Here is a 60,948-nt window from a genome sequence, read left to right as displayed (position 1 = left end):
TATTGAATCATGAATTGTTTTGAGCTAGTTGTAATAGAGTAAGTTTTGATTGATGTAATTTTATTGTTGTTAGAAGTTGGTGTAGGTGGTTAGTTATTTACTCATGTTATGTATTTTTCTAGGGTATTGGTGGCAGGAATCCCCAAAGCAGCTTGTGTCAACTGAAATGCATGGTTGTGATATTGGGAGTTACATTTTACCAGTGCTGGATTCTTTACAGACAGAGAACTGGTTGACTTAAGCCATTTACCAATGTTTGGAGTTGTAAAGGTCTTATATCGTTTGGACTATTTTTGTATTTTCTGGGTACTCTGCATTTACACATTGATGGTGACTGCTAACAGCAGAAAGTAAATAGGGAAAAAGAGTCACGTGATTAAAGGCTTACATTATAAGATAAGGACCTGAAATAATGTGCGTTAAAGGCGGCCCTATGATCCGGCTTTGATAAGCAACTCTGATGCCTCTCTTCCTATTTATAGAAAGCAGTTTTTTCAACAATTTGTTTTGAATGACCTTCATTGCAACCCTTTACATTTGACATGTTACTGATCTCAGGGCAAGTAGTCACTTTCCCCAATATTTTGGGGTCAATTCCTTTTGTTTTTTGCTTGTCACTTTCCCCAATGTCAGTCTCAAAAGCAAACTATGGACTTTTCCTCCATGAACTTGTTCAAGCTTTTTTTAAACTGCTGTTTCCACATCTTCTGGCAATGAGATCCAAAGCTTAACAATTCTATGAATAAAAATATATTTCCTTCTATTAGTTTTAAAAATATCTCCCTGTATCTTCATCTAGAGTCTCCTAGTCTTTTTTCAAAGTATCCTCATGTAATTTCATTGAATGTCCCCTGATTTTTGTACAAAAGCAAAATATAGTGCCACAAACTGCAGCTCAAGTGGCTAGGTTGTTGTCACATAGTTATTTTCATTTGACATTTTTGGTTGGAGGGTGTGTGAATGGTGTATGGGTTCTCCTTTGTCTGGTTGAGGTGGATTGAATTAATCGATTGTTCCAATAGGCTGGGCTGTCTCCATTTATTGCTTTAAATAGTAGGCAGTAAAATTTGAAGTGTACTTTCGCTTGTATTGGGAGCCAGTGTGAGTCCTAGTATGCCTCTGTGATGTGGTCAAATTTTTTCAGTGAGTAGACCAGTCTTAGGGCTATGTTTTATATTGTTTATAGTTGTTTCATCATGGTTGCTGGACAAGGGAGATATAGTATGTTGCAGTAGTCTATTAGACCTAGGATTAGGGATTGTACCAAGAGTTGGAATTGTTTTCTGTCAAAGAATTTTCGAACTTGTCTTAGGTTTCTCATGACTGTGAATTATTTTTTTTATTGTTTTGTTGATTTGTGGCTGCATTGTACAGCCTCTGTTTATCAGTACTCCCAGGAATTTCATAAAATGCATTGAATTACCCTTTTTCCTTTGTTTTTGTTTTATTTCTACATGTTACCTTGGAAAAGTGGGACAACACAGCCACCATACCTTTTCAGCACATACACAAAGTCTTACTCAGCAACTCAGTGGCATAGTGGTGGTAGGAAGAACCCCATCACTCCTTCTGCATCCCCACAATCCTTCCCTGTGTCCCTATCAAACATGTGCCTACTTTTCTCCCCATACCTCTTTTTCTCTTTGCCAGCACAAGCAGCACCTCCAACCTGCTGCCCACACAGGTCTTGGCTTTCTCTTTGAGGTGGCTTCCTGGGAAAATTTCAGTATTACCCCAGACCATGTTACATCTAATCAGCTAGTGCTACTTCAGTTGCACTGCATTTTTAGTGGCACTAACTAGTCAAGTAGTGCTGATATCCAGGAGAAGCCAGCTCATCATGAATTAACTAGACAAGAGTCTCTCATGATATGTAATATCTTTTCTAGGGTCCCCTCTAAATAGTCTTCATTTTGTAAAGTATGTGCTTTAAATGTGACTGCACCGGCTATTTTGGGTGGGTGGTTGTGAAGGGAAAATACCTTGCGTTCTTATGAAAATATTGTGTTTATTCTATGCTTATTCTCATGTTTTCAATGTACCCCTCTGGGGAAACCTTCTCACTGTCTTCCTAAAGGTGGAAAAAGAAATACACTTTTCACCGGGGAGAGGACATTTTCAGACAGGACTATCATAAGAACATAAGAATTGCCACTGCTGGGTCAGACGATGGACGTGCCCACAGTCCGCTCACATGACGGCCCCCAGGTCAAAGACCAGTGCTCTAAAATGAGTCCAGCCTCAGCTGTGTATGTCCCAGTTTAGCAGGAACTTGTCCAGCTTAGGCTTGAAACCCTGGAGGGTGTTTTCATCTACAACCGACCCCAGAAGAGCATTCCAGCTCTCCACCACTCTCTGGGTGTAGAAGAACTTTCTTACGTTCGTACGGAATCTATCCCCTTTCAACTTTAGAGAGTGCTCTCTCGTTCTACCTACCTTGGAGAGTGTTGTGAACAGTCTGTCTTTATCTACTAAGTCTATTCTCTTCAGTATTTTGAATGTTTCAATCATGTCTCCTCTCAGTTGCCTCTTTTCCAGGGAGAAGAGGCCCAGTTTCTCTAATCTCTCACTGTACGAAAACTCCTCCAGCCCCTTAACCATTTTAATTGCTCTTCTCTGGACCCTTTCAAGTAGTACCGTGTCTTTCTTCATGTACAGTGACCAGTGCTGGATGCAGTACTCCAGGTGAGGGCGCACCATAGCCCGGTACAACAGCATGATAACCTCTGATCTGTTTGTGATACCTTCTTTATCATTCCTAGCATTAGTGAATTGCAATCTGCCCTTAACACACAGGAGAATAAAGATCAAATTATTAATGTTATGAATCTATTAGGACATCCAGAAGGAGTCAGGACAAATATGAATTGGGAATATTTTATCATTCCAGATTGGAATTTTTTTTGTAAACTTTACTCAAAATATGCCAAAAAAATATTGTCGTCTAGATATCTGCCCGAGGAATGTTTGGAGGAATGCATCAATTACTTTCCAAACCCAGCTTTTTAAATGGACGATTATTCAGCTGGACTCTAGTCAATTTGGAAAGATTTAGGAAGGATCATAATTACACCCATAGTAAAAAAAATCATAAGGAATCACATAGCAGTGAAAGTAATTACAGACCAGTAGCCAGCATTCCATAATGGAGGGATTGGTAAATGCGGAATTAGAAAAATATCTGGAAAAGTTTAATATTTTACATGACAATCAATCAAATGGGATCAAAACGTGGGCTCACTTCAAAGAAGAACTTAGAAGGGAGGGTTATTTGAATGGGCAGACTTGTTGGGCCGTAGGCCCTTTTCTGCCATCATATTCTATGTTTCTATGTTAATCTGGATTTCGCTCAGGACATAGCACAGAAATAGTGATAGCATCATTACTTAATCAACTTACGATTCTGTTTAGTATAGATTTAAGTACCCTGATCCTGCAGTTGGACCTAAGCAGTGCTTTTGATCTGGTAGATCATTATCATCTGCTGTACTGTTTGAATTCAATTGGGATCAGTGGCAATGTTAAAAATTGGTTTAAGGGGGTTCCTAGAACAAAGAACATATGAAGTGTTTATCGAGGACAATTATTCTCTGTCATGGAGGAACTCATGTGGAGTCTCGCAGGGATCTCCCCTATCCCCAACGCTCTTTAATATTTATCTAGTTCCTTTGGCATATTTACTGGTTGGCGGGTAGGAAACAGAGGGTAGGAGTGAAGGGCCACTACTCGGACTGGAGGAGGGTCACGAGTGGGGTCCCGCAGGGCTCGGTGCTCGGGCCGCTGCTATTTAATATATTCATAAATGATCTAGAAACAGGGACGAAGTGCGAAATAATAAAATTTGCAGATGACACCAAACTATTTAGTGGAGCTCAGACTAAAGAGGACTGCAAAGAATTGCAAAGGGACTTGAACAAACTAGGGGAATGGGCGATGAGATGGCAGATGAAGTTCAACGTTGAGAAATGTAAAGTATTACATGTGGGAAACAGAAACCCGAGGTACAACTATACGATGGGAGGGATGTTATTGAATGAGAGTACCCAAGAAAAGGACTTGGGGATAATGGTGGACATGACAATGAAGCCGACGGCACAGTGCGCAGTGGCCGCTAAGAAGGCAAATAGAATGCTAGGCATAATCAAGAAGGGTATTACAACAGAACAAAAGAAGTTATCCTGCCGTTGTACTGGGCGATGGTGCGTCCGCATCTGGAGTACTGCGTCCAATATTGGTTGCCGTACCTTAAGAAGGATATGGCGATACTTGAGAGGGTTCAGAGGAGAGCGACACGTCTGATAAAAGGTTTGGAAAACCTTCCATACGCTGAGAGATTGCAAAAACTGGGACTCTATTCCCTGGAGAAGAGGAAACTTAGAGGGGATATGATAGAGACTTACAAGATCATGAAGGGCATAGTGAGAGTAGAGAGGGACAGATTCTTCAAACTTTCGAAAAATAAAAGAACAAGAGGGCATTTGGAAAAGTTGAAAGGGGACAGATTCAAAATGAATGCTAGGAAGTTCTTTACTCAATGTGTGGTGGACACCTGGAATCGGGCAGCACTAGTCACCACATTGTCCTTAGCGGGGATGGCCAGGCGACAGTGTCAAGACTTGACTAAAATAAAGATATTAATCACTATAGTTCATCTTTTCTGTTTTCTTTGTCTTTCTAACATGAAAAGGTTGGATTTCCTGCTTAGGTGCTTTGCTAATTTTGAAACAGAATTCAGAAGGCTGCCTGGCACTGGCCTTACCTCACAACCACATGTCCTTTTTGGGACACAGATTTTATATTTAAAAATTTATATATCGCCTTCACTGGCCGTACTTTCCAACATATTAGAGTAGCTGTCTAAGCACCATTCCTGCCAGTGATAGCATTCTTGACTACCCAATTCACTTGGTTTCTATTCTTGTAAGTTGTGTGTCACTGGTGTTCTCTGTATCCCCTAGAGTTCCACTGCCCTCCCTCTCTGCCATACCTTTTAAGCTTCAATTTACTGTGGGTTATTCATACTCATTTTCCCACAATAAATATTTTCATGTTGCTTGGGGTGTCTGCTGTCCTGGAGCTTCATAACCCCCCACTACTTTTCTCCAAAGTACAAATCTGCCAACAATAATCCAGTCCAGGTTTTTATTCTTCCCAGCAAATCTCATTACAGAATTCCAAAACTAAAACAACTTCAGATAATGAAACAAATGACTTATAAAGGTCAAACAGTGCTTTATGTGGTAGGCAAATTAATCTCATAAGTAAGATCTTAGTCCCCCCTCTCTTCCTTAAATCAAGAGTGTTACTTAAGCAAGAAGTTTGGCTTTACTTTGGATCAGTTAATTTTAGGCAACAAGCTCTCAGACACTCCATGTATTTTTTTTTAATTATTGGTCTAGAAAGTTTCCTGTTCAGTACTCCTTTTAATTCAAATGCCCATTTTAAGCTGCTTTCCCAATACTTCATCAAAGTATAGCATGGTTCAATCAATGATCTGAAACAAGGTCAACATACTTCATTAAAATTTGCAGAATCATAACAAAATGCATTGACATAGTTTCAGATCATTGTCAATGAAAACTGGAAGTTTCAAGTGGGTTGAGAACTTTTCAACACCAACTCATAGTTGTTTCTTGCTTTTTTAGTCCAACAAAATGTAATTTTCTAAACAGAAAATCCTTGTTACAAGTCTATACCATTGCACCCACTATCCACATGCCATAAATTTATGACTCTCTCACCTAGCAGCCACTAGCTCAGCTGATAATTGAAAAGCAACCAACTGAATGGATGTGTTTATACTGTATATGAATACCTTTCAAGTATTTCAGTGTCTGTATTATATCTGCTCTACCCTTCATTTCCTCTATGGTATGAGTGTTCAAAGAAAGGTAACAAAAATGGTATGGGACTTTAACCTGAACTGCCTCCAAAACTGAACACAGTACTCCAAGTGAAGCCTCTTCAATAACTTGTACAAGAGTGTTAACACTTCCTTTCTTCTGCTGGTTATGCCTCTCTCTATGCAACCTAGCATCTTTCAGTCACAATGGCTCATCATCTTGATATCAACAGACACTATCAACCGAAGGTTCCTCTCCTAGTCAGTGGAAATCAACCTCTTGCTCTTTGGCACCTACAAGTCCTTTGGAAATTTCTGGAAAATTTCTAGGTCCAGTGGAAGTAAACACATAGATAAGCAGTCAAAGATAGGACTGCCATTTGTATGGTCCAATCTAGTCATTTAGATTTGCAGTCACTGGCCCTGAATATGATTCATAACAGTATAACTACACAATACTAATTGGCAGCCCTGGTTTGAACAAGGCAAAGCTGAATATTGTCTGCTAAATGTCTCTGTTTATGTTTCAAACTTGATAGGTCTGATAAAAAGAAAGCCAAGTTGATTTTATGTTCCAACCATTCTTCTGATTATGGATAAATAATTATTTAATCATTTGTACTTGTATATATTTTAACTTTATTTCTATTTTGTATGGTCAAAAGTAAGAGCAGCCCAGTGTTGGTTTTCCTTTACAAGAAAATGTTACTTCTATTATTTCTAAGCCTTTAAAAATACAGTGGGCAAGTCAGCATTTAGTTCACCTTAGTAAGAGGACCCCTGAGTTATTACAAGACCCTTTTACTAATAGGTGCTAAAATAAAGCCTTAATTGTGTTTTCACATACCCCCTCTTCTATTAAATTGTGCTAGCAGTTTGTAGTTCAGAGAGCCACACTGAATGGCCCGCGCTGCTCCTGATGCTCATAGGAACTCTATGAGTGTCAGGAGCAGCGATGGCCATTAATCATGGCTCACCATGCTAAAAACTGCTAGCATAGTTTAATTGAAGAGGGCCATAGTATTTTTATGTTTGCTAAGTCATATTTAAGGGCCAGTATTTTCTTTTGTTGTTGTTGTTTCAGGACAAATGCTAATTTTATATTTAGTGTTTGGTCTAGTACTGCCCGATTCACAATTTGAATTGATTCACTGATTCACTTTGGGTGAATTGATTCAAATTTGATTTGTTTTAGCAAAAAATCAAACTCACTGATTTGTCTGCCCCCTTGCTAGAGACCCATTCGAGCTTTTCCTCTGCCACTGGAGTCCTTCCATGTAATCTAACTTCCGATTTTGCAAAACTGGAAATTACTTCAGAAGCAAGGATTCCAGTGGCAGAGGGAATTCTGAGTGGACCTCTGCATGCAGATCCGCAGCAGCAAGGTAATTTTTAATTGGTTGGGTGGCTGGCTCTCTTTTTTCCGCTGGAAGTATTTGTCCTCTCCTCCATGGCTAGGCAAAAGCGGCGGTAGTGAATGTGATTCACTACTCTGCCGCTAATCTGGGCATCCTCTCTCCATTCGGCCACCGAAGCAGAAACAGAAAATTTTCACTAAGGGTGGGCCACAGTGGAGAGAAGACGCAAGGAGTGGTGGCAGGAGTGGATTGCTAAATCACTACCACCACCGGGAACATGTTATAACATCAAAATAAAGGTAGATAGGGGAGTGGGGAGATGGACTTGGGGGAGATGGTGGACTGAAGAAGGAGAGATGGGGAGAAGATGGATGGGAGAGATAAACTTAGTGGAAGATGAATGGTGGAGGGGGAGATGGTCTTGGGGGAGGGAGAGATGAATCTGGGGGAGATCATGGAGATGGGAGATAGACTTGGAGGAGAGGAAGAGATGGCAAATGAGGTTTAACGTGGATAAGTGTAAGGTGATGCATGTTGGTAATAAAAATCTTATACACGAATACAGGATGTCCAGTGCGGTTCTCGGAGAGACCCCCCAGGAAAGTGACTTGGGAGTACTGGTCAACAAGTCGATGAAGCTGTCTGCGCAATGTGCGGCGGCAGTGAAAAGGGCATATAGAATGCTAGGAATGATTAAGAAGGGGATCACGAACAGATCGGAGAAGGTTATCATGCTGCTGTACTGGGCCATGGTACACCCCTACCTGGAATACTGTGTCCAGAATTGGTCACTGTACATGAAGAAGGAAACGGTACTACTCAAAAGGGTCCAGAGAAGAGCAACTAAAATGGTTAAGGGGCTGGAGAAGTTGCTGTACTGCAAGAGGTTAGAGAAACTAGACCTCTTCTCCCTTGAAAAGAGGAGGCTGAGAGGGGACATGATCAAAACATTCGAGATAATGAAGGGAATAGACTTAGTAGATAGAGACAGGTTGTTCACCCTTTCCAAGGTAGAGAGAACAAGAGGGCACTCTCTAAAGTTAAAAGGGGATATATTCTGTACAAATGTAAGGAAGTTCTTCTTCACCCAGAGAGTGGTAGAAATCTGGAACGCTCTTACGGAGACTGTTATAGGGAAAACACCCTCCAGGGTTTCAAGACAAAGTTATACAAGTTCCTGCTGAACCAGAACGTAAGCAGGTAGGGCTGGTCTTAGTTAGGGCATTGGTCTTTGACTTAGGGGCCACCGCAAGAGCAGACTGCTGGGCATGATGGACCTCTGGTCTGACCCAGCAGTGGCAATTCTTATATTCTTATGTTCTTATGACTTTGTGGAGTTGGTGGACTGGAGAGGGAGAGATGGGGAGAAGATGTATGGGAGAGATGAACTTGGTGGAGGTGGGAAAATGGATGGTGGAAGGGGAGATGGACTTGGGGAGGGAGAGGAATTTGGTTGATATCATGAAGAGGGGAGATGGGGGAGGGAGAGGGGAGATAGGGGTTGGATAGAAGAAATAATGGATCTAATGACAGGAGAGTGAGAGAGATGGTGGACAATGGGATTTAGGGAGGGAAGGAACAGAAAGGGAGATAAGTTGAACACAAGGGATGGTGTAGCGGAGGAAAGAGATATTGGATTGGAGGGAAGTTGGAAAGAGAAAGGGAGAGCTGTTGGACTCTGGGGTGGTGGGGAAGGAGGGAGAGATGTTGGATGAAAGGGTAGTTGAAGAAAGGATAGATGGTAGATCTGGGGATGGTGGAGGTCCATTGCTGCAGCCACAGAAATAGATACAAAAACAGGAAAGATACCAGACCTCCGGGGGAGGGAAGGGAAATAGAAGGGGAGGACAGAGAAGGAAGATGGATGGTTAGAAAGAAGAAAGAAGGAGACCCTGGCAAGCGAGTTATCAGAAGACAACCAAAGCCTGGGACCAACATGATTTGAATAATGACCAGAAAAAATAATTTTATTTTCTGTTTTGTTAATGCAATGTGTCAGATTTGAAATTTGTATCCTGCCAGAGCTGGTATAAAACCGCGAACATGAACTAGGATTTAACAGAGAGGAAAATTTTCTTTTGTTTGTTTATTTTGTTTACACCACAGTGCCAGTATGGGTAGGAGAGAGAAAAGGGGGTGAAGAGGCTATACAATAAATTCACCAGGATGTTTGAAAAACAAAACAAAACACTCAATTGGGCAGGAAAATCAAATCGAATTGAAAAAATCAATTCAATAGGTTGAATTGAATCAAATTGAAATATTTTTTCCTGAATTGGGCAACACTACTTGGGACTTGCAAAAATTTAACTTAACTTAACTTAACACCTATTATTTAGGAAGTCCTAACTTCTTTGTTAAGTCCACATTATCCAGTTTTCATTTGATCATTTTAGTGTGCTAGCAGGCCCAATCCCTTCCCATGACCCATCACTTTCGATTAGTACATACTGACTGGCAAAGTACTACAAAAAGCTTTAATGCAGCTTCTGATTAATCATTTTCCCCATATTTAAGGGCTCCTGTTACAAAGATGTGGTAGCGGTTTTATCGCACGCACTGGATTAGTGTGCACTAGCTGAAAATCTACTGCCTGCTCAAAAGGAGGTAGTAGCGGCTAGCTCATGCTATTCTGTACGTTAAGGCCCTAGCACACCTTCGTAAAAGGAACCCTAAGTGTGTGATAGCATTTAGTGCTGTTTAGTAAAAGGGCACCTATATTTTTCTTAGGTCCTTCTTGTTGTTCCTTTCAGGCCTCAGCAGAATAATATAGCATTTAGGGAAAAAGATACAACCCAATAGTCCAGAGCTAGAGGCCAGAATAGCAAATATCTCTACTGCCACCATGTACTTACCTTTGGAGCTCAGGTATGTTGGGATGAAGGAGATCCAAACGCTGCAGAAGACCAGCATGCTGAAGGTGATATTCTTGGCCTCATTGAAACTGCCAGGTAGATTTCTTGCTAGGAAAGCTATGATGAAGCTGATACCAGCCAGAAATCCCAAGTAACCCAGAACACAGTAGAATGCAATTACTGACCCTTCATTACATTCAATTAGTATTATTCCAATTTCTGATTTCAAATTAAGAAATATAAATGGGGGAGCAGTAAACAACCAGGCAAGACACAGAATGGTTTGAATAAGGGAACAGGAAAGGATGATACAGATAGAGACCCTGGAACCCATCCATTTCCGGAGCTTGCTTCCTGGTTTGGCAGCTTGGAAGGCTGTGACCACAGTGATGGTTTTTGCCAGAATAGAGGAGAGAGCAATGGAGAAAGTGATCCCAAATATAGTCTGTCTGAGAATGCAGATAACATCTACAGGATGCCCAATGAATAACAATGAACAGAGGAAGCAAAACATGAGGGAGATGAGGATAATGTAGCTGAGGTCCCGGTTGTTGGCTCTTACTATTGGAGTGTCTCTGTAATAAATAAAGACTCCCAAGATGACAGCAGTGATGAGAAAGAAGAACATGCTGATGGAAGTTAAAGCAATCCCTAGATGCTCTTCAAAAGATAGGAAAGTTATCACTTTTGGGATGCAGGCATCTCTTTTCTTATTGGACCATTGATCATCCGGGCATGTTGTACAGGTGTCCATATCTGAGAAAGAATGAAAGATTAGGTTTCTTACCACTGCTAATCTTCCTTCTTGTATAGCTTCTCTGGATGCTGAACGGATGGGATCTTGTATCTCTTTTTTTTTTGTTCAAACATTCTTTATTAGAATTTTCAAATCAAACATCAAACAAGAAAAACACAGCATATACAACAGAGCAAAAATAAAATATGCATACAAAGAAATTAAGCATTTTCAGCATTAAGATAGGATTGAAAAGTGGCCCACATACAATTGACAGACCTGAATTGAGAGGTAAAATAAGCATTCTCCAGTTCAAACTTATGGGTTAGAGAAACCAAGTTCCACCAAGAGGCCACATGTAGATCATGATGAATTTTCCAGTTTCTAAGAATCATTTTCATGGCAAGAGCCATCAAAATATCAAATAAACTAGACTGATCCTTAGAAAGGGGAGAGACAAATACAGTGCTTCTTCAAAAGACAACAGCCACAGTGAGCTCCTCATCTATGGAGAAGATATGAGAAATAATACTCCAAACAGAAGACCAAAAAGGTTGCAACTTAGAACATTCATAAATCATATGTACCAGAGTACCAGTTTCAGCAGCACAATGCCAACAAAAATCTGAAGATAAATGTCCAATACAGAATAATTTCCTTGGAGTCCAGAGAGCGCGATGATAAACAAAAAACAAGGACTGAGTCAGATTAGCAGACATCAATATTTTAAAAGTCCGAAGCCAAAAATCCTCCCATTGCACTGAAGTTAAATTACCCAACACATCCTTGTCCCAAACAGCATACAATGAATGAGGAGACCTGGCATCAAACTTATTAAGGTCCTTATATATACGAGAAGATAAATGGTGCTCCGTACATAAAAGAGACATGTATTTATAGAGATCTGGGAGCTCAGTAGAAAAAGACAGCTTACTTTTAGTCAAACATTGTTGTAAATGCAGCCATTGATATGAGGCCAAATCAGCCAAATGAAATTGACCTTATAGATCCTGTAATGTAAGCAAAGTTTGATTCTACAATTGAGCCAGGAATGGCCAATGGCCAAAAAATGGGAGCAAGAGCAATGCAAAAATTGGTGTTAAGCCAAATAGATTGATGGAGTGTATCCCGTATACGAGTCTAAAAAAATGAATCCAACTTCAAAAGAGCCTGAATAGTGCCCAACAAAATAGAATGGGTTCGAATCTTAGATGGTAAAATACAGCTAAGTAACGATTTAAAGGTAAATGTAGAATCAAAATTCTCTCTATCCCCACCCAACGAGGAAACAGCAACTCATTACACGGTTGAAACCAATACCATCCGTGCCTCAGAAGAAAAGCCCAATGATAACGATAGAAGTTAGGGAAATTGACCCCTTCATGACACTTCGATCATTGAAGAGAGCGTCTCGACACTCGAGGAGGCTTATCCTACCACAAAAATCTACAGATCTTGGATTCCAACAACTTATAATACGCTACTACAAACAAACACGGTAACATCATGGACATATAGGCCCAGATTCTGTATAGGACGGCCCAGGAGAGGCGTCCTATACAGAATCGGGCCTACACTAAATCCCGATTCTGTAACCGGCGTCCATGTTACAGACGCCGGCTACAGAATCGGGTTAGAGTAGACGCGGCCGGAGGGCTGGCTGCTCCCTGCCGGAGTTTTCACTCTACAGTCAGGCACCCCTGCAGCCACTACCGGCAGTTGCCGAGTTGAGGAGAGGTCCTCTCTCCACAGCATAACAGCGAGGTGAGCCACGGAGGAAAGAGGGCTGGCTGCTCCCTGCCGGAGTTTTCACTCTACAGTCAGGCACCCCTGCAGCCACTACCTGCAGTTGCCGAGTTGAGGAGAGGTCCTCTCTCCACAGCATAACAGCGAGGTGAGCCGCGGAGGAAAGAGGGCTGGCTGCTCCCTGCCAGAGTTTTCACTCTACAGTCAGGCACCCCTGCAGCCACTACCGGCAGTTGCCGAGTTGAGGAGAGGTCCTCTCTCCACAGCATAACAGCGAGGTGAGCCACGGAAGAAAGAGGGCTGGCTGCTCCCTGCCGGAGTTTTCACTCTACAGTCAGGAACCCCTGCAGCCACTACCGGCAGTTGCCGAGTTGAGGAGAGGTCCTCTCTCCACAGCATAACAGCGAGGTGAGCCGCGGAGGAAAGAGGGCTGGCTGCTCCCTGCTGGAGTTTTCACTCTACAGTCAGGCACCCCTGCAGCCACTATCGGCAGTTGCTGAGTTGAGGAGAGGTCCCCTCTCCACAACATAACAGCGAGGTGAGCCGCGGAGGAAAGAGGGCTGGCTGCTCCCTGCCGGAGTTTTCACTCTACAGTCAGGCACCCCTGCAGCCACTACCGGCAGTTGCCGAGTTGAGGAGAGGTCCTCTCTCCACAGCATAGCGAAGTGAGCCGCGGAACGCGGCCCACGGACACGTGCCCGAGGCCGCGTGTCCAAAGGGGCGTGGCCAAAGGGGCAGGACATGCCCCTTTGGAGCCCCTTCGGAGCCAGGAGGAGCGAGGAGCATTTGGGAAGAATAATGGGGAAGCGTAAAGCTAAAATTATTTCTTCATCACCTTCCAATGTATTTGGACCAATGGATCGTCATCTATCAGTGTTAACAGCGATATCCGAAGGTAAGACTGACTTTCGATCCCAATCTGCCTCTCTATCATCCGGTGAACCCACGCCTCCACCTCAACCTCTAACTCCTTTACCAGAGAAGGCTGATTCCATTTCCCAATCGGGATCGGACTTAGCCTCCCCATTACTTTTAGAGTTGGACTCTAAAAATATCTCAAAGGGGGAACGATCTTTTATGGTGTCTTCTGTTTCAATGCCTACAGGTTCTACTCTTAGGCCTGAGGTGGGTAATAAATCAATCACATTGCAAGATGTCTGGACTGTAGTAAATAGAATTGAAAGTTCACTGCAGGGCACAGTAGTGAAATTATGTCAATTTTCTTCAGAAATAACAAATAAAGTGGCCGAGCATGATACTCAATTGGTAGATATGGGAAAGAAATTAGATAAATTAGAAACATCTGTTTCTGTAATGCAATCATGTGTTGTATCTCAAGTAAAAGACAATACCCTATTACACTTACAGTTGGAAAAAATGGAGAACGCTTTGAGATCTAGGAACCTCAGATTTCTGAATTTTCCTTTATCTCACTTTCTTTCTCCTTTAGAATTACTTAAAATGTATTTAAAAGATGTACTATCTTATACTGGCTTAGAAAATTTTTCCCCAGACAATCTTTATTATTTGCCTAGTAGTATCAGAAAGATTTCAGAAGAAGGGGGGAAAGATCAATTAGTGTCTTCTGATAGCTTGAATATTTCCCAATTTCTTGAGTCATCTAAAGACTATATAGCCAAAAGAGCAACATTATTAGTCACATTTAGGACTGAGATGGAAAAACAAAATATTCTTAAATTGTATTTCTTAAATAAAAATGCTGTGCTCTGTAGTCAACAAATTAACGTTTTTCCAGATGTTTCTAAGCAAACACAATACAGGAGGAAGCAATTCCTACAACTTAAGGATAAAGCCTTGAGTGTAGGTACTTCATTTTTCCTTAAGTTTCCCTGCAAGTGTTTGGTGGTATATCAAGATACCAAATATATTTTTTTAGATCCAACTCATTTAGAGAATTTTCTTATAGATAAACCTAAATCAGATATATTTGACTGTTATTAGTGCAGAGGCTGAGATGGAATGAGAATGAAAATGATGATAATTATTTTGCTTGACTCTAGAGTGTTTTAAAGTTAAAGATATTGATGCTTAATTATTGCTTCTGTAAAGCTCCAACAGAAATAGCCAGCCCCCAATAATGTGGACTTGATGAATATTATTGTTTTATTTGTGATAAATTTTCTTTATAATTGTTTAATTTGCCTAAATCTATTATATGTTGTAACAATTGATAAAATTTATAAATTAAAAAAAAAAAAAGAATAGACGCGGCCGCTATACTTATTGCGGCAAGGGATCTCTCTGCCGCTATAAGTATAGCGGCCGCGGCCGCCTGTCCGATTGCCGGCAGGAGGGTGCCCAAACCCTCCTTCGGGAAGATGTCCCCCCCAACACTACCGATCGCCGGCAGGAGGGTGCCCAAACCCTCCTGCCAGAAGATGTCCCCCCCGACACTACTGATCACCGGCAGGAGGGTGCCCAATCCCTCCTGCCGGAAAACGCTCCCCCCTCACTAACAGCCCCCAAACTAACCTTTAATTGTTGGCCAGACAGGTCTTGCCCGTCCAGCCGGCAGGCCCGCCTCGTCGAAATGAGGCAGGCCCGCCCCTTCCCGGCCCATCCCGCCGAAGCCTAAGGCCTGATTGGCCCAGGCTCTAGAAGCCTGGACCAATCAGGCCTTAGGCATAGCGGGTCCGCCCATCCCCACTAAGCCTAAGGCCTGATTGGCCCAGGCTTTAGGAGCCTGGGCACCCTCCTGCCGGCAATTGGACAGGTGGCCGCGGCCGCTATACTTATAGTGGTAGAGAGATCCCTTGCCGCGATAAGTATAGCGGCCGCGTCTACTTACAATGTAGACCAGCATTTTGCTGGCCTACATTGTAAGCATCTTTTCCTCTACTAGGGAGATGCGTAGGGCCGCCTAGGTTCGCCTAAGGCCCTTAGGCGAGCTTAGGCGTCTTGCGGGCCTCCCTAGGTTCCTGGAAGCGCCTTCAATATAGGCGGCCTGCCTGGGGAGCATTTTTTAAAAAACATGCATCCCTATTGGCTGATTAGACAGCTGTAGGATGCCTACAGCTGCCTAAAATCGGGACGCACTTTGTAGAATCAGGGCCACAGTTTATCACATTCTCCCCCACCAAGTAAGGAACAATGGAAACCATTTCCGTATTAGGCCCTCTACAGCAGTCAAAACCCTAGCTCTATTCAGGGACAGACTAGAATCAAAATCCATCGCAAATAAAATTCCTAAATATTTAACCGATGAAGTAACCCAATTAAAAGAAAAATGAGAAACATCTTGTTGGAAGCAGTGAATATTCAAAGGCAAGATATCAGACTTTTCCAAGTTAATTTTATAGCTGTAAATAAGAGAAAAATCTGAAATAAGAGTCATCAAAGGGGGGACGGAATCGGACACATCAGAAATATATGACTATATCATCCGCATATAAAGAAATCTTAACCTCCTGAGACTGAAATTTAATACCCTTAATCAGAGTAGACTGATGAATAGCCAGAGCAAGTGGCTCCAAAGCCAAATCGAAAATGAGCGGGGATAAGGGACACCCTTGTCTAGTACCATGGGATAAGAAAAAAGAGCGAGACAAAACAGAATTAAGCCAAAGTCTAGCAGAGGGTTGAGAGTACAAAACACGTATAATATGAATAAAAGAAGGGGGAAATCCAAATCAATGAAGGATAGCAAACAGATAGGGCCACTCGACCCTATCAAATGCCTTTTCCACATCCAGAAACAAGGCAGCCATAGGGTCTGTAGACTGTTTAGCAGCTAAAAGTATATGGAATAAAAGATGAGTATTAGAACTAGAATATTGAGAAGAAAGGAAACCAGTTTGGTCAGGGTAAATAAGGTTATATAAAACAGAAGATAATTGAACTGCTAAAACCTTGGCATACAATTTGGCCTCCACATTTATCAAAGATATAGGGTGATAATTTTTGATCTCCATAAGATCCCGATCTGGCTTTGGAAACAGTACTATAAGTGCTTTAAAAAAAGTAGAGGAAGCATGCACATTATGCGAGATATGATCATATAATTTCAATAATCTAGGCAAAAGAAAAGAAGAAAACTTATGAAAAAATTCCACTGGGAAACTACCCCCCAGGTGACTTACATGGTTTCAGTGATTTTAAAGCATCTTCCAATTCCTCCATATTAATAGGAGCACTGAGACTAACACCATCAACTTCCGACAAGGAAGGATGGGATAGTCCAGCGAGAAAGTTTGATATCTTGTTGTCACCATGAGTTTAGTGTGTAACATATAAGGAAGAATAAAAATCAACAAAAAGCAAACTAATATCTGCAGTACTCGTAACCACCTTCCCCGATGGAGATCTAATTCCAGAAATTCTGAGCAACCCTTTAAGTTTTCAAATAAAATGCCAACCTTATTTCCACCAGCATAATATTTAGCTGACTTTTTAAATAAAAAGGACGTAGATTCTTCAGAGCAAATAGTATTATATCGATACTTCAAGCGCAATAGATCATAATAAACAAGATGATCATTACTACAAGCATGCTGGTGTTTCAAATCTTTAATCTGAATATCTAACTCCTGTTTTAATTTAACATTAATCTTATGTTGTTTAGAGACGTGGAGGGGCATAATCAAAAAAAGCATCTAAGTCCCCTTTTGGCCTAAGTCCTTGCCCAAGCCCTCCTGCCATGTCAAATCGCGACCCCCCCTTCCCGACAACATCGGGGCAAGAGGGAGCTCAAGCCCTCTTGCCCCACCAATTAACATCGGGCCAGGAGATAGCCCAAGCTCTCCTGGCCCCAGCGACCCCCCCCCCCCCCCGTGACTGGCTTGGGCCAGGAGGGAGCCCAAGCCCTCCTGGCCCCGGCGACCACTCCGCCGCTACTCGATCGGGCCAGGAGAGAGCCCAAACCCTCCTGGCCCTGGCGACCCCCCCACCACTACTCGATCGGGCCAGGAGGGAGCCCAAACCCTCCTGGCCTCGGTGACCCCCTACCCCCACCCCCCACTACAATACGGACAGGAGGGATCCCAGGCCCTCCTGCCCTCGACGGAACCCCCCTCCCCCAACGATCACCCCCCCAGAACCCCCGATCCCACCCTTGGCCGACCCCATGACCCCCTCACCCCCCCCTACCTTTTTTTAAGTTGGCCGGACAGACGGGAGCCAAACCTGCCTGTCCGGCAGGCAGCCAACAGCAGAATGGGGCCGGATTGGCCCAGCCGTCCCAAAGCCTCACCCACAGGTGGGGCCTAAGGTGCCTGGGCCAATCAGAATAGGCCCGGGAGCCTTAGGCCCCTCCTGAGGGTGGGGCCTGAGGCACATGGGCCAGGTTGGGCTCTCTCCTGGCCTCTGCTGTTTCCAGTAGGCTGAGAATTCGCAAATTATTCCTGCAACTGTTAGATAAATCTTCATACTCATGTTGGAGTTTCAGAATCATTTTTGCATGTGCATCATACGTTTTGACTTCATCTCAAGCACTGCCATGTGAGAATCCAGACTCTCAAACTTTTGACAAAGCGTAGACAATTGCTCTGATTGAGAGTTCACACCAGCTTGCAAGTCTTTAAGTGCAGCATGAGTAGTCTGAAGCATCTCCTTGATCTCAGCAAACTCTTCCTTCATGGCTACCGGCAAGGCTTGGTTCGTCAAATCTTTAGCAGCCGATGCCTTTTGAGGTGAAGGTGGATCTTGTTTTGATCGTTTAGTAGATTGACCAGCCGCAAATTCCATGTCAATATGCTGCATTTTGGACATAATCTAATTATGCACGGTAAAAATCAAAATAAAGAAAATCTCTGAGATGAATAGTAATCCAAATGGTGCATGAAAAGTAGGCCCAACAGGAGCTCTTCTGAAACACGTCCTCTCACATGCTCAGCTAAACAGCGCCCCCAGGGATCTTGTATCTCTATTAGCTTCAGCTGCAGGGCAACTAAAAGATCCCTCCCCTTTGGGCTACCTGCCTGTGAGCTTCCTGTCTTGCTTCAGTTAATAGAAAAGCCACGTAGACCTATAAAAACAGGAAACAGAAGAAAAGAGAGAGAGGGCACGGGAACTCATGCTATCAGTTAAATTCTGCTCAATATCATATTATACCAAAAACTACGGTCAACAATGACCAACTGGAAACAAACAGAGAATACAAACATCATAAACTGCAAAACCCAGGAAAATCCTAGAACAGGGACACAGCCTGAAGATCAGAAGGGGCACACCCCAGGGAACCCCCACCAACTCTTAAACCCAACAAAGGCGAATACACATGAAATTTTTTTAATGTAGTGAGACTAGTCAAAGACAAATCCAGCTTACCAGGTACTGAAGAGGCGACTTGCGAATTGGACAAAAAATCAGATGGGCGGGTGTTCAGCATCAAGGAGCTATACAAGGAAGATTAGCAGAGGTAAGAAACCTAATCTTTCATTCTTGTACAAGCTCTCTTGATTCTGAACAGATGGGATGCATCAAAGCCATCCTAAAACTCAAGGGGGGCCCAATGAGCCCGCCACAAGAATAGAAATGCCAAAGACCGTATCACCCATAGCCACCACATCAAGCCTGGAAAACCTGCAAAAGGTATGAAGGGAAGCCCACGGGGCCTCCCGACAAGTCTCCACAGGCAAGACCGTGTGAGATTCAGCCATTCTTCAGGAGAAAGCCATTCTTCAGGAGAGTGAACCTCCACCTCAAGGGGAGTCTTCTTCTTTACCGCCACATAGGCCATGAATTAGCTGCTCGCATCCATGTGAAAGAGAAGTCTTGGAAGCAGGCCGACCCCGACGTGTGGGTCCCGCCAGGACAAACAGATGGGCTGACAGACATAAGTTGATAGTGGCCCCAATGTATCTCAAAAGATGATGACAGATAGCCAGAGACCACAGAACATGGACCCGAGACATGGAACCCGAAGGAACAAAAGGCTGGCAACCGAACTCCCTGGCTTATGGGGAAAGAAGAACCCACTTTCGGAAGAAAAGAAGGCACAGTCCTCAAAATCATCACTGATTCCACGATGTGGAGAAAAGGATCTCTGCATGACAAAGCTGGATGCTCTGACACTCACCGTGCAGATGTGACCATCACCGGGAAGATGGTCTTAATGGTAAGATCTTTCAAAGAGATCTCATCCAGGGGTTCATAGGGCGGATGAGTCAGGGAGCGCAGGACCAAATTCAGGCTCCACGATGGCAAGGCTGTTGTAATAGAGGCCCCAGCCTCCCTTTCCCCCACAATAACTGGACCACAGTTGAGTGAGAAGCTAGAGAATCCCTGAATGAAGAGGGACCCAAACAAGAGAGGCCTGCAAACTGAACAAATAGAGAGAAGACTGCCAGACCCTTCCTGAGGCCAGCCTGAAGGAAGTCCAGAACCGGAGCCACTGACAGAACCCAAAGGGTCCAACTGGAGCCCCACACACCAAGCCGAAAAAACCCCCAGACGTTCGTGTAGGCTGAGACCGGCGACTTCCGCTTGTATTGCAGGAGTGTGGCATTAACCGCACAGGACTAACCCCTGGCTGTCAAGGCTGCCCACTCAAGAGCCAGGCCACAGGACCAAAGCGGTCTGGATCTTGAAGTGCAAACTGACCCTATTTGAGGAACCGCCAATGGTGAGGAAGATGCAGACCACTCCCAGAGCTCAACCTCAACCAATGTCATCTGGGCCAGTCTGAAGCCACAAGGATCACTGTGCCCATGTGTGAGGACACCCAGTGCAAAACATGAACCACGTAAGCAGGTTGCACAGAATGTCCTCTGTGGACCAAGGTTGAACCAGTCTGTCAACCTCTTGTCAATGGCTGAAGAATCTGTCCGCCTTCCTGTTCACTAGGACGCCATCCGATCGAAGGAGTGAAAGCCAGCCCGGACAGAGACCATGCTCACTGGTCCATAGACTGACAACTGAGGAAGTTTTACTGAACGCTGTTGACGTCAGCCACATGAGCCTTGGATAAAGCCAAGAGATGATACGCCACTCATGGAAAGAGAATCTGAGCCTCCAATCCCAGCTGGAGACTCTTTGTGCCCCCTGACAGCTGACATAGGCAACAGCCCTTGCATTGGCTGAGAACAGACAGAAGTCAACCACCACAGTGGCTGCGTGCCACTGCCAACCCAGGCAGCAGCATCCCCAGTGCAGCTCTCAGGGGATTCCACCTTTACAGAAGAGAAAACTGAAGAGGACGCAGGCGAGCTCTCACATATGGATGACATCCATGGTTGCCACCATGAGACCCAACACCTGCAGGTACCACCAGGCCGCCAACATGTCCTGAATCACACTCCGGAGGTCCAGAATTTGGGATTCTGAAAGAAACGCACAGTTCAGCCCCATGTTGAACCGGATACCCAGGTACTCCAATACCTTGGTTGGCACGAGGCAACCTTCTTCAGATAGATCACCCATCCAAAACTTTCCAGCCAAGACACCACTCGGCGAACTGCCAAGCAGCCCTGCTCCCAAGAAGGAGCTCTGATCAGCCAGTCGGTGAGGAATGGATGCACAGAAGGGCAGCCACCACCACCATGAACTAGGTAAAGGTTCAGGGTGCCAATGCCAAACCGAAAGGGAGCACAGCCAACTGGAAATGCCTCCCTAGAACATGAAACCGCAGGAACCTCCGATGTTCTGGGAAAATCAGGATATATGGATACACATCTGTGAGATCCAAGGAAGCCAAAAACTCCTCGGGTGCCACTGCTGTAAACACAGCACGCACCGATACCATGCGGAAACAAAGAACTTGCAAGAATACATGCACCTCCATGAGGTTCAGAATTGGTCTGCAATCAACGGAGTTCTCCTTTGGCACGATGAAGTAAATTGAGTATCTCCAGAGCCCAAGTCACCCTGTGGAATCAGCTCTATAGCTGCCAGATCCAGCAACCGGTGCACCCAGTCTGGATTGCCCTTTGGAGAGGACTGCTGCCGGCTGGAAGAAAGGCAGTCGAAGACCTTCCATTATTACCTCCAGAACTCACTGGGCCGAGGTTATCTTCAGCCATTCCAGAAGGAAGGCTGATAGCCACCCCCTGATCTGGGGAGGCCTCACCAGAGCCCTGGCATCATAATTCTCTTTTGGAAAGCACCAAAGGTCGAGAGTTGGGATACTGTGGGTGTACTGTACCTCCAAGTGAGGCCTGTTGGAGGCTCCAAAATGCCATCCCGCCACAGAGAGTCCGGCGTACTGTGAGGTACTCCTGAAATGATGAAAATTCAGCTGTCCTGGCCCCCTGGGCAGATGAGAACCAGGGCCAGGAAGCACCTGAGGCTAACGGACCTGCACACTTGCCATAAGGTCATCCAAACCCTAGCTAAATAAGAGCACACCTTTGAATGGCAGCTTGCTCAGAGCATCCTTAAATTAAGAATCTCCCAACCACTGGTGAAGTCATAACAATCTCCTAGCGGAAACTGAATAAGCTACCAATGTAGCGAAAACTGTCAAAATATGATAGAGGTTTAGTATGACATGCACGGGCCACAAAGAAAATGGCCGCTGCAGCTCGCACCCCTGTCGCAGCAGAATCAAAAAGGCGCTTCAAGACAAAATCCGGCTTATGGTTCTAGACATCCGGCAGGACCATCCCTCCATCCGAGGGCAAGGAGGTACGTTTAGGGATCTGAGCCACCGCTGAATCCACCCACGGCGGGACTAGGCGCATGGAAAATTCTGAAGCCATGGGATACAATTTAGTCATAACCCTAGCATACTTCAGGGGACCCTCAAGGGCCCCCCAACCTCCAAGAGCATTTTTGCCGAGTCCTCATGATCTGGAAATGCAGCAGAAAATGGGCATGTGGAACAAATGATCGAACACTCTGCTTGAACTGCAGTCGGAATCAAGTCCCAATGTCCGCAGGGATTCAGAGATAAAATCAGGGAGGCAACTGGACTTAGCCTGTGCACCATCTGATATTCTCCCACATCATGAGAATCAGTGTTCTAGGAATCCCCGCGATCTGCTAGGCTAGTCATGAAGTGGGACCCACCGAATCACCGTTCGACAGAAACGGCTTAGAAAGAGATGCAGGCACCATGACAATAGCGGGAAGTTGCTGCTGACATTCAGGCATAACATCAAGAATCAGAATGACATGCTGGAATCCAAAGGCTGTACAGACTACCGCATCGCAGTCTGAAAGGGAGACACAGGCATAGCCCATTTTCTCATGAAGGTTTGAGACAACATATCCACAATTTCCAGCTGAAAATAATCCTTGGCAGCCTGAGCCAATCAGCGGGACTAAGATTTGAAATTTTCTGAAGATCCGGGCACAGAGGACACACAACCAGGCAGACACTGAGGGCATAACCAGGCAAACACAGAAGACACAACAGGCACAGAAGACATCCACAAGAGACCAGCAATGGAAGCAGCAGACAGAAGCAGGATGAGCAACCCAGTTTTCTGCACCATCTGCCATATCTATAACTACTTCCCTTCTAGGAGGTGGTCTTATGTATGCGCTCGATGCGGAGAACTGGAAAGCCTGAAGAAGCAAGTCAGACTCCTGGAGGGCAGGATACTGGAATTGGAGGCACTTCAAGCAGTGGAGGAGGAATACAGAGATGCATAGATCATCAAGACAGAGGACATCATTGAGGAAGAAGTCTGAGAACTGGAGAACTTCACAGAAGAGGCATGCAGGGAGGCAGTGGAAAGACACCAGCAACAGTGGAACTGCAAGGATATGCCTACAGAGAGTGTGAACCAACAGACAGACAACCACCAGGAGGAAATGGGGGACACAGCAGCAAGATCTGGAAACAGCAGAAGACACACACAAGAAGACCAGGATGAGAGGAGATGGATAGGAACGAAGGACATGGACCTACGGCTGGAGAGATGGACATACACCAGGGACACGGACTTGCAGCTGGAGAATCAAGAGAAGATAGAGAGGACAGCAATCATCATGGGGGACTCTATCATCAGACCAGTTGACAGCCACACAGCGGGAGGAAGACTGGATCAACTGGTGACCTGCCTACTGAGAGCCAAGGTAGAAGACATAGTGAACCGAATTGACAGGATCGTCAACAGTGTGGGAGAAGAAGATACGGTGGGTGGTGATCCATTTGGGGATGAACAACGTGAGCAACAGGAACTACAACAGAGAAGTACTGAAGGACCAGTTCCATATGCTAGGAAGAAAGCTGAAGACCAGAATGCAGAGGGTAGCATTCTCGGAGATCCTGCCAGTACCCAGGGTAGATGAGAAGAGACAAATGGAGCTGCATGCAGTCAATGTGTGGATGCGGCGCTGCTGTGAGGAAGAAGGATTCCACTTCATGCGCAACTGGACGACATTCTGGGGGAAGAGAAAGCTATTCAGGAAGGATGGACTCCACCTCAGCAGAGACAGAATGAGGCTACTTGCAAGCAACATCAAGAGAGAAGTTGAGAAGTTTTTAAACTAGGAAGAAAGGGAAAGCCGACAGTCGACCGAGAGAGAGAGAGTCGATGGTACGGGAACCGGTATACCCGGAGGATACCGTGCAGGAAGATAGAGGAGAAAACTCACCAGATCGCAGACAAGAAAGACCAAAAGGGAAGGACATGCAAGAAGGGACCAGGTTGCAAACTCAAGTGTATGTACACGAACGCAAGGAGCCTTAGAAATAAGATGGGTGAATTAGAAGCTGTGGCACAAAAGGATAATGTTGACATCATCGGCATCACAAAAACATGGTGGACTGATGAAAATGTCTGGGACACGGTGCTACCGGGATACAAACTATACCGCAGAGACAGAGTGACTCAGAAAGGAGGAGGCATCACCATATATGTCAAAGAGGGAATTGAATCTACTAAAGGGAACCTGCAACAACATTTGGATAAGTTAGAGTCTTTATGGGTCAAAATTTCGGGAACAAATGGACCGGAAATGAGGATAGGCATCGACTACCGACCCCCAGGGCAGTCCAAAGAAATTGATGGAGAAATGACGATGAGATTAAACGCAACTGCAAAGGAGGCAATGCAGTTATCATGGGTGACTTCAACTATCCGGGGATAAAATGGAACCTAGGCAACTCCGGCTGTGCTAGAGATACCAAGTTCCTGGAAACTGTAGGAACAACTGTAGGAAACTCTTGGAACAACTTGTCAAGGAAAATACAAGAGGAAATGCAATTCTGGACCTAATTCTAAATGGACTGTGAGGACCGGCACAAGATGTAGAAGCAGAAGGGACACTGGAAAACAGCGATCACAATACAATCCACTTCAACCTGGAAATAGGGGCAAAACATCGGTTCAGAATGACAGCCATGGCCCTAAACTTCCAAAAAGGGAATTACAAAGGGATGAGATGCATGGTGGGGAAGAAGATTAAGAAGAGAATAAACACTGTAAAGATGCTAGAACAAGCTTGGTCTCTTTTGAAGGATACGGTCACTGAGGTACAGAATCTATATATACCGCATATCAACAAGGGATCAAAGAGGAAAAAGAAAAAAGAACCGGCGTGGCTCACTGTAGAGGTAAAGGAAGCAATCAGAGACAAAAAAACCTCATTTAAGGAGTGGAAAAGGTCAAAAACAGATGAAAACTGAAAGACGCACAAACAGCATCAACGCAGGTGCCATAAGGCAGTAAAAGGGGCCAAAAGAGACTACGAGGAAAAATAGCCAAGGAGGTGAAAAACTTCAAACCGTTCTCTCAATATATTAAAGGGAAAATACCCGCGAAGGAAGCGGTAGGACCGTTGGACGACCAAGGAATAAAGGGAGTGCTAAAGGAGGACAAAGCAATCGCTGACAAACTGAACACATTTTTTGCATCTGTTTTTACCGAAGAAGGTTTACGCATTATACCGGAACCCATCAGGCTATATGCTGGAAACGAGGATGGAAAGCTGACAAGATTGATGGTCAGTCTAGAAGTGTGTAGGTAGATTGATAGGCTTAAGAGTGATAAATCCCTGGAACCAGATGGCATCCATCCAAGGGTCATCAAGGAACTAAAAGGGACCATCGCTGAACTGCTTCAACTAATAGCCAATCTGTCGATCGAATCGGGAAAGATTCCGGAAGACTGGAAGATGATAAATGTTACACCAATCTTCAAAAAAGGTTTGAGGGGAGAGCAGGGAAACTACAGACCGGTGAGTCTGACCTCGGTACCGGGAAAGATGGTAGAGGCGCTGATAAAGGACCGCATCATTGATCACCTTGACGGACACGGTCTGATAAGGACCAGCACTGTTTCAGCAAAGAGATCTTGTCTGACAAACTTGCTGCACTTCTTTGAGAGAGTAAACAGGCAGATAGACATGGGCGACCCGGTCGACATTGAATGACTACTTTGGAAAATTGCGAACCATGGAATCGAGGGTGAAATACTCACGTGGATTAAAAACTGGCTGGAGCATAGGAAACAGAGAGTGGGGGTAAATGGTCAATACTCGGACTGGAAGAGCATCACCAGTGGGGTGCCGCAGGGCTCAGTGCTTGGCCTGTGCTCTTCAACATCTTTATAAATGATCTGGACATAGGTACAACAAGCCAGGTGATTAAATTTGTGGACGATACGAAGTTATGCAGAGTAGTGAAGATGCAGGGGGACTGCGAAGATCTGCAATGTGACATAATCAGGCTTGAGGAATGGGCATCAACATGACAGATGAGATTCAATGTGGATAAGTGTAAAGTGATGCATGTCGGTAACAAAAATCTCTGGCACAAATACAGGATGTCTGGGGCAGTACTTGGAGAGACCTCCCAGGAAAGGGACTTGGGAGTTCTGATCGACAAGTCGATGAAGCCGTCTGCGCAATGTGCGGCGGCAGCAAAAAGGGTGAACAGAATGCTAGGAATGATAAAGAAGGGGATCACAAACAGATCGGAGAAGGTTATCATGCCGCTATACCGGGCCATGGTGTGCCCTCACCTGGAGTACTGCATACAGCACTGGTCGCTGTATATGAAGAAGGACATGGTACTACTCAAAAGGGTCCAGAGAAGAGCAACCAAGATGGTTAAGGGGTTGGAGGAGCTGCCATACAGTGAAAGATTAGAGAAACTGGGCCTCTTCTCCCTCAAACAGAGGAGATTGAGAGGGGACATGATCGAGACATTCAAGATACTGAAGGGGATAGACCTAGTAGATAAGGACAGGTTGTTCACACTCTCCAAAGTAGGGAGAATGAGAGGGCACTCTCTAAAGTTGAAACGGGATAGATTCCGTACAAACGTAAGGAAGTTCTTCTTCACCCAGAGAGTGATAGAAAATTGGAACGCTCTTCCGGAGTCTGTCATATGGGAAAACACTCTCAAGGGATTCAAGACAAATTTAGACAAGTTCCTGCTAAATAGGAATGTGCTCTGGTAGGGTTAGTCTCAGTTAGGTTGCTGGTCTTTGACCAGAGGGCCGCCGTATGAATGGACTGCTGGGCATGATGGACCACTGGTCTGACCCAGCAGTGGCACTTCTTATTTTGTTAGCAATGAGACTTTCCCTGGAACTGTGCTTGTGTTTATGCAAAAACACCCTCATCGCACAATAGCGGTGTCCTGGACCCTGGAATTGCAACTCTGGCAGCAACTGAGGAAAGCAGGTCCTCTCCAGAGGAGGAAAGTGTGGAATCCACACACCAGATATGCCCCTGATGGGCCATGGCAGACAGAATACGCGGCTGCACAACCGCAAGTCATCCACCGGATTTACAGCATGAATCCATGCCATCCTGTCCTGAGGTGGCCATCTGTGAAGTTTGGAGCAAAAACAAAGCTTCTAAGTCCAAAAAATATAGTTTTTAAAACTTTTTTTAAAAAATCCACGATGGCTGCCATGGGTGCCGATTTTGACATAAAAAATGGCCGTTAAAAACGCAGGAAAATGCTAAAAACAGCGATTTTAGGATTTTACATGTGGGGGGACTAGAGCATGCAGGGAAACCCCCTAAAACCCTGATTTGAGGACCTCCCCAGAATAGGCAAACTCTGTGACTCTCAGACCACACCGATACATGTGCTTCAATGCATTTCAAAGGCAGCCAGCATTACACAGTGGAAGCATAGGGAGATCATACCTCAGGAGCTGATTAAACTGGAATTTCAGATCTTCTGGCCGCCTCAATTTCCCTTCCACCTCAGATCGCAACCATCAGGACCCCTCAGGGAAATCAGGGAAGACACGCGGCACAGTTCCAATCCCAGCATACCCCCTCAGAACTGCAGCAGCCTACGCTCTACCCCTTTGCGGACGAACCAGGGGAGAGATGACTCCCGAACCTGGAGACCTGATTCAATCTGCAGGCTGTCCAGAGGGCTTACTGCAGTTTCAGGCTTACAGAGCACCCTCCAGAAGCATGTCTGCAATCTCCCGCCAAAGGATCACTCGCATGGAGTTGATCTGCAGCACGTGGGCAAATCCATGAAAAAAATCAAAATATGACTAGAAAGTGAAAACAAATCACGAGCAGAATTAACTGTGAAACCAAGCAATGCTGCAGGAACAAACTGAAGCAAGACAGGATGCTCCCAGGCAGGTAGCCCAAAGGGGAGGGATCTTTTAGTTGCCCTGCAGCTGAAGCTAATAGAGATACAAGATCCCTTCCATTCAGCATCCAGAGAGCTTGTACAAGAAGATTATCATCTCATTATCTCACATATATCATGAGGTCTATTTACTAAAGTGCACTTAAATATCATGAGCCTTATAACCATCACAACTCAGTCAAGACAGAGCAGTCTAATTCACTCTAACTGCATGGAGAGTGAAGAACTGAACTGCGTATTGAGTTAGCACCTGGTACTTTAACTCTAATATCTACAAATAACATGGCTGCATGTAAGAGCAGGTAGTATAGGCACTCATGCTACCCACAAGCAGATACCACAGACCATTGCACAAAAAAAATGCAACTATTCCCCCAATCTGAATCCTGAACCCTCCCATTCCACTGGTGAAGACCTAACCCTTCTCTTGCTCATACTGATTACCCAAGCTTTAATAGTGGTGTTTCTGGGTGGTTAGGCAGGGGGCATGAGCAATTCTCAGACATTTTTGTTGCTTTTCAAGCTCAAATTTAAAATAGAGGCTCTGATCCATGGTACTACAGTCTACCAAATAAGGATGATACAATTTTATTTGATAATTTGACCCCTAGTGCTAGGGGTGGGTCAAAGAAAGTAAGAGAAACAAATTTCCTAAACCTTATTGGGATGGTGGGAAGGGTGGGAAGGTGAGTGGTAAGGAAATCTAGAATCCTGTCAGTGGTATGAATTCAAAACAGTATATTCCACAGCTATCTTCAGACATTCAGTTTATTTTTGGAACTTATTCACAACAGTTCATCATCTTAATCCAAGACATATCGAAACAAATGTAAGCTGTTCGCAACATGGCTGCTGCTTCAATTCAGTGCTTGCAGCCACCCCTGTGGGCACCTCACCCTGCTGGTCTGCCTGCCGCAGGAATGAATAGCCTCCTACTTTACCTTTTCTCCATATTAATCCTGGAGGAGCTATCAAACAGTTCTAGGCCAATCTTTCTTTGAAGCATTGAAACACTTTTACCTAACTGACCTTTCTCACAATCTAAGGCCTGAAGGTATGATTCTGTACCCACCCAATATCACTCTACTATTAAGTGTCACTGGGGTAGCAAACCTTGGAGCATTCAAAGCAAATTCCATTACTTTTTAATTTAGCACTGGAACTTGTGGTCATCAGGACTCAACCAGATATTATTGGTTTCAGATACAATGGTGATAAAATTAAGCTCTCTGCTTTATATAACACCTGAATCTATTCCCCAAGTCATCAAAATAATTAAGCAATATGCACACTGGTCTGGATACAAATTGAACACCAACAAATTAGAGTTAACTGAAACTGAAACTGACGGCAAAAAAGGGCCACGGCCCATCCAGTCTGCCCACACCAATGACCCACCCCTACCTTCCTCTATGAAGAGATCCCACGTGCCAATCACATTTTTTCTTAAAATGTGGCATGCTGCTAGCCTCAATTAACTGCAGTGGAAGATCATTCCAGCGATCGATCACTCTTTCGGTGAAGAAATATTTTCTGGTGTCACCATGAAATTTCCCACCCTTGAGTTTCAGTGGATGCCCTCTCGTTGCCGTGGGCCCCCTGAGAAAAAAGATATCTTCTTCCATCTCGATATGGCCCGTGACATATTTGAACATCTCACTCATGTCTCCTCTCTCTGCGTACCTCGAGTGAGTATAGCTGCAACTTGTCCAGCCATTCCTCATACGGGAGATCCTTGAGTCCTGAGACCATGCGGGTGGCCATTCGCTGGACCGATTCAACTCTCAGCACATCTTTGCGGTAATGTGGCCTCCAAAATTGTACACAGTATTCCAGATGGGGTCTCACCATGGATCTGTACAATGTCATTATGACCTCGGGCTTACAGCTGACGAAACCTCTGCGGATACAACCTATGATTTGTCTAGCCTTGGATGAAGCTTTCTCTACTTGATTGGCAGTCTTCATGTCTTCACTAATGATTACCCCCAAGTCACGTTCTGCTACAGTCCTTGCTAGGGTTTCTCCATTTAGGGAGTAAGTCTGGCATGCCTTTAAACTACACTGAAGACAAACAATCTATTGTATCTTTTGGATTCATCTGGAACATATGCAAATTGAAATATTTAGGTCTTATTACTATAACTTTAAAGGATACTGAACGACTAAACACAGAATATTTATTAACTCTGACACATAGATGGTCACCTCTGAAAATTACCTGGTGGGGTCGACTTGCCACCATTATAATGATGGCCCTATCTTTTAAACAAAAGAATATATAATAATATAGAACATTTGTTGATCAAGTGATGCAATTTAACTGTTTTTGTTGGTTTAGTGGAAAGGATATTGATAGAGTAAGTGCGAATATGTTGGTGCCAAGTAAACTTTTCTCCAGAAGGAGCCATGATGGGGGATTAAGAATGTTTTTATTGATAATCCATAAGGTGCCCTGGCGCATGATAAAAGCCTGATGGTATTTTTAAAAATCTGGGAAGTTGACGCCACCATTTGACTTTACATTTTTAAGTTTATGTAAAGAAATTTTAGAAAAAAGGTTGCACCCACCACTAGAACCTTAGGTTTGAGCAGTAGGAATTGCTTCCTCTTTAATTGAGTGTGATTAGATACATCAGGAAGATACGGCAGTGGTGATACATGTGGGGACAAACAACGTGAGCAAAAGGAACTACAACAGGGAAGTACTGAAGGACCAGTTACGGATGCTAGGAAGGAAGCTGAAGACCAGAACGCAGAGGGAAGCATTATTGGAGATCCTGCCGGTACCCAGGGCCGACGAGAAGAGGCAGATGGAGCTGCAAGCAGTCAACACGTGGATGCGGCGCTGGTGTGAGGAAGAAGGATTCTACTTCATGCGCAACTGGACGACGTTCTGGGGAAAGAGCAAGCTATTCAGGAAGGATGGACTCCACATCAGCGGAGATGGAGCGAGGTTACTTGCAGGCCATCAAGAGAGAAATTGAGAAGTTTTTAAACTAGGAAGAAGGGAAAAGCCCACAGTCAACCGAGAGTTGATGGTTCGGGAACCGGTATACCCGGAGGATTCCATGCAGAAAGACAGCAGGGAAGACTCACTGGATCATAGGCAAGACAGAAATCCTGATGGATTCAAAGGGACACAAGAGGGAAGGAAATGCAAGAAAGTAGCAGGCTGCAAACTTAAGTGTATGTACATGAACACAAGGAGCCTAAATGTAACAGGGTTAAAAGTTTAAAAGTTACCTGAGTGAGAAAAACAGGGTTTAAAAAAGATTTTAAAGGGTTTTAAAGCAAAGAAAATCTGGAATGTAAAACCTGTGGGTTTTTTTTTTTCTATTTTGAGAAGTTTGGTTTGTATATTTTTTATATTGGTGAAGTTTTGGTATTCTGTTGCTGATCTCCTACACAGGTTTGCTGTCCTAGTGAAGAGATCAGCATCAGCTGCTTGAACATTCTGTCAGATTTGACAGTTGGGAGGGTGACTTGGATCTGTATGAAGGTATTTTGGTTTCTGTGCCTTGTGAGAAGATAATTATAGCTGGTTTTATTTAATTTTGAATAGGAATTGGAGGTTTTGGTTGAAGTTGAGGTTTGATATATAGATTCTGGTATTTTTCCAAGGAATAAATATTTCTTTCTAGCTGATATGAAGAATTGTTTTATCTGTGAAACTGTTTGATGCTGGAAATTTGTCTGTGAGATTACTTTGAAATGTTGTAAGAGAAATATTGGTGAAGCAAAGTTGTGAAACTGCTATTGAAACCTGATTTTTGTAGAAATTCTCAATCTCTGTGTAACAAATCTGTGGTGCTGATTTCTGGAGAAATTCTCTGTCTCTGTGTAACAAGTCTGTGGTATTGATTTCTGGAGAAAGTTTCAGGCTGATATCCTGTGAGAATCTTCTGGGAAATGTTTGAGAGATTTTCTGAGTAACAAATCTGTGGTGCTGATTTTTGGAGATTTTATGAGAGGTCCTGTAACAGATTCCTGTGAAATGTTGTGAGAGAATATTGGTGAAGAAAAAGTTGTGAACTGCTTTAGAAAACTTTTTCTGGGAATTTTTGCTGTAAAGTTTATTGAGAATTTGATTTTTTTTGTGTGTGTGATTTGAGATAGAGGAAATTCTGGGGAGAGAAAAAGTATAGGGAACATCAATTATCTGTTTTTTTTCCCCTAATTTAGAAATTATTATAGGTAATTTGGGGGTTATTAGATTTAGGATAGGGTTTTTCTTATTCATTTGGTTTTAGTTAGAGTAGTAGGTTGATTCCAGGAAGAGAGAGTCTTCTAGCAAGAGAGTCTGCTAGCAACAGTGTGCCAAAGTGGTACCCCTACACAGAAAGGACAGAAAGCCTCAAATACCCTAACCTGAAAAACATCAAAGAACTATACAGAGGGGAAGTAGAATTTTTTTGTCTAGATTTGGTATACAGCATTTGTTTATTAAATATTATTCCTAATTTAAATTTTGAATCCTTAGTGCTTCTTTATATCTATTTTGTTTATGGTTTAATTAACATTTTTATTTACATGTTACATTACATTTTACTATTTTATAATATTTTAATGTAATTTATTCCATCTCCTGGGGAAAGGTATCAATTTAACCCTCGGTGTTCACGACTACAAATTAAATCTTGTTTTAAGAGGGATACCTTTTACCTCAGTCTGAGAAGGAGGGGGTTACATAAAGAATAAGATAAGTGAATTAGAAGTTATGGCACAAAAAGATAACCTTGACATCATTGGCATCACAGAAACATGGTGGAATGAGGAAAACATCTGGGATACTGTGCTACCGGGATACAAGATATACCACAGAGACAGAGTGGTTCAAAAAGGTGGGGGCATTGTCCTTTACATCAAAGAGGGAATTGAGTCTACTGGAGAGAATACGAAGAATAAGTTAGAGCACAGGTGTCAAAGTTTGTCCTTGAGGGCTACAATCCAGTCAGGTTTTCAGGATTTACCCAATGATTATGCATTGAAAGCAGTGCATGCAAATAGATCTCATGCATATTCATTGGGGAAATCTTGAAAACCTGACTGGATTGCGGCCCTTAAAGACTGACTTTGACACCCCTGAGTCTCTAGGGGTCAAAATTCTGGGAACAAATGGAACGGAAAAAAGATCGGCCTCTACTAAAAAACCCCAGGGTAGTCCAATGAAATTGATGGAGAAATGACGGATGAGATTAAATGCAACTGTAAGGGAGGCAATACAGTTATTATGGGTGACTTCAATTACCCAGGGATAGACTGGAACCTAGGCACCTTCAACTGTGGTAGAGAGACCAAGTTCCTGGATGCTGTAGGCGATTGCTTCCTGGAACAACTTTTCAAGGAAAATATGAGAGGAAATGCAATTCTGGACTTAATTCTAAATGGACTACACAGACTGGCACAAGGTGTAGAAGTAGAAGGGATGCTTGGAAGCAGTGATCACAATATGATTCATTTCAACCTGGACACAGGGGCAAAACATCGATCCAGAATGACGGCCATGTCACTGAACTTCAGAAAAGGGAATTATGAAGGGATGAGACTCATGATGGGGAAGAAGATTAAGAAGAGAATAAGCACTGTAATAATGCTAGAGCAAGCATGGTCCCTTTTTAAGTACACAGTCACCGAGGCACAAAATCTATATATACCGCATATCAACAAGGGATCCAAGAGGAAAAAGAACAAGGAACCTGCGTGGCTCACTGAAGTGATGAAGGAAGCAATCAGAGATAAGAAGACTTCATTTAAGGAATGGAAAAGGTCGAAACAGACAAAAACTGGAAAAAGCACAAACAGCGTCAAAGCAGGTGCCATAAGGCAGTAAGAGAGGCCAAAAGAGACTATGAGGAAAAAATAGCCAAGGAGGCAAAAAACTTCAAGCCGTTCTTTCGCTATATTAAGGGGAAATGACCCGCAAAGGAAGGAGTGGTGCCGTTGGATGACCATGGAATAAAGGGAGTGCAAAAGGACGACAAAGCCATCACCAACAAACTGAACACATTTTTTTGTGTCTGTGTTTACCCAACATACTGGAAGCCGACAGGCTATACACAGGAAATGAAGATGGGAAACTGACAGGGTTGATGGTCAGTCTAGAAGTGGTATGTAGGCAGAATGATAGGCTTAAAAATGATAAATCCCTGGGACTGGATGGCATCCATCTGAGGGTAATCAAGGAACTAAAGGGGTTATAGCTAAACTTCAACTAATAGCCAATCTGTCAATCAAATCAGGAAAGATTCCAGAAGACTGGAAGGTGGAAAATGTTACGCCGATCTTCAAGAAAGGTTCGAGGGGATGTTCCAGGAAACTGAAGACTGGTAAGTCTGACCTCAGTACCGGGAAAGATGATATAGGCACTGATAAAGTACCGCATCATTGAGTACCTTAATGGACACAATCTGATAAGGACCAGCCAGCACAGCTTCAGCAAAGGAAGATCTTGCTTGACAAATTGTTCCACTTATTTGAAGGAGTAAACAGGCAGATAGACAAGGGAGATCCAGTTGATATTGTATATCTGGATTTTCAGAAGGCATTCGACAAGGTTCCGCATGAACGACTACTTAAAAAAATTGTGAGCCATTGAATTGAGGATGAAATACTCACGTGGATTAAAAACTGGCTGGCAGATAGGAAACAGAAAGTGGGAGTAAATGGAAAATAATCGGACTGGAAAAGCATCACCAGTGGAGTGCCACAGGGTTCAGTGCTTGGGCCATGCTCTTCAACATATTTATAAATGAGCTGGAAATTGGCATGACGAGTGAGGTGATTAAATTTGCAGACTATACTAAGTTATTCAGAGTAGTGAAGATGCAGGAGGATTGCAAAGATCTGCAGCGTGACATAAACACAATCAAGAAATGGTCCACAACATGGCAAAAGAGGTTCAACGTGGATAAGTGAAAGGTGATGCATGCTTTGTTTAGCAGCAGATTACTAGAATACGTAGAATTGATTATATTCCTAACTAATTAATCTTTTTCATAATCTTGGATCCACCTCAGCAAAATCTGCAACAAAAAATTGGAAGCCCCACTTGTCCAGCATTGGTTGCATAATGAGCACACTATTGAAGATTTGTGCTTCTCTGTTGTAGAAGTGGCTCACCTTTCAAGGGGCGACGATTTATCTCACACTTTATGGGCAAAGGAACAAAGACTAATTCTTAAACTACATACTTTACACCCAAATGGTCTCAATAGTGAAATTGAGTGGTATGCTTTTTTGTAACCCCCTTTTTTGCCTATTTCTTTTCAGGATTTTCTATTCCTTTTCAGGATTGTTTAGTTGTTTTTTCAGTCTGTTTTCTGGCTCCCTCTAGTGGTTCTGCTTTTTATAACAATGCACTATTGCATCAGCTTTTTGTCAGTGTACCTCAGCTGTTCTGTTCATGTGACTCCGTTATGATTAGCCTTTTGACATTTAAACCCCGCGGCGTCCCGCCACCATTCTATTGAAGCATTGGAAACTTCGGCATCATGCCACTAAGCTGTTTCTTAAATTTATGGCAAGAACCCTCCCTGTGCAGTTTTTACTGTTCTTTCTCATACACAGCCTTGAATTTATGCATAGTCATTATTCTAAAGCGTTGTTATTTCTTCTTATTTTTTAGAATTATCTTCTTGTCTACATCACCCTGCTTTTCTTTGGCATTGGAATTTTTTCCATTTCGTCCCTCTGGGTTCCTTCAAAAAGACCACGAAACATGGCCCATGTCGGGACCTCCTAACAAATTTAAGTTAAGTAGGATTTCATTATCCTTCCTGCCATTGAAAAATTCAGTCAGATATTTCAGAAGAACACCTTATTTTCAACACTTAATAGCCATACACAGTGATGGGAAGGTGGGTTCGGCTATAGGAGCTTTGGCTCTTGGTCAGACTATACATATTCTGAGTGTATGCCTAAGTGTCCTTTATAGTAACTAAATCTTTTTCTAAAAATCCGTTTGTGACCTTTCTCCTGAAAAGTCTTCTCTCTGTGTTATATATATTTGCTTTGACTTCTCAGCCCTGAAAATTTTTGTCTGTACTATCATCCTCACCTCACCTATTTTTGACTTAGTCAGATAGAAGCAGCCATCTTAGAACCAAAGGTATCCACATTAGTATATTGTAAACTCTCCCACAAATACATTCTTAACAGCTCCAATGGAGATAGGTAGTGTGTGACAAGAAAATTAATAAACGAAGATTCTTAGCTCTCATATAATTCTCCATTTTTTCTATTTTAGCATGAAGAAATATACTATCTTTAATATTAGATGTAGCAGTGCTCCGTAAACCACCCATAGATTTATCTTATTTCTCTAACTTATTTCCTATTTAACTTTCATGCTCATTCATTTTTACAGTTGTGTCTGAGGAAATTGGCACAATTTCAAAACTAGTTTGTAGTGAAGACTCAATTCTATTGACAGTTAACCATACATCGTTTAAAGTGATGGCTTTATATTTAGGGAGAACATTTAGGTTTGGTTCCATATCCATTTGAATAGGAGTCAAACCTTCTGTTCTCAACACTCCGCCAGCAGCACTAAAATTTACATTGGGGCAGGCAGCCCCCACAGCAACCCAGCATCCACACAACCCAGCATCCAGTGCTTCCAGATGGGGTCCTTTGGGGCCTCATAAAATGATCAGGGAGCCATGAGAGGGATACCAGCCAGCAGCACTAACCTATTTTTATTTCTATCCTATCAATAATTGCATTTCCAGCACCTTATCATATGTATGAAATTAAATGTCTTTGTCTGCTAGTTTGTACTTGATACTCCATATTTAAGTAAATTATTATTATTATGTGCACAGCTTAGATATCTGTTAAGTGGTATATACAATTTTAATTAAACTTGAAACTGAATTACACTTTTTGGAGATCTACATCTTTCCCTAATTTCAGGAACAGAGACCATAATAGAGACCCTTTGTTTATTTGTATCCCATGTTTTCCATGATATCACCCACCAGTTTGGTTGGAGATCTCTCCCTCTGCACACGGAATACAGTCATAGCAGCAGACCGGCTCTCCTGTTTTGGTTAATTTCCTGTAACCTGGATGGCAACTTGGAGTGCATCTGAACTGTGGAGGTGTCTGAGGATTGAGAAAACATGATATTTAACTTCATTTAATACTGGACAGTTGTTTCTGAAATGTAATGTTCCTTTTATTTATTTTTAAATTGTCATCATCTGTAACAGCATATTTAATGCTTAGGAAGGTACTTTTTAAAATACCCAAAAAGTGTTGATTCTTGTCAGTGCATAGACAGATTAGACCAACCTCAGATCAGATGGGACCACTTTCATGGATATACATTTATAAAAACTAATTAAGTTATATAATAATATTTAGAGCTCACTAATCTAAAGATAGGTTACAGTAATCAATAATTGAATATTCATAATACATCAGATTAAAAACAAAAACAGTGAAATAAAAAAAAATGTTAAAAAAGGCAGAACAGCCAACAAATTTCAAAATAGATAAAAACAGCATCATGCCCCCTCACATCCCACTTACTTCCTGAAAAAGAACGCCTTCTCCTTTCTAAGTGGGGGAGTGGCCAAATGGTTCAAGAAGCTTCCTCAGCACCTTGAGGTTGTGAGTTCAATTCTCACAGCAGCTCCTTGTGGCTCTGGGAAAGTTGTTTAATACTTTGGGCTCATTTTACTAAGGTGCGCTAGCGGTTTTAGCGCACACACAAAATTACCGCGAGCAATAGTGCAGGCTAGCAAAATTATTACTGCCTGCTTAAAAGGAGGCAGTAGCGGCTAGCGTATGTGGCAATTTAGCATGTGCTATTCCGTGCTCTAAGGCCCTAGTGCAGCTTAGTAAAAGGAGGCCTTTTGCCTGTTCTAGCAATTTTTAAAGACTCGTTATTAAACTTTGATATAAACTATAAATAAAACATTTGTGACTAAAGGTTGGACTTGACATCTCCAGTGCCTCTTTTTGATTTTGCTTTGCCTCGAGGCTTGGTACCTTCTTTCCCTTTCCCTATAATACTTTATTGTATCATGTCCAAATTAAGTACCTCTCTAAAACATGTAAAACACTTTGGGCCAGATTCACAAATGGCACGGGTGATAGGAATCTTGCCCCCATCCGACTGTTGGGATTGCTTTCTAGCAATCCCGATGCATGAGCAGATCATCTGTAGATGGTCTGCATATGATCAAGAGCAGCAACCTTTTTTAAAAAAAACCAACTTTATTTTTGTTTCTTTTTTACTTTGTGAACCTGTGGTTTTAACCCACAGGTTAAAACCATGGGTTCGTAGTGTGGGGAAGGGCAAGAGAGATTCGGGGCAAGGCAGGCAGAAGAACGGAGATTCAGGGTAGGCAGGAGAAGAATGGAAGATTCGGGGCAGGCAGGAGAAGAACAAGAGATTCGGGGCAGGCAGGAGAGAGCAGGAGATCGGGGCTGAGAGCAGGGTGGCAGAGGGCAGGGAAGTTCGAAAGGACCTCAGTGACTGTTCCTAAGCAGTCACTTATTTTTGGATCATTTGAATGCCGTTCCCCCCTCATTTGCATGTGCGGATCGGAGAATGATCGGGACAGAGGTTAGAGAATCGGGTCACAGGGAAATATGGTCATAAAGAGGTTGCTATGTGGTCAGAAGTTCATCAGTAGGCTTTGTGAATCTAGCCCTTTGTAATCACAGAGAAAAAGCAATAGATGAAGCCCCATCCACTTTGTTTCTATTTCAAATGAGCCAGGAGTTTGTTCCTAGTAAGTTGGCAAACATGCCTGTAACAGCTAATTAATCCCAATTGACTAATTACTATATGTACATACCTGGGATCAGCACTTCATTTTAAGTGATCTTTACAGAATCTGGAAGCTAACGTTTTGCCCATAAAGCCAAAAAACACCATTCGTTTGACCATTTTAAGACAAGTTTCATGATACCTGTTTGGATCACCACCTTCAATCACTTAAATCTAACCTGAGTGAAAGAACTCTCCCAGATGATCGCCTTCTCATCAATGGTGAAATCCTGCCCTGGGGGAGCGTTGGGGTTATAATGTCCAACAACTTCATATTTCCATGTCCCATCAGCAAGAACAATCATATTCGAAATATCGTATCCAGTGGTGAGCTCTCCATTTTTATCCAGGTACATCTGTTCCCCCAGACCATTCTTAAAATGGAGGTTCCTCAGATAATGATGGAGCTAAGAAATGAGGGGTGCATTTTAAGTAGTGCCAGGTTAAACAGGTAATTTCAAGCATACATAAACATATATTTATAACTATAAGTAAAACTAATTTTAAAGCCATTTCTGGAGATAAAGCACTCTCCATCACCTCCCACTGACAGATGGGCACAACCTTAAAGTATGGACCAACTACCTGAAGTGCTTAGGAAAATTATTTCATAACAGCCATATAAACTTCTCTGATTCCATTCTAAAAGTGCAGTATACAGTACAGTATAAAAATCCATTAAATAATGTGACTAGCCAGTGAATGGGGAGAAGGAAGGCACAAAGAATAGAATATATATATATTATATTTTCAATTCATTCTTCCATCTTTAATGACAGATCTACAGGAAGTTAGGGCTGTAAGAGCAAAGACCACACCATTACACTCATCTTTAAAACAGAAACTTGATTTGAAAGTGGCACTAAATTTTTTCTTGAAGAAACATCAAAGTCTTGATTTTTGAACCTCAGAATTGGGTTGTTTTATGGTAGAAATTGTATAAATGGGCTGAAGATGGCTTTGATTTTAGCTTCAGTGGATGGAATATAAAGACAGTGCCTCATGGATTCCTATGGTATTTGTCACAGAAATAGCAAAAAAAGATGAGGATCAAACATTTTGTATCACATTCATTGTTGGTTTTTAATCATGAATTAATATGAATTTGACTGTTGGGCAGACTGGATAGACTTTTTTGCAGTCATCTACTGTTACTATCAGGCACATAATCAAGAACCGTAGACACCCAAAAACTCACAAAAATTGACACTTGGACAACTTACTAATCAAAACATCCAAGTGGTCACTGTGATTTCAGAGTAGAAATGGGCATGTTGGGAGGCATGTTATGGGTGGGATATAGGTCGGCATATACCGGTACATCCTGCACCTATAATCAAACCTTTTCCATAGTGCCCTAGATGGAAATTAGATGATTTCAAGTAGACCAATTTGAGAATCATCTAAGTGTCAAAAACATACCCAAATTGACCAGATGAGCACTGGAGGGATTAATTAATGTTCCCCCACATTCCACATTCCACTAGTGATCACTAAATGCTTCCTAACACCAAAACATGTGAAAATGAATCAGTATATATTTGTATCTAGAACAGCAGCACCTGGTTTTGGGAAAGCCTAGTAAAGCATCACACAGAGGTCTTAAGTAGCCAAGTAGGTGGGCTAGTGAACCATAGAAAGGAAGAGCCAGGACCATAAATCCCTTTAACCAGTACATTTGGGGTAGAAACTGTGAGGCCACCAAAAACCACCAAACCCCTACTATACTACTGCCATATAGGTACCACCTGCAGGCAAAATGGCTGGTGGGTATAATTGATTTGAGGAGAGTTTAGGGGGCTCACCATCAATTATAAGGGGGTTATGGTGAGATGTATATGTGGTACCCTTTATGTAAAGTTCACAGTAGTTCCTTCTAAGAAGCCTCACTTATCTGTTGCAATTTGTGAGTGGCCAGTCCATTACAATGGTAGCCCCTCCCATGTCCAAATAGTGTCCATTTGGAAGTTTCCAAATTGGACATTTTTGTGGTAAGAAATGAGGTATAAATTTGGTCATCCTGATGACTTAGATGTCCAAGTACATTAATTTAAAGAAAATTGGATGTCTAGCAGTCCAGCTTTCAAAAATGGCTGTTCTTGTACTTCCAACTTTTGATGTTTTGCAGGAAATGTCCAAAATTGGACTTAGAGGGCTATTTTTGATAGGATGTCTATTTTATACCTAAAGTACTGGATTCAATAACTGGCGCTTAAAAAATTATTGCTGTGAGCTATTCTATAAATGTTTCTTAGAGTCAGGATGAATATAAGCCAGAAAACCCTCCCCCCTCCAAAAAAAAAAAACCAACAACTCCACAGAAACTAGAAATAGAGACAGAGAATACTTTTGAGACTCCATTTTTCATGAATTGAATTGAGAGCCATAGCTATCATTAGGTGTGGCCATTTACACCATCTAAACCAAGCGGGGATTCTACCTTATTCTATAACTATGTTTGTCATCTTGAGAAATACCCCTGATCTAACCATAACTCTCCTGTTTCAAATCCCCCTTTTTGGACTCATGTAAAATTTAAGCACAAACTCCACACCTAAATTTATACATGAAGATTTTAATTAATGCCAATTAGCACCAAGATTTGCTTGCTTCAGGGGGATACATTTACAATTACTTTCGCCCTCTACTTATGAGGAATTTAGGAAACGTCTAAAAACACACCTGTTCCTAAAACATCTTGACAACTGATCCACTTATCTCTTTCCCCTCAATAGTGACTAACTGTCTTTTTGATCACTTTTCTCCTCAACAATGAATATCCTGTCTTATTACTTCTCTTTCTTCTTCCCCTCTTGAAGTCAGTCAATTTGTACCTTTGCTTAATCTTTTGTAATTTGCATAGAACTTCACGGTATTGCGATATATAAGCTGTTATTATTATTATTATACATTTCATGATTATTTTAATTCAGCAGGAGATCTCACATCATGTGGCTATATTATGAATGCTACATATTAACTCTCCCACTTCAACATGGGGTTTAAAATTAATCAAATGAATTTCTTTGGATAGCACCACAGAAGTATTTTAAATGAATATAAACTTTTCCTGGTCATTTAAATTGCATTGAATAAGAACATAAAAATAGCATTAGTGGGTCAAACCAATGGTCCATCAAGCCCAGTAGCCCATTCTCATGGTGTCCAATCTAGGTCACTAGTACCTGGTGTGACAAACCCAAGTCCGTTTCGGGTTTTGTCTATGACAAACCCAAGTCCGGTCTGGGTTTTGCCACAGAGATAAGGAAGAAATACACTATACCCCTTTGCAAGAGAGCTGACCAAGTAGAATCACAGACTACAAAGTTAGCTGACTACTGCTCAGACATTGAAGTGGAGTCAGAAGAGGCAGGGCAGGAAAAGTTGAAGCAGAAAAGCTGCACACGGTTTAAACCTGTCCCTAAGCCTGTTAGGAGATTACTCCCTTTCCAGCAGCCTATCCAGGCAAGGGTTAAGGCTGGAAAAGAACCTGCACTTAGCCAGATGGAACAAGCGTGGGTGTGGAAGGCCCCTCCCCCACCTAGGCTGAGGGGGAGTGTCTCTCCACAGCTTAAAATGAGGCACTGCAGTACACTAAGGTGGGAAGTAGCATGGAGGCAAATGGGAGAGAGCCAGCCACTCTCTCTTTACCCAGGAGTCTGATACTACAGACTGGCAGATGGTGGATGCAGAGGAGCTTGCCTCTGCCCCTGAGAGTTGGGAAGGAACCCCAGGGGAAGCCATGGATACACAAGAAAGTCTGGTAGGACCGAAGGTGGTGCCCATGGATATTGACATACAGTAAGAGATATGTGTAGTGCCTTTATCTACAATTGTGGAGCCACCAGAGAAGAGAAGAATTTGTTTTGAAGGGGATTTGTATGTCTCTCCTTGTATAGTAAACTTTAAGTTTGTGCCCGAAAGCTTTATTTCTGAGGCTAACAAATGTTTTGAAGTATTTTCCTGCTAGCTGCTAGGCTGAGTGGTGAACGTTCCTCCCCCACAGCTGTGCATAATTAATTACCTTAACGGCACAGCAGGGAGACATGCTGAGAGCTCTGCATGTTCCCAGAGCTAAGACTAAGCAGAAAGAAAACTTCTTCCCAGTCTGGGATGTGTTAAGTTTGCCTTTGGAAACTTGTGCAAATGAGGATTACTTTTTACAGATCAACAGTGTGTGTGAGGAAACATTAAGCTGGTGAAACCATGTGACATGCTGGCTATGTTTTTGGTTGCTCAGTTTTTGTTAGGGTTTGTTTTCCTTTGCTGGGCTTACATGCCCATGAACTGGCACAGCTGCTGGAGCATAAGCGGCGTTGTAAATGCCCCATATATGATGTGCCTAAACGACCTGCCCTGGTGAAAAGGACTGTGTAGTGGAATACTAAGAAAGTCCAGAGGCAGGGGGACTGAAGGCTAAGGTGGGGCTTACCAAAAACAGGACAATGGATTTTGAGGATTTTGCCCTGTTTGAGCAGCTTATGTTTGCCCCATGATAATGATTGTTTGAAACTGCTGAGCTGAAGCCTGTTCCTTTTGCTTAATGAAACCAGTGACCATAATAAAACTTTCATTTACTGCATTCTGACTTGGACTCTTCCCATGCATGCCCTTATTAGGCTGATAAGAAGCCAGGCAAAGTCCTGAAGGGTCCCTTGGTAGTAAGGGACATGCCAGGCCAGAGAACTTTGTCACGATCCCGGGGCTCGCAACGCAGCGCCAGAGCGCGGGTGTGACATAAATTGTGTCAGAAGTGGGATCTGGTGCCCCCTTCAAGTGAAGAATGACATGGCAAGGTGGAAATTTTTTTTAAAAAATTTTCGCTTTATTGGAATCTGTTATTGGAAGAAAAGCGGGTTTGCACCAAGCAAGTGGAAACTACTGTTAACCTGGGATTATACAGTCTTCAGGACAGCATCTCCAGAACCTGCAAAGGAGCAGCTGGTCTACAGCGGAGGAGAGCACAGCAGCGCGACTCATCCAAGAGCAGAGCCGGTAACCGGATGACATCTGGAGTTCCAGGGGAACCAGACGGAGACCAGGCGGTCTCAGAAGAAGAGCGGTACACCCTATAAGGAGCACAAAGGCGAAGACTCACCTGTGCCGCGGTAAGCGCACTAGACAGAGGGTCTAGGATGGTGGCACCGGGGGGTCATTAAATAGTGAGGATACTGCACTTGAATCGAGTGTTTGTTTTCCATTTGTTGCAGGTCCAGAATGGAGTCATCAGCATTGTCAGCAGTGGTAAGAGCGTCACAGACAGAACGAGGACCTCAAGAAAATAATAGATGCTAACCAAGGTCTCTGGAAAGCTAGCCAGGAGGCGGCAGAGCGATACCACAAAGACTTTGTCCGGGTGATGGAAGCTCAGTCACAGGCGATAGGACAGCTATTACAAGCCACATCAGGCACTCCAGCCAGTAATACGGTACTAGGGGGCTTGCCTGTACAGCCTATGATGGGGCAGAACTCTTTAAATATGCTAAACCTTTGTCAAATCACTCCGAAAGACACTTTTGTTGAGCTCTTTCGGAAGGATTGCAACAGCAGCAGGTTGGCCAGCAGACCAATAGGCTGTGAGATTTTCCTGGCAGCCTTTCAAACTTTGGCTCCAGGACATGCTAGTAATTACCAAGCCATTAAAACACACATCCTAGACTTCCTTGGTTTTACTAGGGAACATTATAGGCAGGATTTCCGAGGAATGCAGTGGCAGGAGAAGGAAAGGCCTAGAGTACTGTTGCAACGCCTCACGAAAATGGCAGAAAGGTGGCTGCAACCAGTACTGACAGACCCTGGAGCTCTGTTTGCAGAAATTGTGCTAGAACAATTCCTGGAAACGATGCCCCATGATATACAGAATTGGGTGTGCAGATAGGGATGCCAAGACCTTACCCAAACCCTGACAGTAATGGAAGCTTACCTAGATGCCCAAAGGATGGTAGAAATTGTAAGACCTGCGCATAGAATATACCCACCAACACCCACCCCTGCACACACATCTGAGGTAAGGTTACCTAGCTGGAATACATTTTCCAGAGCACAGGGTAATAGCCAAAAGAAGTTTGCACCAGCTACAGAGGTTAGGTGTTTTAATTGTGGGGGAGAGGGACATTGTCAGAGGGAGTGTGAGGAAAGGGGGTATTCTATGGTGGCATGTAGGGTATCGGAAGAGGATACCCAAAGGAGAGAGGGATATTTTCTACCAGTTTCAGTGGGTGGACGGGAGGTGAGTGCATTAGTGGACTCTGGGGCTGATCAGTCTATGATAGCCCATCAGTTCTGGCGGGAGGTATTCCCCAGAGAAGGAGGAATGGGGGACAAAGGAAAAGTGAGAATAAAGTGTGCTCATGTGGACATCAAACAATATCCAGTAAGATCCACCCTAATAAGATTCAAAGATAGGGTGTATAGAACCTCTCTGGCCATTATACCCAAGGCTCCCTTTGAAGTCATTTTAGGACGTGATTGGCAGGGGTTCCCTGAGATTATAAAAGGGAAGCACTGTTTAGTCAATACACGGTCACAGGCACCCACTAAAGATGGGGACGAAACGCAGTTAGGAGAGATTTTCCCCTTTACAGGAGAAGCGTTCAGAAAGCACGGCAGAAAGGGGAATGCAAGTCACGCTCACAGAAAAGGAGGCAGCAGCAAAGGAGGGGTAGGGCAATGGGACAGGTTGGAAGAACTAAGAAGGTCCCATGGCTACCCAGAGAGGTAACGGAAACCTTCCCTACCTTTAGAGCGGAACAAAAGGATGATCCTACCCTTAGGGAAGGATGGCAGAGGGCAAAAGAAAGACAAGTAGGAGCAACCCGGTGGATACTAAGACAAGGGCTGTTGTTCAGGGAAGGTCCTGGGGACATTCTAGGTAGTAAGGAACAGCAGCTAGTGGTCCCTCATGGTTTAGGAAGCTGGTTATGAGAGTAGCGCATGACCACCCTTTATCGGGACATAAGGGGGCAGAGGCTACCTTTACGTAGGTGGCTCGGCGATTCTTCTGGCCAGGGATTAGGCAGGAAGTGATGGAATACTGTCAGTCCTGTCCGACCTGCCAGAAGCTGTCCTTGGCAAGGCCAGCGAGAGCACCGCTCATACCCATTCTAATAGTGGAAGATCCAGTAGGGCGCCTGGCAATGGATATAGTAGGGCCTCTGGAAAAAAACCCTAGGGGTAATAATTTCATTCTGGTAGTGATAGACATAGCCACCCAGTTTCCTTGGTCATTTCCGCTCAGGAAAACGACGTCCACAGTCATTATGAAAGAGTTACTGGGGTTATTTTGTTTGGTAGGATTTCCTAGGAAGGTACTGACCGACCAGGGCAGCAATTTCCTCTCAACAGAGATGAAGTTGTTCTGGGAGGGTTTTGGTATCAGACACATTAAAACCTCTGCCTACCACCCCCAGGCTAATGGTATGGTAGAAAGGTTTAATCAAACCCTTAAATAGATGCTCACAAAGGGGGTAGGAGAGGAACCAAGGGATTGGGACCTACTGGTACCCTTCGCCCTTTTTGCTGCTCGGGTGAAAGTCCAAGACTCACTAGGAATAAGTCCCTATGAATTAATGTTTGGGCGGTCCCCTAGGGGACTGCTAGACATGTTAAGGGACAAATGGAACTTTCTGGAGGAGACGGAGAGTAATATTATTTCGTATCTAGCGCGACTTAAGGAGGGGTTGAGGCGCGCTCTGGTCCTGGGAAAGAAAAATTTAGAATGGAGCCAACGTCAGAAGACCTATTATGATAAGAAAGCCAGGTCACGACAGCTACAGGTGGGAGATCAGGTGTTAATGTTGGTGCCGTCTGACTCTCACAAATTCTTGGCCCGATGGAAAAGACCAGGGACGGTCACAGAGAAAATAGGAGACATGGATTATAGAGTGAAGGGGGAGTACAAACGTATCATATTAACTTGCTAAAGCCCTGGAAAGATAGGGTGGCCCTCACAATGCTTGCACAGCGGGGACAGAAGGATGACCTGGGTCCGCAGATAGCAGTATTTGGCACACAAGGGGAGGTGAATATAGGAACGGATCTCTCCCAAAGGCAATTCCGTCAAGTCATTATGTTTTTTCCCCACTACCTGGCAGAACAGAAGTGGTGGCCCACGATATTGTGACCAACCCAGGGAAGGTGATAAGGGTACATCCTTATAGGTTATCGGAAGAAAAGAAAAAGCTGGTGGAGGAATTAGTCCAGGAGATGCTCACCTTAGGGGTGATAGAGCGTTCGCAGAGCCCTGGTGCAGTCCAATTGTGATTGTCCCCAAAGCAGACGGGACGCCTCGTTTTTGCATCGACTTTAGGCAACTAAATGAGGTGTCCCAATTCGACGCGTTTCCGATGCCAAGGGTCGATGAACTGTTGGATAAGCTAGGCCAGGCCCAGTTTTTGACGACCTTGGATCTAACAAAAGGGTACTGGCAAATTCCTCTCACGGAGTCTGCATGGCCTAAGACAGCGTTCAGCATCCCTCGGGGGTAGTTCCAATTCAGGAGGATGCCTTTTGAACTTCACGGGGCAGCTGCAACCTGTCAACACTTAGTCCACGAGGTGCTCAGGGAACACCACGAGTATGCGGATGCATACATCGATGACATATTCACTCAACAACATAGGAACAACATCTAGGACACCTAGCGCTAGTACTGAGGGCAGTGAGGAAGGCGGGATTGACAGTGAACCCGAAAAAGTGTTTCTTAGCCTAACGGGAGGTCAAGTACCTAGGATATATTGTAGGAAGGGGACACATAAGGCCTATGGTGGATAAGGTCGAATGTATTTGGACATATACCTGTCCTGGCAATAAAAAGCAGCTTAGAGCTTTCCTGGGGCTGATTGGTTATTATAGGCAGTTCATTGCTCATTTCTCAGCTCGGGCAGGGCCCCTCATGGACATGTTAAGAAAGGGAAGTCCAGAAACACTTTGTTGGGGGGAAACTGAGAATCAGGCCTTCGAAGCCCTGAGAGAATGCCTGTGTCTGACTAGTCCAGAAGGCCATTGATTTCAATCAACCTTTGGTCTTACAAACAGACGCATCAGGTACAGGACTAGGAGCAGTCCTTAGTCAGGAAAGTCAGGGGGTGGAACACCCAATGTTGTACCTCAGCAGAAAACTTCACCCAAATGAACGGAGGTATGCCACCGTGGAACAAGAATGTTTGGCAGTGAAATGGGCGGTGCAAATGCTGGAACATTACCTCCAGGATAGGGAGTTCACACTGGTCACCGACCATGCTGCATTAAAATGGTTAAATACCATGCGAAATAATAACGCACGGCTTACTCGCTAGTACTTAGCACTACAGGCATTTAAGTTCACGGTGGTGCATCGGCCGGGGAAGTTGAACACCAATGTTGACATCTTGTCTAGGATCCCAGAGAACATGGGGGGGTAATCCAACTATCAGCAATAGTCAGCTTTTAAGTGTGGGGGAATGTGACAAACCCAAGTCCGTTTCGGGTTTTGTCTATGACAAACCCAAGTCCGGTCCGGGTTTTGCCACAGAGATAAGGAAGAAATATACTATACCCCTTTGCAAGAGAGATGACCAAGTAGAATCACAGACTACAGAGTTAGCTGACTACTTCTCAGACATTGAAGTGGAGTCGGAAGAGGCAGGGCAGAAAAGCTGCACACGGTTTAAACCTGTCCCTAAGCCTGATAGGAGATTACTACCTTTCCAGCAGCCTATCCAGGCAAGGGTTAAGGCTGGAAAAGAACCTGCACTTAGCCAGATGGAACAAGCCTGGGTATGGAAGGCCCCTCCCCCACCTAGGCTGAGGGGGAGTGTCTCTCCACAGCTTAAAATGAGGGAGTGCAGTACACTAAGTGGGGAAGCAGCATAGAGGCAAACGGGAGAGAGCCAGCCACTCTCTCTTCACCCAGAGGAGTCTGATGGTACAGACTGGCAGATGGTGGATGCAGAGGAGCTTGCTGAAACGACCACAGGTCCCAATTTGTATTTACCTTGTTCTGCTGTTCTCACTATGGATGCATCCTAGAAGGAAAGCACACACACACAGACATACAAACGCACACGCAAATAGGCAAACAGATGTGATCTTTATTCAGAGTACTGGAGCATTTATATAGCATTTTACATGGGTCAGTTTTTTCAGGATATGACTGTAGGGAAAACCATATTTGGTAGCAAACATAAGGAGGGGGGGATGTTCCATAACTACTGTGCTTTATTGTCTAAGCTTAGCAAATGTTTCTTGTTTCTTATCTAAGTGTCTCACAAGAAACAAAATCATCCACCAGTTTCATGAGGAGGAGTGACCTTGGCAAACTAGTTAGCTATAGAGAACACAGAGCGCTTTTTTATTTCACAAGCAGGAATAGAAAAACTTACAAAGAAGGCATATATGTGCCCCTTCACTTGCCTCTGCCCCTGAGAGTTGGGAAGGAACCCTAGGGGAAGCCATGGATACACAAGAAAGTCTGGTAGGACCAGAGGTGGTGCCCATGGATATTGACATACAGTAAGAGATATGTGTAGTGCCTTTATCTACAATTGTGAAGCCACCAGAGAAGAGAGGGATTTGTTTTGAAGGGGATTTGTATGTCTCTCCTTGTATAGTAAACTTTAAGTTTGTGCCCAAAAGCTTTATTTCTGAGGCTAACAAATGTTTTGAAGTATTTTCCTGCTAGCTGATAGGCGGAGCCAGGAATGTTCCTCCCCCACAGCTGTGCATAATTAATTAATTACCTTAACGGCACAGCAGGGAGACGTGCTGAGAGCCCTGCATGTTCCCAGAGCTAAGACTAAGCAGAAAGAAAACTTCTTCTCAGTCTGGGGTGTGTTAAGTTTGCCTTTTGAAACTTGTGCAAATGAGGATTACTTTTTACAGATCAACAGTGTGTGTGAGGAAACGTTAAGCTGGTGAAACCATGTGACATGCGGGCCAGGTTTTTGGTTGCTCAGTTTTTGTTAGGGTTTGTTTTCCTTTGCTGGGCTTACATGCCCATTGTTACCAGCGGGGTCAGGGCAATGGGTCCCGAGCCGCTGGGACACAGAAGTTTTGGACCTTGTGTGCTGCGGCTGGCGACACAAGGATAAATAAGTCAGGATTAGCACAAAAAGGAAAAACACACTGCAAACAGGTAAGTAAGAAAACCAAAACCTGGACTGGATTTAATGTGAAATATTCAAAAACAAAATAGTTGCTTCACTCTCCAGCTTGAATATCAGTCCTCAAAACAAAGTTATCACAAACTAAACTTGTCAGGCAATGACCATAATAGGAAAGTCTTGTAATGTTCATAAGAGGTAAACTCATTATTCTTATAATCTCTCCCATCAGAGAGTTTCAAAAAAAACCAAAAACAGCCAAAACAGAAAAGAGGAAAAACAAACTCCACAAACTGTATTCTGAACTCTCAACGTCCAAAAGGAGTTCTTTTCTGTTAAGACAGAATTCCACACAGTATAGTGTCTTTTAGTCTGACTAAGAAAAAGGTGCAGCACAAGTCCTTATTTTCCTCCTAAGCAGACTTATCTTAAACCAGTGCTATGGCACTGATTTCTTCCAGCATCTGAAGTGCTGGGCAAGGTGGTGTGCCTCACGTGATGAAATTTTGCCAAATATTGGCCCGCTATCCCACCACATGTAACGTGAGGCTAACCCCCACATACCTTGACTACAAAAACAGTCTGACCTGCTCAAACAATAGGCCTTCCAGGAAAACCTGGACACTTGTAATCCACAGTGATACAAAACAGTTGCAATGCAAACAAAAATAGTCCAATCAGCAAACACCCGGATATTGGCTTAGCTGACTTCCATGGGCTGCACTATGGATGGTAACTCTGTCACTGGCTCCGGCTCCAAATCCAGTTCCATACCCTGGACTTCTTCCAAAGGGCCTACCGGTGATTCTGCTCCAGCCTCAACCAGTTCCATGGATTTGGGAACTGAACAGCTAGGCAGAGCTGCCAGCCCTGAGCCTTGCGACTGCTTCCCTTGCCTCCAGCTCTCCTTCTCTCCCTCTAGCCATGCAGACCTAAGGTTTAGAAGTTAGGGACCACGCCCCAAATGCTCAGGTGTGCCGGATATCCTGATTTTCCTTCCCTTACTAAGTGGGGGAAGGGAAACCTGCAGTTTAGCACTAGCACTCCCTCTGCTGGATACAGGAGTCATGGCAGGCAAAAGGTTACCTTGGGGATTAAACAGAGCAGCTTGGGCACTATCTGCTCTAGCAATGGGCTTTATATTAGGAACAGCCCTAGCAGACATACCTTGCATTTTACACCATGAACCGGCATAGCTGCTGGAGCATAAGCGGTGTTGTAAATGCCCCATAAATGATGTGCCTAAACGACCTGCCCTGGTGAAAAGGACTGTGTAGTGGAATACTAAGAAAGTCCAGAGGCAGGGGGACTGAAGGCTAAGGTGGGGCTTACCAAAACCTGGACACTGGATTTTGAGGATTTTGCCCTGTTTGAGCAGCTTATGTTTGCCCCATGATAATGATTGTTTTGAAACTGCTGAGCTGAAGCCTGTGCCTTTTGCTTAATGAAACCAGTGACCATAATAAAACTTTCATTTACTGCATTCTGACTTGGACTCTTCCCTTGCATGCCCTTATTGCGCTGATAAGAAGCCAGGCAAAGTCCTGAAGGGTCCCTTGGTGGTAAGGGACACGCCAGACCAAAGAACTTTGTCACGATCCCGGGGCTCGCAACGCAGCGCCAGAGCGCGGGTGTGACACTGGCCAAAACCCAAGGAGTAGCAATATTCCATGCTACCGATCCAGAGCAAGCAGTGGCTTCCCCATGTCTTCCTCAATGACAGACTATGGACTTTTCCTTCAGGAACTTGTCCAAACCTTTCTTAAAACCAGCTACACTATCCACTCTTACCACATCCTCTGGCAATGTGTTCCAGAGCTTAACTATTCTCTGAGTGAAAAAAATTTCCTCCAATTGGTTTTAAAAGTTTTTCCCTGTAACTTCATCGTGTTTGTTTGTTCATGATTGTTGGGTGTATTTATCAAAATCATGAGGGGAAGAAGGTTAAGGATGAAGAGTCGCCTTCACTACTCCTGTGTAAATTTCCCTATCACTCTGTGCAAAGGATACCACTCTTTCTTTTAAATAAAAAATTCTGGTATCAAATACAAGTACTAAAATTACCTTCCATGGCAAAGAGTGCAAAACTTCCCTATTTTCTCTAGTCCATGTGGTGCCATTTCTTGAGCCAGACATGATCATGTCATGCAGTGCGTGTGCCACGGCATACACAGCATTGTACACACTGTAGCTGCTGCTAAAGGATGTGCTGAAACATTGAGAGTAAACCATATGGTAAGACTTGCAGTCTCTTCTGATCGTCTTTGGGCATCTGCTGCTACACAGGTCCTCCCACCAATGTTTAGCATCAAAATCACTTGCCAGCCAGACAGGTTTCATCTCACGGATAAATTTTAAAAAATTTGGCATAACTTTCTTTTGTGGTTTGAATATAAAGAACTTGTTGCTTATGTTATAGTGATATAGGTATATATTTGGATTTAATAATTCTACCTCAGCTAGGGTGATAGAAACCTTGCCACTTTGTGCATATGTTTGATATTTCCGTATAAGTGGTAGTGGAAAGTCAGAGTATTTACCATAGTAGAGAATGATCACAGTTGATGATTCTTTAATTGTTCTTTGAAGTTGCTGTGAATCCAATTTTGTGGTTTTTGTCCGGTGAGGAAAGGTGCGATGAAATGCAATGCAGCCACCATTCCGTTCAATCCCTTCTTTGAGGATCTGGATAGATCTCATACTGCTTTCATCATCAGTTGAAAATATACTGACCCATTTCCAGCCAAAATACTTCAGTAGCTTGCCTATCCCAGCAGAGAGATGCAGCTCATTGGAGATAGTCCGATAAAAATAAGGATACTGAACAGGGTCACTCATATAAATATTCTGTGAAATATAACTGACCTGTCAAGAAAATATAAAATAATGAATATATAATCCTTTTTTAATCACTCTGAGAGAACAGTTTATATCACATGGGTCATTGGGTCTAATAACACATAATTTGCAGATTTGCTTGTTTCTGGGCTCCTGTTAGGCTCTCCTTTATAAAATTGGGGGTCATTTTATAAAGGGACGTATTCTGTACCTGGTATTACATGCTCCCCCTTTGAGGAGATTTAGTCATTTACACATAGACAGCCTCACATTAGGCCAACTCTCTTCTTCCCACCCTCCCCACAAATCCAGGGATACTCCTAAGAGGGTGGTACATAAATGTATTTAACCCTTTCTAATCCCTTATATTCCTACTAAATCCTTAAGATCAGAAGAGAAATCTCTCCTCTTAGTCCGTTCACTAAGACTCATTTATTGAAGGAGAGACACGATATTTTCTGTTACGGCCCCTCAAATCTGGAATTCACTTCCAATCAATATAAGGGGAGAAAAATTACTTAATTAAGTTTAAAAGGCTTCTGAAAAGCTGGCTTTTTAAGGATGCATGTTAGAGTATTAGTAACGCTGATAAGTGAAAATTGAGCGGGTAACCTTTCCCCCATCCTATTGTTTCATCACCTTGTCCTTTTCATTTGTTTACAAATTGTATTTAACCCTTCATTTTTTTTAACCTTCTGTGTCTGGTTGGTCTAAAGTTGTATTAACCGTCTGGTTTGATTAATGTTTTTTTACTCCAATTTTATCATTATTTGTAAATCGCATTGAATTATGATTTTGCGATCAAATCAAATTTTTATTAAACTTGAAACTTGAAGTGTCCCTGAATTTACAGAGAGGCTAAGGATGAACCATCCCAAAGAGTGAGATTTATCACTCCAAGGAGTGAGATTGAGGGCTACAGAGTGAAATGTTTCAGATAGTACGCACAGAAATCTAGAATGATTTATAAGAACATAAGAACATAAGCAGTGCCTCTGCTGGGTCAGACCAGAGGTCCATCATGCCCAGCAGTCCACTCATGCGGCGGCCCAACAGGTCCAGGACCTGTGTAGTAATCCTCTTTCTATACCCCTCTATCCCCTTTTCCTTCAGAAAATTGTCCAATCCCTTCTTGAACCCCAATACCGTACTCTGTCCTATCACGCGCTCTGGAAGCTCATTCCAACTGTCCACCACCTGTTGGATGAAGAAAAACTTCCCAGCATTGGTTTTATGAGTGGTATTGCTTTGCAAGTGAATCAAGACAACATTAAATGGTATTGGCTTTTCTTTGGAGCCTCTGGAAGAATAAAAACAAAGTGGGGAACAGTCTGAGTAAATTTTTCAAGCTGGAAATATTCTTCAACCTAGTCATTAAAAATGTATGTATATTTGTTTTAGAGTGAATGTATTTGGTGAAGGTACTTGAAGTAAAGGGAAAAAAGGACAAATCAAGAAGAAGCAGTAGGCAGGAAGATGGGCTGAGATTTTTTTCTACCGGTTGCACCACTTGGTTTATATTTCAAGGCACCTTTCTTTTGAAAATAGAGATTAGTGCATGGGTATATGATGCTAAATGTGATCAAGTGCAAAGTGATGTATGTGGGAAAGGAGAACCTGCACTATAGCTATGTAATGCAAGTTTCTATGTTAAGACTCACCACCCAGGAAAAGGATCTGGATATCATCACTGAGGATACATTGAAACCCCTAGCTCAATGTGTGGTGGCAGCTAAGAAAGCAAATCAGATTTTAGACATGGAAAAGAAAGATGCACAACCATTTGGGATTCATTCAACCAGGTCACAGAGGAAGCTCTTAAAAAAAACCCTGAAAACCCTATGGCCTACAACCTGCCCTCTAAATCCCTGTCCAGCAAAAATAGTACAAGTGAGTAAAGCCGGACAGGACTATTAAGTGCATCATGCTGACTCTACATAAAAGTAGGGGGAAACAGTATGAAGAAAGGTCAAAATAGCCTCACTAGAAGGCAATACTCCAAGGTATAGAGGTTAGTATAAGAATCTTGAAATTGCTGAACTAAATCCTTAGGTTAGGGGTGTCAAACTCAAATCACATAAGGGGCCAAAATCTATAACACAGGCTAAGTTGGGGGTTGAATACTTTATTAAGATACTTAGGGCCTCTTCTATTATACTGTGCTAGCAGTTTTTAGCGCAGTGAGCCATGCTGCTCACGACACTCATAGAGTTCCTATTAGTTTTGGGAGCAGCATGGCCCTCTGCGCTACAAACTGCTAGCACAGTTTAATAGAAGAGGAGTTTAATCTTAGTAGAAATATAGGGATACAACCTCTCCAACCCCACACTGACTCTCTGATATAAACAAAATAAATAAATAAAAAAGACTTTTCCTTTCTCTTTTAGGCCCCAGTTCACGCTTACTGTCTAACACCAGCTCTGACAGGATACACATTTCAAATCTGATATATTGTGATCACAAAATAGAAAATAAAATTATTTTTTCTACCTTTTGTTATCTGGTCATTTTGCTTTTTCATCATCTTGGTCCTAGTTTTTCTCTTTCGGCTTTTTGTCTATCTTCTACTAATTTTCTTTCCAGTGTCTGCTGTCCATTTTTTCTCTTCTTCTCTCTTGCAGAGAGCTGCACAGGAATGGGGTCTATGGGAATCCCTTGGGTTCCCCCTTCAGATCACGGGGATCCCATGGGGACACCATTTCAGGTCATGGGTATCCCGTGGAGTTAGAGCAGTGGTCTCAAACTCATGGCCCGGGGGCCATATGCGGCCCGCCAGGTACTATTTTGAGGCCCTCGGTATGTTTATCATAATCACAAAAGTAAAAAAAAACAGTTTCTTGATCATTTGTCTATTTAGCTATAAATGACAATATTATTATTAAGACTTAGCCAAAAGGAAAGATTTATAAACTATAAAGAGTTTTACCTCATGCAAAATTGTCATTTCTTTAATAAGACATTAACTATTTTTTTCTGAGGCCCTCCAAGTACCTACAAATCCAAAATGTGGCCCTGAAAAGGATTTGAGTTTGAGACCACTGGGTTAGAGGCAGCTCAAGCCGAGAGGCGTGTCTTCTTTCCTTGCCTGCAGCGCGCACTGTGATAGGGATCTGGCTAGTCCTGCTGAATCCAAGGAGAAAGTCCCTGTAAACCCCAGTAAAAACCCGGTGACCAGGTCTAGGAAACATCCTGAGCGAGGTGAAAATCCTGTTAACAGCTGTAGGAAGGTGCCTGCCCCTTTAAGAGTATCCATAGCTCAAGCTGAAAGAACAGGGCCCTTTAAGAATTTGGCTAACCCTGCTAGGAGGGGGCGTGGCTTGTTGCCGAGGCTCCCATTTACAGAGCTTTCCTTGTCAGATAGAGGGGAGAGACAGCTGGGACAGGAAGCTGAGGAGAAGCTGGGAAGGAAGCCAGTTCTTCCAATTGAACCATGGCCAGCACAAGAAAGTTTCCCTGAAGATTGGGAAATGGAGGAACCAGAAGTCCAACCTGAGGAACAAGACATGGAATGCCAGGTGGACTATGACTTGCCTAACTGGGAGGAACACTTAATGAAGTGTGAGTAGGCTATTAAGCCCAGAAGTTTTCCTTGTTTTTTTGAACTTTTGAATTTATGTTTTGGAGCAGCTTGTGCGCTGCTCTGACTTGTGCTGGGAGTGTAAGAAGTCAAACCGGAGCCTGTCTCTTTGGGGAGGGCGGCAACACCTGTGGTGAACAGGCTCCTCTCCTCCCAACCTGTTGGGGATTTAGCTCTACCCAACAGGGACACAGTCAGAACCAGAGCCAGAGCCAGAAAGAACATTTTACAAGAAAGTGCTTGGACTGTTTTGTTAAGCCATGAGTATGGCCAGAAGACTAAATTAAGGATTTTTATATTGTAGCCAGTATCCGCCTTATACTCAAAAGCTATGACTTGATGCATGACTGTTCTGTCATATCCTAAATGTGGCCGGAAGGCTAAACTGAGGATTTTGCTGCTATTAGTTTGGACTGACTCTGGAAGTACGGCTGGTGCTAGGAGTAGGACTTATTTGTTTGATAAAAGAAGTAAAGAGAATTCTTGAAAGTTTGTTTTCACTCATGCCAAATTCTGACATTTTTGTTTGAAACTTTTGGTGTTCCATTAAAAGTGTTTAGTTTGAACAACCTGGACATTTTAGTGTGCAATTTCTGGGAGACATTAAAGAATCTGTGTTCCTACCTTTATTTTAACTCCAGGACTAGGATTCAGCAGAGCCACTAGGCCTAGCCAGGATCCTTGTCCCACAGCACACATTGCCAACCGGAAGTCTTCCCCTGATATCAGAGCTGACGTCGAGGGAGGACTTCACATCAGTCATGTGCAGTGTGCAGTGCATGCAGCATGTTGCATGTGACTAATGTGAAGCCCTCCCTCCAATGTCAGCTGTGTCTTCGGAGAAGACTTCCGGTCAGCTACATGTGCGTGCTGCAGGCAGGAAAAGAATATGAGCCTCTTGGCTCGAGCTGCCTTTCAGAGCTCCATTTGGATGATGAGGAGAAAGTTGCTGAGAAGATGAGAGCTGATCCAGGGCTTTTGCTTGTCAAAGCAACAGGATGGAATTTCCTCTGCCTGGTGCCAGCAGCATTCTGGGGCTGGATGAGGTTAGAACTCAGAGCAAACATTGCCTCTCTGAACATAAAGCAGAGTTCATCAGCAGAAAAGAACCCCCTCTGTTTCTTTTCCCTTTCCTGTTCTTGTCGTGTTTCTGTTTTAGAAAAATAATTCTTTAACCCCTTTCCCCTGCCATCTCCTCTCTCTTGCATGTGTTTTCACTGCTTTTAAAGATGTTTTGAATTTCTTTTCACTGCTTTTAAAGATGTTTTGAATTTGTATTACACTATCAAAGTTTAAAAATCAATAAAGATTTACAGAAAAAAAGAATTACTGCTGCTTGCTTCTCCTCTAGGACCCATCAGAGCTGTAGTCTAATGCAGTGTTTTTCAACCGTTGTTCCGCGGCACACTAGTGTGCCGCGAGATGTTGCCTGGTGTGCCGTACGGTCAGGGCCGCCATCAGGGCAGTACCACCAGTCTAGGGAGAGGGGCGGTCCGCCCCACGTGGACAGGAGAGAGCTGGACGGGGAACCCGCAGAGTTCAATACATCTCGAGCCGCGAGGCTCGTCTTCTGTTCCTGCCTGCCCTGCAGCTAACATATAGCCGATCGCAAGCGTTCCCCGATGTCAGCGCTGACGTCGGAGAATACTTCCGTTTGGCTATTAGTGCGCGGCAGGGCAGGCAGGAAGCAGAAGACAAGCCTCGCGGCTTGAGCTTCGTTTTGCTGAGAAAGTTGCAAAGATGGGCTGGGAGGCAAACACGGAACACAAAAGGGGGGAGGGAGTGCGTTTTGGACACAAGGCATGAACTTGGGAGAGAGGAAGGGAGGGAAAGAGATGCTGAGGTGGGGGGAGGGAATGGGTTTTTGGACACAGAAGGCATGGACTTGGGAGAGAGGAAGGGAGGGAAAGAGATGCTGAGGTGGGGGAGGGAATGCGTTTTTGGACACAGAAGAAATGGACTTGGGAGAGAGGAAGGGAGGGAAAGAGATGCTGAGGTGGGGGAGGGAATGCGTTTTTGGACACAAGAAATGGACTTGGGAGAGAGGAAGGGAGGGAAAGAAATGCTGAGGTGGGGGAGGGAATGAGTGTTTGGACACAGAAGGCATGGACTTTGGAGAGAGGAAGGGAGGGAAAGAGATGGTTGTGTACACGGGGAATAGAAGAAAGGAGAATTTTTGGTCATAGGGAGGGAGTGAGGTACAGATACTGGCATACCAGGGTGGGGGGGGGGGCGGTCTGCCCCACCCCGGGTTTACGTCCCAAGGGGGTGCACAGCTGGCCACCCTCCAGTGTTGTCCCTAGGCCGGCAAACTGCGGCTCTTTAGCCACTTGAGTGCCACCGCCAACAACACCGTTGGCGGCGGTGGCAGCATTATAAAATACTTTCTTTGTGTTTATTTGATTCCTATTCAAGAGAATTACTTTATATATAGTCAATATAGGCACAGAGTTAAATTTTTTAACATTTTCTAATGGTGGTGTGCCTCGTGATTTTTTTCATGAAACAAGTGTGCCTTTGCCCAAAAAAGGTTGAAAAACACTGGTCTAATGAGATCTACTCTCCATGGCTTTGGCTCTCAGACTCTGTTTGGAAAATTTTACAGCCTTTTGTCACAAGGAAATGCTACTATGACTCCCCTTTTAGTTGTATTATTATTATTAATAATGATAAAAGGAGCCCACTGCAAGTGGAGTTTGAAACATTAATGGAAACATTTGACTGTCTTTATACTTATTTTGCCTTCACCATACAAAAGAAGACTTTGAGCTGCCTCCAACCCCTGCTGTTATCCGGATGTGAATGTTGGAGGCAAACACGGGACACCCAAGGGGTCAAACGTGGGAGGCAAAAATGGGACACAGAAGGGGGGAGGGAGTACCTTTTTGGACACAGAAGGCATGAACTTGGGAGAGAGGATGGAGGGAAAGAGATGCTGAGGTGGGGGAGGGAATAGAAAGGGATAATTGGGTGTGGGTGTGTCAGTGAGAGGGAAGAGATGGTCTGCACACGGGGAATGGAAGAAAGGAGAATTTTTGGTCATAGGGAGGAAGTGAGGTACAGATGAGAGGGAAGAGAAAGATGAGAGGGAGAAATGTGGTAGAAAGGGAACAGTGAGACAGATTGAAAGGGATGCAAGAGGGAGGAATGCTGGACATAGTGGTGAAGGGAATGGAGGGAGAAATGTGGCATGGTGCTAGAGAGGGGTGATAGAAGGAGAAATGTTGGGCATGGGATTGGTGGGCAGGGGTGAAAGATGCTGCACCATGGTCCTGGGGATGAGAGAGGGATAAATGCTGGACTATGGTATGAGAAACCAATGGACAGCAACAGAAGAATTTACAGAAGATGGGAAAGTAGAAAAAATAAACTGGGACCAACTTGATGGAAAAATAAGTGAAAAGACAACAAAGGTAAAAAACAGAATTTATTGAGCAAAATATGTTAGCTTTGGGAAATGTATATAGCAGATGTCTTTGTATTATGTTCAAAAGAAAAGGAAATACATTTCTGGTTTTATTTCTACAGTGTTGAAGTACTTGCTGACCCTTGCTGTGGCTGATGGGGATCCCCAAGCACTGCCAGCAGAGGACCTCCTCTAGAGATAACCAAAACTCCCCTCCAACCAAACACAGAAGTCACTGGTAGCATCCGAGAGCCACTGAGGTGTCAGCATCTGTGACTCAGGGACGCTACTTCTGCCTGCCAAGCTTGGCAAAAAGGGAGCCCCGGCCACCTGCAGAGGAAGTCCTCAGCTGACATAGCTTGGGGGTCCTCATCAGCTGAGTATTTATATTTTATATTTACATTAGAGGTTCTGGTAGAAATCCTTTACAAAGTATGTATTCTTCCCAATTAATATTTCCCAACTAAAGTGTCTTTGCTTATTTGTAAATTCATCTACTCTTTATCTCCTCTAGAAATTACCAGATTTCTTCTTCTTGTAACAAATTTTTTTTTGTAATTCTTTTGTAATCCACCCTGAACCACAAGGCAATGGTGGAATAGAAATCTCTAATGTAATGTAATGTAATCAGAGTCTTTAATTCAGTAGCATAATTAAATGAAATAACTACTTCTGAAGTTTATAGGGACAGTCAGGGACAGATTCTAGTGGGGATGAGTGGGGATGGATTTGATTCTAGTAGGGACAGGCAGGGACAAGTTTGACTCCAACGGGGACGGGTTTGATTTTACCGGGGACAGGTGGGGATGGGTTTGATTTCTGTCTCCATGCAACTCTCTATTCTCTTGTTCCATTCCCTCCTTAAGAACATAAGAACATAAGCAATGCCTCTGCTGGGTCAGACCTGAGGTCCATCATGCCCAGAAGTCCGCTCACGCAGCGGCCCAACAGGTCCAGGACCTGTGCAGTAATCCTCTATTTATACCCTTCTATCCCCTTTTCCAGCAGGAAATTGTCCAATCCTTTCTTAAACCCCAGTACTGTACTCTGCCCTATTACGCCCTCTGGAAGCGCATTCCTTATGCCTGTCTTCAACATATTGGTTTTTTCCATTGAGCTTTCTTAACTTTATTGCTTCTGTCCACTCAAATCTTGCCCTCTTTCTCACCGTTCTTTTAAAGTTTTTTTTAAATTTTAAAACAATTTTATTAAACAGTGCAAAGAGCCAAACACAGGCTAAAT

At 43.6% G+C, this 60,948-nt stretch overlaps 1 protein-coding gene across 1 annotated transcript; it reads right to left on the bottom strand.

The window, feature by feature from the left end:
* Positions 1-9,915: 9,915 nt before the first annotated feature.
* Positions 9,916-52,556, bottom strand: LOC117346202 (vomeronasal type-2 receptor 26-like). Its single transcript, XM_033915604.1, has 4 exons — positions 52,426-52,556; positions 38,984-39,211; positions 37,000-37,126; positions 9,916-10,811 (listed from the first exon to the last, which is right to left on the bottom strand). The coding sequence occupies exons 1-4, from the start codon at positions 52,426-52,428 to the stop codon at positions 9,916-9,918; spliced, it is 1,254 nt and encodes a 417-aa protein (XP_033771495.1). The 5' UTR covers positions 52,429-52,556.
* Positions 52,557-60,948: the final 8,392 nt, after the last annotated feature.

Source organism: Geotrypetes seraphini, chromosome 12, assembly GCF_902459505.1.
Source record: "Geotrypetes seraphini chromosome 12, aGeoSer1.1, whole genome shotgun sequence".
NCBI lineage: Eukaryota > Metazoa > Chordata > Amphibia > Gymnophiona > Dermophiidae > Geotrypetes > Geotrypetes seraphini.
This window is presented reverse-complemented; position numbering and strand designations above follow the sequence as displayed.

What these genes read in the sequence shown, in the direction of transcription:
- LOC117346202 (XM_033915604.1), bottom strand. An exon ending in GGGAGAGTTCTTTCACTCAG is followed by an intron (nt 37,127 to 38,983) that starts GTTAGATTTAAG and finishes CTCAATCCTCAG; the next exon opens with ACACCTCCACAGTTCAGATG. An exon ending in AGAGATCTCCAACCAAACTG is followed by an intron (nt 10,812 to 36,999) that starts GTGGGTGATATC and finishes ATTCTTTCTCAG; the next exon opens with ATATGGACACCTGTACAACA.